Raw genomic sequence first — 72089 nt, 5'->3', positions numbered from 1 at the left:
ATTGGAAAGTCACGCGCTTGTTTGGTTAATTATAATTGTTTCCTCTGGTTTAATCTAACCAGTTTCAACAATTTTCCAAACGTCAATTGATTTTAAAAAAAAATGCATGCGGGCTTTCCAATAGCCATAGTTCGTCCCATCAAATGGCGGAACATAATTAAGATTTTGAGACATGATAAACAAAATGAAAGAATAGAAGTAGAAGTGAAGAGATCACACTTAAGAATTAATCTTAAACAAAGTGTACCAAGCTCTGATACCAATTGAAAATAAAATATGACTTCTAAACAACCAAGTGTGTGTTCATGTGCAACAAATATCTAAAGTGCGGAAAATAAAAGAGACAAGATATTTGTTGACGAAGTGGAAACTTTGTGAAGAGAAAAACCACTTCGGGACAGCCAAACCCAAGAAATTCACTATCCAAAGACAAAGCACTCGTATTCACAAAACCTATTGCAGTAGTCATACCTTTAACAATAACATGAAGCCCATCATGTTCGCTTCCCAACCAAGTCTCCTAGTTGAAGGGGTATTTGATGAATTCCTTTACCTTAGAGCCGACCCCTAAGATAGACTTCATACGAACAAATGTACACACACCGAAAACGGCTAGAGAGCTAGCGGATCTTCAATTCTCCCTAAATACCCTCTCTAAGCACTATGAAATTCTATACTGAATTCTTACAAATAACAAGCCTAGGGCCCTCTTTATATAGGCTTCAGGAAACCTAATTCTAGACAAATTCAGACTCTAGCTGTGGAGCGTCCGGACGAAAGATAGCCTCGCCCGTACGGTCTTCTACAACCGTCTTTCTAGAAAGCGCAATTCTCCCCAAAACATGACCACGTCAGGACGGCTTGGCCGAGCGTCAGGACGATCTTCACTGTAACTCCTTTTCGCTCTCGTAAAGGAAACCTAGAATATTCTGGAATGTTGGATATCGTCCGGATGTCTTGCAGAAACTTCCCAAATAAGTCTCGACTGAAATCCAACTCCGAGTAGAAATTGGAGAAGCTTGACCTAGCGTCCAGACGGTGTTTCCCTAACGTCCGGACATCTTCAACGCTGAAGCTTCTAGACACTGTGGGGCGTCCGGACGCCTTCAAAGGCCTGTTCGGATGGTTGCATAGGAACCGACTAGCTGACTTGGAATTTGCATAGAATCTTCATGAATATCTTCTAGAAACTTGTGACAAGGCACATGGCTTGAAATAAACACTGTCCTTAAAACTTGAAGATTCTGAATAAGACCGATAATCCTATTTAAATAGCAACCATTACATAAAGTATTTTTGTCATCCAGAATATAGCTAATATAAAATACTAACAACACACCATGATCAGTTTTAAGATGATTCCCTTCCTATAGAAACTCAAGTATTGCAAATTACTAGATTCAAAGAGATCATTTGTTGACCAAAAAAAAAAAAAAAACTTTGAAATAAAATACAGTTATTTTTCTGTGTCTAAGTGAGTATCCAAATTGAAGATAGGTTTTCATATCATTTTCAAAAAAAAAATAAAAAATTGAAAATTAAGATTACTTCTAATTTAAACAAGTGCATGCAACAAAATATCATAATGCGAAAATTAAATAGACAGATATTTTGTTGACGAAGTTGAAACCCAGTTAAGAGAAAAACCACTCCGAGGCAGCCAAACTCAGGATATCCACTATTCAGAAGACAAGACTAGTTACAAAGTAGTAGCACTCACATACCCTCATGCAGTGGTCGTACCTTGAATTCTGACGTGTAACCCAACACGAACGCCTCCCAACCAAGTCACCTACTTGAAAGGGTCTTCAATGGAATCATTTACCTTATAGCCGACCCTTAAGATAGACTTCAATTCAGCTCAGCAACATCACACAATAGCAACGGCTTGAGAGAGACTAACTCAGCACAATAACTCTAAAATATAACTCTCTAAGCACTAAGGAATTCAATACCGAATTCTTACAATTCTCAAGCCTAGGAACCTCTATTTATAGGCAATAGGTTCAAATGACTGTCTGGCTTGAAATACCTAGGTGTCGTCCGGACGGTAGACATGGAGCATCCGGACGGCCAACTGTGCGATCGGCTTTCCAAGAATCGCAGAAATTCTTTCCTGATTTAAGCCTCATCCGGACAGTGTTGCCCTGTCGTCCGGACGGTCGCACTTTAGCTGCTCGTAATTTCCATATCAAGGCTTGCCGCGTCTAGACCATAGGATGTGCCATCCGGAAGTTTGATCTGATGCACACAATTTCCATATGAAGGCTTGGCGCTTTCAGACCATAGGATGTGTCGTCCGGACAACTTGATTTTTAGTGCAACACTTACCTTATGGGTGAGCGCGTCTGAACGGGAATCCACATCGTCCGGACGGTTGCAGCGATCTTCCCATATCTGTGTTTTGGAAAGAATTCCAAAGCTGGTCGAACACTGAGAGGCATCCAGACGTGTTGCTATAACGTCCGAACGGATGAAAATTGGGACAGTTCGAAGCTTCTCAACACAGAGGAAGATCCGGACGGAAAGTTCTCGTCGTTTGGAAGAATGATGCTTGGATAGTCGATCGTCCAGACGGTATAACACGTCGTACTGAAGAATGATGCTTTGACAGTTAAGCATCCAGACGGTATATCACGTCGTCTGGACGGTTGCAAGGGAACCAAATTTTAACTACCTTGAAATCCTCACAGATTCTTCTTGAAGATCATAACAGAAGTGTAGACTCTGGATTAAACAGCTTCCCTATATAATAAGCATCATTACATAGAAGTAATTTTCTCCAACAGAATGCAGCCAATCACAAACTAACAAAATTGAAAAAAGAATAGTTAGTATTTTATTTTTGGTGCATGCATGGAATCAATGAAATGCCAAGGTTTTCATTCTTCTTAATTTCTTATTAACTAACATATTAAATGAAGTTGGTTCGTTAGTAATTAACTTTATTCTTTTAATTTCACAATTAATTAAATAAATGTCCCACTTAAATAACTACATATTCAGCATACTTTGTTACCTAATTTGATGCCATATTCTAGATAACAGAATCAGTGGCACATTAATCTAACAAGCAAATACTTATGGTTCTCATAGTAGTTATCAGCTGAATTTGAATTATTTACGGTTCTAAGTTACATCTCAATTAGAAACCCACTATGTACTAGAAGTGTTAAAGTTCATGGTTACTAAATACCTAGTTGATGCAGACAAAACAAATTTTAGTCGTTTTTCTTTTCTTTTCTTTTGGTTGTCTTCTTCAATTTATGCATGAAACAATTAATTAAATAGTGGTCCCACTTAAATAACTACATATTTAATCATGTTCTTTGACGAAGAGTTGTTAATAAAATATACAAAAATAGTTGCAAACAATAATGCAAACTTGTTGAATTACATCTACGTTAGGTCAGAGTGTATACAATAACTTGCCACATCCATGTACATTCAGGACCACTTAAGAGAAAAAAATAATCACAAACAAACAAATGGGTTCCACTGACAAATAATTACAAACAACCGTGCGGGACTACTAGAGGAAAAAACAATAAAAAAAAAAAAAAAAAAAAAACCAAAAGCAATAAACAATCAACAAACCCATTGACTTTATCGTACAAAACAATAACAACCACACAGAATGTCGGAGTGAAATTTTTCACTCACTCCGACAAGAAAAAATACCTTTTTAAATTTAATAAAAAAGTGAAAGTTGGACAATACCTGAAACAAGTGCGACCTTTTAGTGTGAATCTTGGTTTGTTCCGACTTTTCAGTGTGAATATTTGGTTCTAGAAGATTTCTAGGGTTTTTGAGAGTGTAGAAGATGGGGTTTTTTTTTTTTTTTTTTTTTAATTTCTAAGCATGTAGAAGACGAGTTGTGCGGCGTAATGAGTGATTAGGGTTATTTTAGCATATTTCTCTTAGGTCTTCACAGGGCATTCCAAACATTTTGGATGATAAAGTAAGGGCATATGCGTAATTCAACAAGGGATGTATTTCAAATTTGAACATTTTTTTACTGAGGGTATTTTCATCTTTTCAAAACCACAGTTGAGAGCAAAAGGGAGACAAAATTGGCTTAGACAGCACATGACCCGTACATGACCAATTGATAGTCTATTTTAACCATTCTAACTGATGGAATGGGGCAAAGTATGTAACTGTTGTAGTTAAATGTTCTATTTTGGTCAAGTTGGTAGTTCATGGGGGGAAAAGACAATTAACCCATAAATTTTTGATCTTAAGAACGCTCTTAACAGATTTTAGTCTCGAATATAATCTGAACATAGCATAGCCAGAAACTCCATCCTTCCACCCATCACCAACCCAATCCAGGAAATGAGGATGTTCAGCCCAAAAGTTAAAAAATTTAAAGGGTTTTGGCCCATAGCTAATATACCTTGCCACAGAAACAAAAGAGGGAGAATGGTCAGATAAACCCCTTTTCCAAAAACTCCACAGAGGAATTCCCAAACTGTTGCAACCATTGAATATTAGCCATAACCCTATTCAGCTTTCTAAAGACAAAATTTGATCCTGATTGCTTATTAGTCCAAGTATGAAAAGGACCAGAATAAGTTAAATCATCCACTTCCAAACTAATAGCACAACCCCCAAACTCCTTTTCATAACAATTTAACCCAGTTGAACCCCATTTTTCTTAAGAAGTCCGAACTACATTAAAGTCCCCTGCTATAAGCCAAGGGAAACATCCAACAGACATTTTAAGAGAAAGCAATCTCTGCAACAATCCTCTCTTATCCAGCCCTGATTAGCACCATAAACCACTAAGAAAACCCAAAGAAATCCAGTAGCATCAAAATCCACTTGGCAAATTATAACTTGCTCATGGATATCCATAATCTTAAGGGAGTATATACCCGGATCCCAGCAAACCCAAATCCTCCCTAAGATGTGAATAGAATAGTTGTTAATAACTTCCCACCCTGGTAACATGGAAGATATAATCCTCAAGAAATTTTCCTGTCTCACCCGAGTTTTCACAAGACAAAGAATGGAAATTCTAAGTCTTTTCACCATCTTCCTAACCTCATTTTGTTTTAGGGGCATATTCAATCCCCTAACATTCCAAAAAAGGAGATTCATAGCAACTCATGAGTAGGGGAGAATCCCCGCACAACCATACTACCCTCACCCACCTTCATTATCCCTTTACCCTTAAAAGAAAGGGCCTTTTCAAACACAACCATGAAAGTGATAGGTGTCCTGCTCTGAACTTCCTCAACTACCTTGTCCTCGTTGGCTAACTGCTCAAAGGAATTAGACAATCGGATACCCCCCGATTGCACTTTGGAAGTTGAAGCCCCCACTGGCTTTCTAATTGTCCTATCAAAAGACAATTTTTGCTTTGTCTGGGGACTAGTATTCCTCACTGGTGTTTTCTTCTGTATCTTAGGAATCCACACCTTTTTTTCCTTCTTGTCCTTCTTGGCACATGCATATGCAGCATGTCCAAATCCTCCACAAGTAGAACACTTCGGAGGCAACCATGGGTATTCAACAACTATCTCCTTAGGGCATTCCAAAGTAACATCAATTTCAATCAAAACCCCAAAAAAAACCTAAGCGTTTATGTTCCTCAGTTACCTTATCAACATATATACAGAGGTTTACCTATCCCACTGGCCACAAAACTAAGGCCAGTAGGAGTCCAAAACTCCATAGATAAATGAAGAAATTTAACCCAAACTGGAACCAAAGTAAGAGATAGTTTGAGAACCTACATACCTGGTTGCCATTTACGCAGAATCAATGGCTTGATTGCAATATGCCATATCGTGTTCTCCAGAATTTCTTCACAGGTAGCCTCATCCTGAAATCGGAAAATGAACATGCCATTATCAAGAGAAAATACTTCAACCGTGCCATACTGGTTCCACATTGATTCCACAAATTTCTTCACAAGAAAATACGGCAATTGTTTATCCATAAATTGCCCTACTAAACTGGACCTCCATTTCGCAATACCTTCTTCAACAACAACATCAGGCAGGAAAACACAAGCTTTCCCTCCATTCTTCTTAGGTTTAAAATATTGAAGAGAACCCATAGTTCAATCAAACTTGAACAAGTTCGCCCAATCCCCCACCTTAGGGGCAACATCTGGGCCATCAAGAATAGGTTCTTCCTCTTCAACACTATGATAATCCATCTCCTCAGCCACAAAATCCTCATTCTTTTGAATTCCTTGTTCAGTAAAGGAATCCTCACACAAATCCTTATTCGAAGCAATTCCTTGTTCAGCAAAGGAATCCTCATCAAAATCCTCCATCCGATCAGTCTCCACATCCAATTCCTCAGGATCAATCGCATCATCAAAAACCTCAGCCTCCAATAATCCCTCAGCTAGACTTTGAGATTGATCACTTTCCACAATCGGCATTTCAACCTTCCCGATTGTTTCAAATCCATTACCCATACCTTGACCTCGCCCTCGACCCTTTCCAACTATTCTTTTCACCACCCGAATTACACAAAATCCATCTAGCATTCAAATCGAAAAAACACAATCAGAACGATCAATAGACCCTGTCAAATCATCATCCCCGACCTCCGGCAACCTACTCCGACTCAGGCTCGCCCTCACGTGCCGATCTTGAGTCACTGGACTTGTTCCCGCGTGTTTCCCTTCAAAGGAAGTGATGACGTGGTGAGAGACTCCTCATTCTTAAATTGTTTCATTTATGATGTAAATATAATTGATTTAATATTATAATGGTAGATTTAGTCAAATTTCATGTTGTTTAATATCAAATTAAAGTGTCTCATTGTAATAAGGGGTTTGCTTTTACCATATGTTTATTAACGTTGATATTCAATAATAAGCCATGTGTTTGTTAACGTTCAGAGTGGTTATACCATTTCCCCTGTTTTTGTGTGATGTATCCCATTTACAAAACTTGCTCATATCAAATAACATCTTGTCCCAAGGACTCCTAGAATCATGTTCTTCAGTCTTGACATATATGGTTGTATTAAAAAAAATCATGTGAACCATTTTCCTTGTTTTACTTATACCCCATCTTGTAGTGCTGCATCACTAGACAGTCCAAACCGAAACTTGAATTGTATGATTTTTGAGAAGAGGATGATCAAAAGCTAGCTGGTGTTTGATATGGACACAATTGTGACCATCTAGGCTCTGTTTTAGGCATTTATGTCCAACACGTAGTATCGATCCCAAATCTCTGTTTTTTGGCATACATTTACACCGCTATTGGGCACCCTGACTCCCTGAGATTGAATACATCCAGCCAAGGAGGAACCACGGCCCATAAAAACATGATTTTATGGTTAAATACCTTATTGGTACATGAATTTTCAGCTTTTTTAAATTTAGTACCTAAGTTTTCATTTGTTTCATAGGTAGTATCTGGGTTTAGGGGTAAAAACTACTTTGGTACTTCTGTTACATTTTCTGTCTGAATATTAATGGTTTGCCACGTGTCAACTGCTGAAGTTGACACGTTGCACTAAATAAAAATTGTTTGGTGGGTTTTGGCCCTTGGGGGTGGCCGAACCACCCCCAAGGGCCTCGGGGTGGTTCGGCCAATTTTATTTTTTTAAATTAGATTATTTTATTATTTTTATACAATTTTTTAATTTTTTTATAATATATATATATATATATATATATATATATATATATATATATATATATATATATATATATATATATATATATATATATATATATATATATATATATATATATATATATATATATATATATATATATATATATGGCCACATGTCAACCTCAGCGATTGACACGTGGCAGACCGTTAATATTTGAACGGAAAATGAAATAGAAGTACCAAAGTAGTTTTTAACTATACACTCAGGTACCACCCATAAAACAAATGAAAACTCAGGTACTAAATTTAAAAAAGCTTAAAACTCCGGTACCAATAAAGTATTTAACCCTTGATTTTAAGATCAAAACTGAAAATCCAACTACCCAATGATATCTTTCAATCAACAATAGAAGCTTACTTACGTCTAAGAACAAAGACTGGCTGAGCAAATATAATGAGAAACAATTTCCTTTTATTTGTTTAATGGTTATGAATTGAAAAGAAGGCAAAAAATAGACTTGCAAGGAGACATTAATAGACTCACCGGACCACCAATGGGTCACCATTAACATTAATAAAAACATCAATTTTTATTAATATTTTTATGTTGTGAATAAAAATTAATTTTTATAGGTTAATACTAGTTGGACTCTTTTCTTTCCTTGGCAACTTGGCAGAGCTTGAATCCTTTTTCTTTTTTAATACTTATATTTGGATATCTGCATTTGTAGCTCTTTGAAGCTTATGCCTTATTTGATTTGCAGAATGAGTATTCCATTGGAAAAGTAAATAGTTATTACTGTGAATGAAAGATAGTGAAATGAAATAGTTATTCATACTATTTAGTTTGGTAACAACACATATACTTTAAGTGGAATCGAATCAAAGTTATAAAAAAAAAAAAAAAAAAAAAAAAAAAAAAAAAAAAAACCCCACATTATTTCTTTGTTTTTTTTTTTTTTTTTTAAAAAAATCAAATTAAAAAAAAAAAAAAAAGAAAGAAAGAAAGAAAGAAAGAAAACGCAAAGCTGGTGGGTGGCCGTAGACACCACTGAAGCCCATCGGTGGTGGCCAAGCCATCCCCAAATGCACCAAGGGTGCGGCGACCACCCCCAACTCCATCTGTGGCTTGCCGACCACCACGATGGGTGGTTGGCCAGCCACAACATTGACTACTTTTGTTCTTTAAAAAAAAAAAAAGACTATTCCTTTAGAAATAGCTATCCCTCTCATTTTTTAAAGAAATTAGTATTAATCTTCGTAAGGGAATAATTACTTCAATAGCCATCAGGGGGAGCCACCATTTGGGATTTTGGTAGCAAAATTGAAAATAATAATAATAATAATAATAATAGAAAAAAAAAACAAATTGAGGGGGCAAAACTAAAAAAAAAAAAAAAAAAAAAAAAAAAAAAAAAAAAAAAAAAAAAAAATTGGGAGTAAAATTTTAATTTTTTTTTGAGTTTTTATTTATTTATTATTTTTAGTATTTAGTATATTTTTTTAATTCATAAGGACATTTTTGTCTTATTCAAAAAATGTAGGGTCATTTCTATCTTTTTATTGGCCTTAGGGGGGACATTGACATTTTTTCGTAATTTTAGGGGAGACATTAACATAATTGATAGTTTGAGAGAGAGGTGAGGACATTGACAATTGAGTGATAGTTTGAGAGGGATATGTGTATTTTTCCCTATTACATAATTGAACGTCAATATTATTATCTTCAATATAATTTTTTGGAATAATTACCTTTTCCCCCTATCAACTACCAGCCATTGTCAACTTGTCTGGTTAGCCAATAGCATTAATTGTGTGTCTTTAATATATATATATATATATATATATATATATATATATAATAAATTAAATTTTTTTTTAGCTTAATAATATTATTTATTTTACAAATTTCCTTTCATTTTTCTGATAAGATTATTAATACTTTTAAACTGTATATGGAAAGACAAATTCGTTTTAAATAAACTCGGAAAATTTTAAATTTTTGTAATTTTAAAATGAATTTATAAATTTATGTGATATTAATCTTCTATAATAAAATGATCATTGGGTATAAAATTATAATCTTCTTAGCATTTAATTTTTTTCGCCATTTTGAATAACTTGTAAATTGTAAAGGAGAATAAAAAAAATTCATATTTCTTTGCATTGTTTCAAGAATGGAATATGATCCTAATCAATTTTTAATTCGTTTCATTACTTTGCCTTGTTTCAAGAATGGAACATTCATCTTTTTAGCATTTAATCTAATATTTAAGAATGAATTTAACATCGTTTGATTATTTTATTTAATGCTATCTATTTTTTTAAGCCTTGTTTCAAGAACAGAACTTTATCCCCCATTTTGAACGTGTAAAGGAGATGAATGGTTTTTTCTCATCTTCTTAGCATTTAATTCAAGGTTCAAGAATGACTCTAATGCTGTTTGATTACCGTATTTAATGCTATTAATTTTTTTAAAGCAAGTTAGAACTTGGAGAATCAATTGTTAATGCAATTGGGATGGAGCATTGGCTAAGGAGGATCATCAGATGGGCGTTGGCATTGTGCTTAGGGATAGTGAGGGAATGGCTGCCCGAGAAAATCTTAGGATGTTGACATGCTTTGTGCGGATGAAATTAATCCAATTTGGACGGTTCACAGAGGATGTCGACACTCCTTTGAGCGGCCAAAAATCGATCTTTGATGTCTCATTTGTAAATTAAATCTCTATATATATGAGATTAGAGTTTAGGGTTTAAATATGCATCTTTTGGGGTTTGTTTGGATTTTCTCAGGTGTATCAATTTAATGTCTCATGTTTTAGTTTACTTTGATGCACATTTTCTAGGCTTAATTCCATAGAGCAATTTCTTCTTCTTTTTCCTCTTTATTCTTCATGTTCTAGCTTAGGTTTTTCTCCCCTTTTGTAGTCCGAATTTCATAATTTTAATATAGTTGTTTTTTATTCATTTCTTTCTTGTTTCTTTACTGTTTTCCTTTAAATTCATGCTTAGATTAGATTCAATTCATGTCTAGCTAATTTAGTTCTTAGGGTTTGATCAAAATCCTATCCAAAACCATGTAGTGTTCTTGATGTTCTTAGGATTTTCTTGAGATGTTTGATGATTGTTAAGGGCTAGAGGATATCAAAACCCATGCTAAAAGGTTTTGTTATCAAGATTCCAATCTATTTATTCATGAAAAAAAAAGTTAAACTTGTCTATGAGTTTTCTTAGATTTCTTGAGTAAAACCAACATTCTTAGAAATAAGAATGATGTCTTTTGCAATGGTTCTATATGACTTGATGTATGATTACCTATTATAGTCACCTTATAGGGTATGCTAGGGAACACCGATCATTTCATACCTTTGGTAGTGTAGAATGTCTTTCTATTGTAGTTTAATCTTTACATGGAATAGACCGGTGTGAAACTAGATATCTTATCATTGTGGCCTAGTTAGAGTTTTTGTATATCTTGTATGCTTATTGGGATGTGTTTTAGAATAGTAAGCTAGGGAGCATTAATCACTCCACACCTTTCGTAGTGTAAATGTTTTTCAATTATAGAATAAACTTTACGTGGAGGAGATTGATATGAAACTAGGTGCTTTATAACTACGTCCTAACGAAAGTGTTTTCGTGTCGAGGTCGTCGTAATGGTTGACGCCCATTACGCGCTCATATCATGCATGTTAGGAAGATTCATGTAGACTTTAAGCATTTCATTGGTTGAGGATTGGATAAGATCAACAGCCTAAGTTTGTTTTAAGTTTGTTTTCAATTTCCGCTTTCATTTCTTCACCTTATTGTTGTAGCTTCAATTCTACAACCTTTGATTTTATTTTTACTCTTAAGTTGAGTTAGATACTTTCCTTTAAATATCCTATTACGCAAAACAACCAATAATCTATGTGGTTCGATCACCCTTACTATAGTACAATCGATACGTACTATTGCGAGTGGTAAAACTTATAAATTTAAAATCCACGTAGCGATCGGTTTGGCCGCTACCATACATAAACCTTATATGGTCATCAAAAAGAGAGAAAAATATCTCTAACCATTTAGACAATGAGTATGAAAAGGTCAACACCTTTCAATGTACATGATCTCAAGAATCTCAAAAGGCTCTCTTTGGCACTTTTAGTGGACTTGTTGGTATGTTTTCCCTTATGCAGTCCACACAAGTACCAAAGTTAGTAAATTACCGACTTTTATTTTCTGTATAGAGATATATTTCAATCTCCAAAGCCATAACAATAGCAATTTTTTAAAATTCTCAAAGACTCTACTTTCTGTCAACATCAGTATGCAGAAATAAACAAATAATTTTGTTTCAAAAGTTGGGACCTAGGTCAATTTTAAATAGACTTTAAATAAACCCCCAACCAATATTTTACCCAAAATAAGGAAAAATTTCAAGTTTAAAGTAAAATTGAAATTTTTAACAAACTAAACTAGAAATATAAATTTCTAAAAGATTATGGAATATAAAATATTTTGAGGCCAAAAATATAACTGAATTTTAAAATTAACCTATAGATCCCAACAACTTCCAATTATAAACACATGTTATTCATTTTAAGAAGACTTTGCATTTGTGTTGACAACGTGGATTGTTAAATCATAATCAATCCACAACATATTTGAATGAGTTACTAAAAGAGATTCACGACATACTAGATATATGAGATTATATTTATTTTAAGTCATTTCTCATACTTCATACAATGTTTCTTTATATGCCCTTAATTTTCCTTATTGCATGATAAATATGTATTTTGATTGTCATAATACTTTATTGCCACCTTATTGTCATGCATTAATTGATGGGTATGATTGCTTTTATCGGTCTTTCCCTTAACATGAGTAACCATGTAAACACTTTATGGATTCTCTCATATTCTTGAACACACATGGTTAGAAGTTCCTTTACTAACCATTTATCCTTATGTGTGTTACAAGATAAAATTCTACACTTAGAAGAGAGAATTCAAAAATGAAATAGACCAATAATGACTCAAAAAATCTCAATCTTTAGGGACTTAAGCTAGGCTATAATATCCTTCATTCCCATAATGGGATTAGAAACACTTTAGAAACTGTAAAAGGTTTGTCTTTAAAGCTTTTTCTATTAGGGTGCTGGCCAAGCTTTGTTTGAACTTACTAAATGTTCATAAACAACCTTTATAAAATCTTTGGCCCTAAACCATTCAGAAATAAATTCTCGATGCCTTTAGTGACATGAGAGTTCATGAACATCTAACTTAGGTGATTAGATCACTCCCACCGTTCATGCTTAATAATCTCATATGGCGTACTTAATTTTGTGGGAGTAGGTGGTTTGTCCACACGGAGCGCCAAGTTTCTAGCACCCCAAGTAAAAAAGCATATTAATCATTTTTCTGTCAGAAAAAATATTACTTTAAAGTATTGGAATATAAAACTACAAAAAGTAAAGTAATATGAATAGCAGCAATGACCAAGAAAATAAAATAAATACTTTAATGTTATGAAGTAACTTTATTTTAAATTAGCCAATGCCAATTTAAATAGTAAATTTCAACCTACTTGTGGGCAAATGTTGCATCACGCATGAAATTTACTCTTTATTAATAAGACTAATAAATTTAAATATTAATAAATAAAATTCTCCGTACCTTTGGGCAACCGAAAGAAATGTTACTTTTAATACTAAATTTGTTATATTATTCTAATTAAGTCATAAAAATAAAAACTTCTCTGTGAGGATAAGTAATTAAATTTATGAATTAATTACAAGATTATGTTAATTTTTCTATATGAAGTTCATGTGTATGATCTTTATGTAATTATTATAAAATCGAGATGTTGTGGCTCTCTCAAAATCATAATAATCACCTTGCAATTCATGAACATCTAATAAAATTCTTTATGAGGTTCATGCGTGTAATCCTGATGTAATTATCATTAAAATTTGGGATGTTGTGGCTCTCCCAAAAATTATTATGATAATTACGTGTGATGCAATTATCATTAAAAATTTGGATGTTGTGGCTCTCCCAAAATCATTATGATAATTGCGACTTCATTAACATCTAACAACTTTATAAATGGCCCATTAATAGCCTCATAAATATAACAAACAAATACCTAAATGGGGTAAACAGCATTTTTCAATGTGCAACCAGGTGAGTTCCCAGGAAAGTGAGGGGGGGTCACAAGGACACACTTAAATCCCAAGACTTTCCTAGCCAGAACTTTTCTAGACATTACATTCTTGGATATTACTGTAAACACGTCAGCATATATGGTATTGTTAATTATTCTTAGGTTTAGGCATCAAGCAATTTATATTTAAACAATATAAATTCAACAATTAAAATATATTCCTCAATTCATTTATTGAAGAAACGATAATTTTAATACAGATCAATGCAAATGATAAAAGAAATAAAATTGCAATATGAAGACATAACAAAATACATGGCCTAATGGTTTAGTAAGTAGCCTTAGGCCCTTTACACTTGGTCAACCCAAGTTCTAAACCCCATATAAGCCTACTATTTTTAATTCTTGATGGGCTACTGAAATTGGTTGTTGTATTGGGTTGGTCTAATTGGGTCAACCCACTTAATTGAGTCGGGTCCGAAAAGTAAAAACTGAATCGGGTTGGGCTTCTAGGTTTCTATATAGTGCTGGCCCAAATCGAGTCAGTCCAATTTTTTATTTTTATTTTAAAAATAAAAAAATCTGGATAGGGCCCTTTGGGTTTCTGGATTGGGTTGACCCGAATGAGTTGTTCCACTTAGCAACCCAACCCAACCTGCACTTTAAAATTAATATCTAACCCAAAAATATACCCAACCCAGAAACCTTAATGGGTCGAAACCCTACCCAGTCACCAAGCAACCCAACCCATAATGTTCCAGATAGGTTGAAAACCTTAAAAAAAAAAAAATGGAACCCTAACCGCCACCCTTTTATGAAAAATACTCATATCAAGATTACGACAATTCAAAAATAGGCAGTATATCACAATACACAAAATAGTAATAAAAAAAAAATAGCCATATCAAATTTATGGGTTTTTAAACGTATGTTAACAAGAAATTTAATTGTATTCACAAAACATCAACTGGATTGAACAAAAATATGTTTACAAAAATATGATTTAACAATCGAACATGAACAATAAAAAAGAGACTATGTTCACAGAAATTATGGATTCAACAAAAACTTATTGCTAAGTAAAATGACATAGAGGTTTGCTCTGATACCACATGTTAGAACATATAAACATATTATGCTCAAACTAACATGCGCAACGGAAAATAAAAGATAGGGATCTAGGCTTACCTCTAGCCATATTTGCTCAAGCGTTTCCACAATCCATTTGAAGAACAAGAAAAGTTATCTGAGGGATCTTCTAACCTATGTCTATTGCTTTATGGTTGTACTGATGGTGTACACAGGTACTCAATTTATAGGCTAGGTTAGGGACCCTCAAATTGCTATATACCATACTGTTCCTCCCATCAATGAAACAATTTTATTAATTGATTTTTTGAAATCAATTAAACGATTCTATTACGGTAATCTAAATTAATAGAAATTACCATAACCATAATACCATGTATTATATTTATTATATTAAAATATAATAAACACTGTAATATGTGATATAAAGGCCACATAAATGAATAATATCTTACATTTCGTTGATCAAAGATTACAGGCATAACGCTCTTACATCACAAAGCATAAAACTCTGCAAAATCATAGCCAGATGTTATGAGGTTACAAAGTCATAGATACAAACAAAATTCTTACAATAAAGTGTTATCTATGACTTTCATCTTCCACTAACTCATGTACAAAAATAGTTAAAGATCAGATCTACTCTGAGCAAACTAGATCTAAGCAGTGGCGGAGCCAGAATTTTTGTTTAGAGGGGTCAAGATTAAAAAATAAAGTTAAATAATAATTAACTAAAAATATTTCTAGCGTTAATTTATTCAGTAGTCCTCGATGAATCTTCATATTTTAAACCCGCTGTATGATTTTTTTCATTGCTGATAATCTTGAATATATCATTATCTATATACATAATCAAACAATCATTCATCCATTAATCTCCTATTAAAAAAAAAAAAAATTGTGAATTTTTTGCTATGTTCACTATACACCTCTCATGCTCTCAACAAAAATACCTAAACAATTTATCTAAATTGTTGAACAACTTGAAGAAGAAAATTTTGACTGACTGAAAAAGAATGACAATTTCATGGCCCTCATGGTATAAAAGTTGAATATGTTTTGGACTTTAAAAGAAGAGTAACGATAAAAGGAGTTTTCAACTTAATAGATCGGGTTGAAAAAAAAAAAAAAACACCTAGCCGCCGCTCTTCTCAAAACCTCTCTCTCTCCTAGTATCCTTCTTCTTCGTGCAGCCGGAGAGGGAGGAGGGAAGGGTCTCTTCTCTTCCCTCCTCCCCTCTCTCATTTCCTTTATACTTTTTCATGTTTTCTTTGCTTTGGTTTACCTCATATCCCTTCTAGGGAGTTTTGTTCATCCGAGCTAAATCCGGTGGTTGTTGATGTTCTAGATCCTGGTCCTTCTAGGGGTATGGAGGTTGTTTTTTAGTTTTTCCTCGTGTTTTTTTCCGTTGCTTTTCCTGGCAGAAGGCTACACGGGACGTCTGTGTTAGGGAGCAACTTTTCTAGTGTGTCTCCGGTGAGTTTTTCTGGCTGTGCTTTTTTGATATCTTCTTTAGAGCTAAATCTATGTTCTTCAATTCAGATATAAAGAAAGGGAGAAATGATACATACATTTTTTTTTTTGTATATATTTTTATTAAATTAAATTTTAAATTTATTATTGAATTTGTGAGATTTAATGTTGGTTTTATGAATTTGATGATAAATTTTAAAATAAGAAGTGTAAAATATATCTAACAGATATTTAAAAGGTTATTGGCATGGAGGAATCTGACCCATTTTCCATTTAGTGTTCTTTCAATTTAATTTATAAAATTACTGTATTGTTATTTAATATTAAAAAAATATGTACCTCTTAATAAAATTTTATTTTAAAAAATTTAATAGTATTAAAAAAATTATGTACCAATATAATATATATTATATGTTTAACGAAATTCCAAGAAAAATTCTGTCACCGCACAATTGGCCACATTCGGTTTTTTTTTTTATTTTTTTCTCCTCGTCCATCACTGCAGTAGTTGTGTCTACTTGGAAAAAACAAAAAAGAAAAAAAGGCATGCGCATGGGGAAAGAAGCCACTACGCCAGCAAGGCCCCACAAATAGCCCCATTTTCTTCAAAGAATCAGAGCGATTAGAAATTATTGCCGAAAGAAGACAAAAAAATAAAATAAAAACATGCAAATGGGAACGAAGCCAGTAAGGGCCCCACAACCACAAACAGCAAATGTTCATCAAAGCAATTAGAAATTATTGCAGTAAGAAATTTTGAGACTACTCTTAACCCTTGCATCCATTTTCCTGATTCATCACCAAAACAATGGCAGAGGCCCTCCTTTCTGCGTTCCTCGGAGTACTGTTTGACCGTCTGGCGTCTCCTGAGCTGCTCAACTTTGCTCGCCAAGAAGGACTTGAAAAGAAGCTGGAAAAGTGGAGCAAAATGCTGCCAAGAATTGAGGCAGTGCTTGATGATGCGGAGCAGAAACAAGAGAATGGCGTCGCAGTGAAAAGGTGGCTGGATGATGTCAGAGACTTGGCTTACGATGCAGATGACATACTCGATGAATTTGCCACGGAAGTTTTGCGACAGAAACTCACCGGAGGAAATCATGCCCGCACAAGTAAGGTACGGAAATTAATACATGGTTTCACTCCATGTGCTATTAAGATCAACAATAAGCTGGGGTCAGAGATGGAGGAAATCACTGCTCGATTCAACAAGATGGTGAAGCAAAAAGATGATCTGAAATTGAGTGAAAATGTTGATAGGAGAAGGTCATACAGAACAAGGGAGATACTGGCGCCAACTTCTGTAGTAACCGAAGCTCATGTTTATGGTAGGGAAAAAGATAAAGAGGCTCTACTTGAATTTGTGCTGGGTGAAAAAGGTGGAGATGTTCAACTCTCTGTGATTCCTATAATTGGTATGGGGGGTATAGGAAAGACAACTCTTGCCCAGCTTGTGTACAATGATGAAAAAGTTGAGAGCTTTTTTAATCTGAAGGCATGGGCTTGTGTTTCTGAAGATTTTGATGCTGTTAGGGTGACAAAAACAATTTTACAGTCTTTCACCTCCGAAAACTGTGAGGGTAAGGATCTAAATTGGCTGCAAAACAAACTAAAGGAGAAACTGAAAGGGAATAAGTTTTTTGTCGTTCTAGATGATCTTTGGAATGAGAACTACCATGATTGGAGTATCCTGCGTGCTCCTTTCGAAGCAGGGGCTCCGAGAAGTACAATTGTCATCACAACTCGCAATAAGGGAGTTTCATCAAAGACAGGTACCATTCCAGCTGCTTACTCTCTGAAAGAGTTGTCGAATGATGTTTGTTTGTCTATATTGGCACATCATGCATTGGGGACAAGGGACTTCAGTGCACATCTAAACCTCAAAGGTATTGGTGAGGAAATAGTTAAAAGGTGTAAAGGCTCCCCTTTGGCAGCAAAAGTACTCGGAGGCGTCTTGCGCAATAAAATGGACCATGATGAGTGGGAAGATGCATTGAAAAGCAAGATATGGGATTTACCAGAAGTGGAAAGTGAAATTGCCCCAGCTCTTATGTTGAGCTATCATCATCTCCCTTCACATTTAAAGAGGTGTTTTGCGTATTGTTCACTACTCCCCAAGGACTACTTATTTGAGGAGAAGCAGTTGGTTCTATTATGGATGGCAGAAGGTTTACTTCAACCACAAGAAGGGAAAAGGCGAATGGAAGATTTGGGTAGCGAGTATTTTCGCAATCTGTTGTCGAGGTCATTTTTCCAACAATCATTCAAGGATGAATCACAATATCTAATGCATGACCTCATCAACGATTTGGCTCAATGGGTTGCAGGAGATATATGCTTTAAAATGGAGGATAGAGTTTGGGATAATAATGGAAGGAAACCTTCTACAAAGGCTCGACATTCGTCTTACCTGGGTGGTCGACATGATGGCATTCCAAAGTTTGAGGTTTTTAATGATCTCACACGTTTGCGAACCTTTCTGCCACTTATGCTTCCAAATCCAGGTTGGTGTTACTTGACTAGAAATGTTCCTCTTAAATTGTTTCCAAAATTACGATGCTTAAGGATACTCTCGTTGAGTGGATACCGTATATATGAGTTACCAGAATCAATCGGTGATTTGAAGCATCTACGATTCCTCGACTTTTCTTACACTCAAATCAGAAGCTTACCTGATTCAATAGCCACTCTCTACAATTTACAGACATTGATATTGGAGCACTGTTATAATCTGAAGAAATTGCCTTCAACGTTTTGTAACCTAGTCAATCTTCGACATCTCAACATTCAAAGTGCATATGCATTGGAAGGAATGCCTCCACAAATGGGTAAATTAACTTGTCTCCAATCATTGTCTAATATGGTTGTGGGAAAAGGTAGTTGTTCCGAGATAATAAAGGAGTTAGGGCCTTTGTTGTATCTTCGAGAGACACTTTGCATTGCAGGATTGGAAAATGTGATTAATCGTGAGGATGCGAGGGACGCTAGGTTAATTGAAAAGCACGATCTCTATGGTTTGTCATTGGAATGGAGTGGCAACTTAGATGAAGCACAAGATAGAATAAGTGAATTTGACGTACTTAACATGCTTCAACCTCACAAGGGTTTGAAAGAGCTCACTATCAGACGCTATGGTTGTGCAGAATTTCCAACCTGGTTAAAAGTTCCCTCATTTTCTAATATGGTGCGCTTGGAGATTGAAAGTTGTGCAAAGTGCACATCATTGCCATCAGTGGGCCAATTACCGTCACTCAAACACCTTTTAATCAAAGGCGTGGTCTGTGTGAAAAATATTGGACTTGATTTTTATGGGGATGATTGCTCAGAACCTTTTAGATCCTTGGAGACTTTGCATTTTGAGAATATGCAGGAGTGGAAGAACTGGATTCCTTGTGGAGAAATCCCAAAACTGCGTAAGCTTTCTATTACAAGGTGTCCTAAGCTGTTTGGTATGTTACCAAATCATCTTCCTTTATTAGAAAATATTGCGATAAATGAATGCAGACAATTGGCAATTTCAATTTCCAGCTTTCCGGAGCATTGCAACCTAGAAATTGATGGATCGAAAGGGGTAGTGCATAATGGTAATGTTGAATTCAGCTCACTATGCTTCTCTTCTCTTTCAACAATTTCAGAATTCACGCATCAAATAGAAGGGTTAATTATGGAAGATTTGACAAACGTGAAAGATTTGATGATTAAAAGTTGCGAGGAGCTTATGCCTTTGTGGTCAAATGATGTGGGATTGCTACAACATCTCCCATGTCTTCGACTTCTGAAGATTTTTGATTGCTCCAAACTAGTTTCTTTGGTGGCAAAAGAAGTGGAGGAGCAGCTACAACTGGGTTTGCCATCTAAACTCAGAGAAATCGTGATAACAAATTGCGAGGTTCTGAAATCTTTACCCAAGCCAATGATGTTCAACAACATGTATGTTGAGTGTATTTATATTAGTGGTTGTACTTCACTGACGTACTTTGCAATAAGCCAACTACCTCAAACTTTAAAGCGACTAAATATTGAAAATTGTAATATGCTGAATTTGGTGGAGGGAGATGTTGTCAACAGTTGCAGTACCAACACATCTCTTCTTGAGTTTTTGTATATTACTGATTGTCCATCCCTCATATCCTTGACGTCAACCGGAGAATTACCTGCAACACTTACACAACTCCAAATCTTGTCTTGTAAGAAGTTGGAGTCGATAGCGAAGAGCTTCCATCACAACTCGTCTCTTGAATTCATTTGTATCCAAAGTTGTGAGAACCTTAAATCCTTACCGATGGGCATACAGAGCCTCAGCCATCTACGTAAGATTTGTATTCAAAATTGTCAAACTATTGTTTCGTTCCCTGACAAAGGGTTGCTCCCTGCCAACCTGAGATCGCTTAGGATTTTGGATTGTGAGAAAATGCAGGTCCTGCCCAACTGCATACTAAACCTCACCTCTCTTGAAGACTTGTGGATTAGAAAATGTCCAAGCATTAGTGTATCCTTTTCGGAAGTAGGTTTTCACACCAACCTAACATCACTTTCAATCGATTATGTGGTATCGTCTAATGAGGCCTTTTTTGAGTGGGGATTGTACAAGCTTACCTCTCTTAAAGAACTTCAAATTTGCGGTGGCTCTTCACATCTGGTGTCCTTCCCAGAGATGATGCTACCTGCCTCTCTAACCAGCCTCTCCATCGATGGCTTCCCGAATTTGAAATGCTTATCTTCCAAAGGCTTTCAAGACCTTGCCTCTCTTGAATATTTGTTTATCTATTATTGTGAAAAGCTCGCGTCCTTTCCAGAGGATGGCTTCTCTCCCTCACTCCTGAATCTTCATATCCAGAATTGTCCTCTGCTGACCGAACGTTGCAAGAAAGATCGAGGACCAGAGTGGTTCAAGATAGCCCACATCCCTTGCGTTTGGATTGATAATAGGCACATCAATGAACCAGAGGAGGAGAATCAGTGAATCCGAGTTTTTGTTTGATACAAGTCAAGTCTCAAGAAACAAATCCAAAGGTCAGTTTATTGTCACATCATTTCTTTTTGCATATTGATGGGAGGTTCATCTATCACCCCTTATGGGAGAATCACGTACTGCCTGGCTCTCTTCTTCTCAACAACGCTTGATTATATGTTTTTATTCTTATTTTGGAGTATAACTGTTGGCGTTGGGTTTGCTGAAGGTTGCTATTCTTGTTGTGTTTTCACGACAGGAGCATAGGTGTTTGTTAAAATGCCCAAGTGACCACGTCGAGAGAGGAGGCCTCCTCCAAAAATAGGTACGTAACTGGATTTTGATCCTTTGATAATGTAGGCATCCATGTTGTTTCCGCAACCATACTATAGACCATTTATCATATTCAATATTGGATTTTTAATGTTCATTCATTTAATTTTCTAGGAGTAGAAGTGGAAGGGATTATCCAATGCCGTATTCCAATGAAGAAACTGATCTGGATTATGAACATAACGACTAAAGAGGTATGTCTTACTGCCCATTCAATTTTTATAGTGTCTAAGAAAGTTTTGCATCCAAATAGATATAGAAATTATTCAATTCTATTTTAATTGATCGAGAAAAATAATTCTTCTTTATTGGTGATTCTAGTTAAGATAGTAGTCCGATTACTAAGTTTTGCCTTATAGGTACAACTCTAATGAATATTTCTCCATCTTTGATGCTTGCAGATGGCTCAAAAGGCTGCTAATGTGTTGTTTATTGTCTTTTCTAAAATGGACAATCTGTGTATGTAGTCCTGTATATTAGAGGTGTGCACCTTTATTTTGCAATATTGGTAGCCAATTTTATTTTATTTTATTTTATTTTTCTCTCCTCTTTTTATTATTTTCTCAGTAACCAAGGGATGCATTAATGGACTGTTTTTCGATGAAATAATTTTTGTGACTGGTTTTACGATGTTTCTCTGTATAAAACTACTGCACAATACAATAAACAAACGGCTTACTCATCTTAAAAAAGAAAAAAGAAAAAAGATAATCTGTTATGAGTTTTAATAGTGTTCAAAATATTTGATTATTATCCATGATAAAAAATTTATTATATTCCAGTAAGGCTCATGCTTTCAGATGTTCCTACACCTGTTTAATCTTATTTATATTTACTTATCAAAAAAAAAAAATTATTATAATCTGTTCTAGACATATTCAGATTGATGGGAGGTTCATATTATGACCCAGAAGAGGAGAACCATTGAATCTCAATTTTATGCAGATGCAAGACAAGTGTCAAGAAATATATTCAAATGTCAGTTTATTGCCATGTCACTTGTTTTTGCTTATTGATGGGAGGTTCATCTATGACCCATAATAGGAGAATCACGTACTACCTCTCCTTCCCAACAACATTTGATTATCTCACTCTTTTTTTCTTTTTCTTTTTGACAAAATGTTGGTGTCGGAGAGATCCCGTTGCTCCATTTTCTTGTTGCTATCTATTTTGTTTGTTGAAAGTTGCTATTCTTGTTGGCTTTGCATAACACAATCATAGGTGTTTGTTAAAATGCTCAAGTGATCATGTAGAGAAAGAATGTCAGGGGAGAATCGCCTAAGGAGTTCACAGTAATATACTTGTTTGTGCACCACTCCAACCCAATAGCTTTAGCTAATGGGTTTGAGTCCACTTATGTATACAGTATATTAACTACTCGCTTTGTTTATTTTTCCTCAAACGTCAGACTTAACACTCACATGTGCACTCACAATAAATAAAGGCTTTTGAATATTGAGTTTTTAATTACTAATTGACATATTGCATTTCATTACAGATTTGGCGAATCATTGGGACCCTTTGAGAAAAGTTACGTAACTGGATTTTGATCCTTTGACAATGTTAGTACACGTACATATTGTGACCGCAGCCATACTATGGACGATTTATCATATTTAGTTACTGGATTGATAATGTTCATTCATTTGCAGTGTCTAATTGTGAAGGAAGTGCGATTGCTGGCTTGATAAAAGAGAAGAAATCTATAAGTTCAACATTCCCAGCCCAAACACCAAACCCAGAGCATATGTTCATTTTGTGCAATAACTCAACATCACTCCTTGTAGGTCGAAGCTAAAGTTTTCAATGATTAACATGTTGTTCTTAGAGAGGGTATTGCCGGTAATGTTCCTCCTCCTTTATTTTCTGGTTTATTCACTGGTAAAAAATGGTAATTGATATTATTGCAACGAAACGACCATATTCATCTAGTCACATTTTTCGAACCAAATCAGCAAGGAGAAGTAGCAGAAGGGATTATCCTAATGCAGTATCCACATTGAAAAAACTGATTGGGATTATGAATATAAAGAGGTATGTCTTACTGCTCATTCAATTTTTTATAATTGCTAAGGAAGTTGTGGATCCAAACAGATAGAAATGATTAAATTCTTTTTTAACTGATCGATAAAATAATTATTCTTTATTGTTGATTCTGGTTAACACAGTAGCTCGAGACGAGGTCCTGCTCTGTAGGTGCATCTCTGATGAATATTTCTCCATCTTTGATGCTTGCAGATGGTTCAAAAGGCTGTTGCAAATTGTTACAATGTTCATCATACCCATGTGGAAGTGCTGCTTGTTTTTCTCATGCTAATGTTTTGTTTAATGTCTTTCTTAAAATGGACAAACTCTGTAGTCCTGTATATCAGAGATGTACAGCTTAATTTTGCAATATTAGTTGCCAATTTTGTTTTGTTTTTCTACTCCTTTATTTGTTTTTTCTTCTTTGTATTGTTTTCTGAGTAGCCAAACAAAAGATGCATTAATGGACAAAGGAATACTGTAAATATTTTATTGGTGAATTGTTTTATGTCAGTGGTTTTATAATGTTTCTGTGTAAAAGTTCTACACATCACAATAAACAAAGGCCCTGAACCTTTTGAAGTATATTGTTGAAATAAAAAGAACTGGCTTATCTGTCTGCAAATACTTTTGGAGATATTTAAATGGATAAGAGCAAATAGGTAAGGTATGGGTATGAAACTATTAGAAAATAATATGGATTCTGCTCCAAATTGAGCCTAACATGCTTTGAAGTGAACCAGGTGAAATTTGCACACAATCGAAAAAATCACATAAACAAATGATCTGTTAGCTTTCTCTGCAGATATTAGAATGCACCACAAATCCACCTTGCCTTCATAGTTTGCCCAATTTATACAACACCATTGAATGGTAACCATTTTCAATGCACCCTTTGAGTTCTTGTCACTGTTATGGGAAAGGAGAAAGAGAAAATTATACTTTCTTATAAGCTATTGTACATTATGTTGCTTGAGATGCTCTAAGTCAGGATTGAATAATATTAACCTGAACACTATCAAATTATCCTTGGGATTGAATCAAAAGTATAATCACATGCTGATGTCAACAATAGTCTTATTGGGAGATAGCAAAGAAACACAAACCCAGAGAGTCAACACAAAGCACTAGTTACCCAGAGAGAGAAACATTTTCAGATAAATCCAAAGAAAAAATAAAGAAAAAATAAGATTTATGGCAATTTTCCTCCCGTGATGCATTGAGAGGGAAAATAGTCATTTTAATTTAAGAATAAATGAAGAGAAGGAGAAATTGTGATGTAAACAGAGTAGAAGACGTGGTTGGGTCGGATGATAGATGAAGAGAATGAGTTTAATTAAGTTTGAGAGTTTGTTCACGATATGATATGATGAGTTAACTTAATCATAAAGGGAAGCAATTCTGATATAAACAAACTACAAGTTGTAAAAAAGCTCCTGATCAGTGGGTTGACCAACAAATTAATTATAAAACACTTGAAAATAAATTAATAGTAATTAATCAGTAAATAGTTAAAGAAGTTATAGTTCAAAACAGAGTAGAACTACGATTTCAAAACAGAGTATACTAATAGGTAATGATAAATCTCATATATAATAGATTATTTAGCTTTTTTAAAACCATAGATGATTTAGTTTTGAAATTTTATTAATATTAATGATTGTATCTTCTATATGTGATGTGAATATGCAAATTTTTGAGATTAACATTAATTGCAGATGTTCAACGTACATAATGGAGAAGAAAAAACAAAACTGTGCATCGCTTAATGACCAAAAAAACAAAGTCAAAAGATGCTACATTAATTTATAGTCCACATTTTATAAAGGCAAGTGGAATAATCTTCATTCCAAGGCACCGAAAAGTTTCAACGTCACTTGACTAAAACCCTTGTGTACATGCACATACGTGTGTATATATATATATATATATATATTAGGATTGTTTATAATTATTTGTTCAAATTTAAAAATATTCGGGCAAGTAATTATGAAAGACCACTTATAAGACCCACCTAACTTAAGAAGTGGTTAGACAACCCAATTTTTATTTGATTAGGTGGATCTCATAACTAGTCTTTCACAATTACCTCCTTAAATTTTTTTAAATTCGGACAAATAATTATAGGCGATCATAATCCCGCGTCTATTTAGCACCGTGGATCATGCAATATCATTGCTGTCTAACAATTCCATGTCTTATATACTTCATAATCTTTTCTATTATCTTGAGATGTCAATGACTTGGACTCATCTTTTCAGGCTGCAACAATAATATCTGAAAAGATGAGTCCAATCCGGACCACAACTGGACATCGCCAGACCACCATAATTGGGTCACCGTTGAGATTTATAAAAATATCAATTTTTTTTTATTGATAATTTGATGCTGTGAACAAATTAAAACTTAATTTTTATAGGTTAATTAATACTAGCTGGACTCTCACTAGTAAAATCATGGCAAAAGTGAACCGGAAGTAGAGGAGCGTGGCCATATATATATATAGGATAAAAAGGCTCTATCACCTTTCGTCGGAGCCGTTCTCGATCAGTATTCTTCAGGATGCCATTTCTTGTACTGCAAATTTGCTTGTGTGTTGTGTCAGTGGGTGTGTTGAGAAGGAAGCAATTGTAGTGATCTAAACAGACTACAAGTTGTAAAAGCCTCCTCAGTGGGTTGACCAACAAAAGAACGCTTGAAAATAAATTAATATTAATTATTTAGTAAATAGCTAAATTAGTTATAATTCAAAACAGAGTACAAGTACGAGTTGTAAACAGACTAGACTATGAGACCACTATAGACTAAAAGATAAGCATATATAATCTGAATACACAAAGAATTCGGACATGCGAATTGTAGTTAAATTCGGAGACGGGAATTCTACTTCCATTCGGACATATGCATGACTTACCATGCTTATAAAAGAACACCCCGGCTTATCAAACAATCACAACCAAAAACGTTCCTTTCTGATAATTAAACTTTTGCACATCGATCCTTGATCAGACGACACTTTGTTTTTATTCATCGATATGTCTCAGCTCGGCCATGTTCTCGCACTTTTCATCATCTTAGCGTCTTTCTCTTCCTCTTTCGGGAGTTACCAACATCAGGACCCGCTTTATCCTCCAGCTTCAAAACGCACCATTCACGACAGGCGCCTGGAGTTTGAGACCCAAAGTTTTGGCCTCACAACAAGGCCTATTCCATTTACTTCACCAAAGCTAGTTAATGTAGATGACTTTCGCGCTAAAGGTGATCATGGAGCAGATGATACAGAGGTACCTAACCCATTATTTTACTTTTTCTTTTTTATTTTTTTCTGCAGAATTTTGTTTTGAGTTTTTTTTTTTTTCCTCACTTTTCGTCTGCAGTCATTTAGCAAAGCTTGGAGGGAGGCTTGTGATTCTAAAGATAGTGTTCTTGTGGTACCTAGAAATATGACCTATCATCTTAAACCAATTGCATTCTCGGGCCCTTGCAAATCTAATTTCACATTGAAGGTTAGTACTTTACGTTCTATGCATGTATATATATATATATATAACAGTGAGTTAGGGACATGAATAGATATATATATATATATATATATATATATATATATATATATATATATATATATATATATATATATATATAGAAATGTTTTGAACAAGTTTTAGTGTTTCTTTGATACTAGGTCTATGGAACAATCCAAGCATCTCGTCGTAGATCAGATTATCCAAAACATACACAACATTGGCTTCTCTTCGAAAATATTCAAAATTTTACGGTTGAAGGTGGGGGAACTATCGATGGCAATGGAAGGAAATGGTGGAAGAACTCATGCAAAGTCAACAAAACACTTGTATGTAATTCGACTCAATTCTTTCATTTCATTTTCGTCGTCTTTCTTTCTCTTAATACAACCTCAACTAATCAATATTTTTATTATTTGTCTGTTTTGCAGCCTTGCACAAACGCACCAACTGTAAGCCATTCTTAACTATTTCTTAAATATACTAAATTCATCATTTTTTTTTTTTATCAAGCGATCATTTTCCACTTTTTTTTAATTGTTTATAGGCCGTGACTTTCCTCAACTGCAACAATTTGAGAGTGGCTAACCTGCGGATCAAAAACGCACAACAAATGCATCTCACGTTTCAAAAATGTGTAAACGTCAACGCTTCAAATCTCGTGATAACTGCACCATGGTATAGCCCCAACACTGATGGAATACATGTCACCGAAACACAAAACATTAAGATACAGAATAGTGTTATAAGGACAGGTATAAGACACAACGACTCTAAGGTTCAAATGCATGTTGCTTTTTAATATAAAACCGTCAATTTTCTTTAAAAAATTGCTAAATAAAATCTAGTTTGGCTTGCCTCAGTAAAAAAAATTATTGGAGATCTTCATGCAAAAAATAACAATTAATCAAGATTGAAAGATTATGAAAGTACAAATGAGATTTTATCTTTTATTTATTGAAGGTGATGACTGTATTGCAATCGTAGCTGGGTCAAAAAATGTTGAAGCCACAGATATTGCTTGTGGACCTGGCCATGGAATCAGGTTTGTAACTCACCTTTATTTGCCTCTAATTAATGTTTCAACTCATGCGATCCTACCAGCAAGATGCATGAATATTATGTTGCTGGTTTTTGTTTTGCAATTTAATTATTAATAATTTTTGCATAATTTTTTTTTTCAGCATTGGAAGCTTAGGTGCTGGCAATTCAACTGATTTTGTTTCAGATGTGATAGTAAATAGAGCGATACTTTCAAAAACCACGAATGGAGTGAGAATAAAAACTTGGCAAGTAAGAATTGGTTTTAAGATACGCATTTTTTAGCGCTCCATAACTCCTTGTATAGCAGCTCACACTTAACATTTATGTGTTATTCATGTACGTGTAGGGAGGCTCCGGACATGCAAAAAATATCACATTTCAAAATATTGAAATGCACAATGTCAAAAATCCTATAATCATAAATCAATACTACTGTGATCGAAAAGGATCGTGCTTGGATCAGGTAATACTCCAAATTTAATTATTTAATAGTTGAAATGAAAATTCACGTATAGGCCTATCACTTATGGAAATGTCACATCAATTTATAAGGGATTTGTAGTAAAAGCTAAAAACACTCTTAACAACACTTGTACGACCTCTAAACTCATCATATTAACTCACAATCACAAACTAACATGATGTTAATCTTCATTTTATTCTAATGACAGGCATCAGCTGTGAAGGTAAGCAATGTTGTTTACAAAAATATCACAGGCATCAGTGCATCAGAAGAAGCCATAAATTTCAAATGTAGTAAGAGTGTTCCTTGTCAAGGGATTTTATTGGAAGATGTTAATCTAGTCTACCAAGAAGATGCAAGTGTCAAAGCTTCTTGTGAGAGTGTTAGATTGACAAGCCAAGGGAAGGTCTCTCCACGGTGCTCAAATTAAAGTATCTCATTGTAATTGCTTTTACCATTTGTTTATTAATGTTCATATTCAATAATAAGAGTTTTTTTTTTTTTTTAACCATTTATTTATTAACGTTCAAAATGTGTAAACCATTTCTCCTATTTTTTATCAGCAAATAAAATACTGAAGGACAAGTTGATATCCTTTTCTTCAATTCCTAATTAAGAAGAATGATAGCTTCTGCTTGATGCTTGACAAGATCATAATTAAAACCCAACGGAAATACAACCCCCATACTTGGTATCAAATTGTTATTATTCTTATTAATTTTTTTTTTCTTTTCTTTTTTTCTTTTTTTATTTTTTTATGAATTAAAACCTTCATTGATCGGACACATCAATCTACAACTCTCTCCAGTGAAAATCTCGATGCAAAGGTCCCTTAAAAGGGAACAAAACACTCCCTGCCTGACGAAGCAGAAAATCACCATTTATGCCCGACACGTAGTTTCAGTCCATATTTGGCATACATTTTCACCAATATTTGGCATACATTAATTTACACCGCTATTGGGTACTATGATATTGAATATTAAATCACTATTTATCTATCAAAACTCAAGCTAATAGAAAGAGATAAATTTAATCATTTATATTCTAACATTGAATACATCTAGCCAAGGACGAACCGCAGCCCGTAAAGTGACTGATTCCAAGACCAAAACTGAAAATCCAAGTACCCAGTGATATCATTCATTCAACAATACAAGCTTACTTGCGCCAAAGAACAAAGACCGGGTTAACTAGCAAATATAATCATGAGAAGAACTTTTTAATAGTTTTGAATTGGAAAAGAAAGCAAAAAATAGTTCTGCAAGGAGACAACAAAGAAACACAACACGATACAAAACATATATGTTAAATTACCTCGTATTATATTCCAAAAGTTTAAATTGAAAGGAAGAGATAAATTTAATCATTTAATTAATATTTTAACACTCTCCCTCGCGTTAATAAGTGAGGCCCAACATGTAAAATATTTAATTAAAATGGAAGGTAAATAATGGAGAGTCAACACAAAGCACTAGTAACCAAGAAAAAAGAACAATTTCATATAAATCCTAAGACAAATAAAGTTCCTGTTGGCTGAAGAGGGGGGAAATCCATTTTATTTGCACATGAAAATGTATGCCATCAAATATCAGACCTGCTAAAGCCAACAAAAGGGCTTATAAGATTCATAGAGTAATGTAACTTAACACTCAAAAACAACATTATTGAAAAATAATTTAGATTCCTAAGTAACCTCAACCAAACAGTTAACCAAATATGTAAAGTAGTAAAAAGAATTAACACAAATATTTGGTTACAAAGTGGAAACTCTTTGCACCAAAGAGAAAAGCCAATCCAATGCAGCTAAACATAGAAAATCAATTATCAGGAGAAATAGCTAATTACAAGAAGTTCGTACTCATAACCATTTGCAGTAATCACTCTCTTGAACTCTAACAAACGTCTACTTGTCTACCTCTCTCCCAGACCCATCTGAAGAGTTCTTTTATTGATCCCTGAACTAGAGCTCCTCTCCAGTTAGACTTTAATGTTTGAACGGGTGAACAACAAATACATGAAACACTTTAAGGGAGATACATATAAACGTTTGTGCCTAATAATCATTCTCTTAGCACACTGGAATTCTCTACAAGAATTCTTAAAGAAACACTGCTTAGAAGCCCTTTTAAATAGGCCCAGGAAGAACGGATTTCTAAGCGGTGGTGTCTGGACACGTTAACACATGTTCGGACATGTAACAAAAAATAAACTTTCTGCGAAGTGTGTCCTGACATGTTGCCCTAATGTCCAGACATCTGCATGAAAAACTTTCTCTGCATGCAGTTTGTGTTTTACGAGTCCGGACATGATGCAGAACATGGCCTTTCTGGAACTTGCGTCCGCTGGGTGTCCGGACATGTGAGAGAACAAGACCTTACTGTGAATTGCGTCCGCTGGGTTGTCCAGACATGTGAGAGAACATGAACTTTCTGTCAATTGTGTTCGGATTTTCAGCAACAAGTTGTATTCATTTTAACATTTTGCATTCATTTTAGAATGAGAAAAAGCCAACAAGTTGTATGTCGTTGCTAATGTTGTCATCACAAATGTTCCGACGTTATTTCTCATCAACGTCAACTCTAATAATGACGTATCAATATTTGTCGCCGCTAAAAATGCATCACATGAGGAGACTTGTCATCACTGATATCAAGTTATCTACGACAACATGAAATCGTCACTGTTAACTTGATATTAGCAACGACTTTAGTGTCGTCACTAATAGCATTATATGTCACCCCCAAAAATGCATCATGTGAGGAGACTTATCATCACTGATATCAAGTTATCAACGATGACGATGACTGATAATGTGTTCTTCTTTTAAAAAATAGGGTTAAATACGTTTTTACCCTACGTACGTGGTTTAACTCTATTATTTTTTGCTCCCTTTGATTCGTTTCGTATCATAAATGGTACCTTGGTTTTGGTGAAAGACGAAGATGATACTTTCGTCCAAAAATTAACAGTAGTCCATGTCAATGCCATTAAACACCCTTTAAAAGTCGACATCTGTTCTAGATGCCACATCAGTGCCATATTATATTTTTAAAAAAAAAAAAAAAAAAAAAAAAAAAAAAAAAAAAAAGGTCCCCCTTGGCCAATCTGGAGGTGGCCGAACCATTCAGCCACCCCTCTTTTTGTTTTTTTTTTCAATGTTTTTTTAAAAAAATTTAAAGCTTTTAAAAAAAATTAAAAATAAAAATATGACATGGCACTGATGTGGCATGCAGGGGTGGAGCTGGGCCCCCCAAGTCAAAGGTTTTCCCAAAAAAAAAATATCTAAAAATAAAAAATAAAATAAAAATTTTAGCCCTAATTTTTTTGATTTTCTTAGTTTTGGCCCCCCAAAGTTTTTTTTTATTAATTTGGCCCCCACCAAAGTCTAAAACCTGGCTCTGCCCCTGGTGGCATGTACGTACACGTCATATCCACAGCTGAGAGGGCAGACTTATGTGGCATCTGGGACAGGTGTCAACTTTTAAAGGGTGTTTAGTAACACTGACGTGGACTACCATCAATTTTTGGACGGAAGTACCATCTCTGTCTTTCGCCAAAGTTAATGTACAATCTACAATACAAAATGACCCATAAGGGACAAAAAAATAAAGGAGTTAAACCACATATGGGTGTTCACTACTTAACCCTAAAAAATATTATCAATTACTTTTCTTTTTTCTTTTTTCTAAAATTATTGCTTTAATTTTTCATTTAATAAGAAACTAAAAAATGTCAAATACGGTCATTTTAGATCAAGCACAAAGCACAAAAAACATAGTAAAAGAGATCAATTGAACAAATTAAAAGCATTGAACGAAAACATATATCACACTATTAATTAACAATTGGCCTAGTTGAGAAATCATCTTAGCCTTACTTTAATTGATGGCTGGTCCTAATCTATTGAGATATATTATTGTCACAGATAGGCAATGATTATACTCCTAGCTAAAAAAAACAAGAAACAGTAAAATAGTATCAGGGCCACTTCTTCTACCCATTCCTTTCGTATTGCATATTTTTTTATAAGTGCTGATCTAAAAGCTAAAACGTGCAACATATTGCACATTGAAAATGCATAATCAATGATGAAATTGATGAACGAGGCATGTACGATTACTTTGCCACACATGCACTCGTTCCGGACAGAGTTGTGTCTCAAATACAAAAATACTGTGATTTCTCAACCAAAGCCAGCAATCAGTCAAGTGAGTGCAATGCAGCCACTGATGGAGTTGAACCAAATGATGAGGACATGCATTAATATCGACAACATCTTTGCTTCCCTCCGTTTTTCTACCAATGTCAAATCCCCACCCAAGAAAGCTTTTGTAAGTGGCAATTTTTCTCTTTTAATTTACAATCTCATTTTAGTAAATTTAATTAAATATATATAATATATATTGTATATAAAGGAAATGCGCCGCTAGCCACATATGCAGATGACGAATAACGAATAACAGATGCACACGGTTATTATCTGCCCTCATTTTTATTCCTAATATATATATATATATAATAAAAATGCTCAATGATCGTTATCAGTATTCTTGCTTTTGGTGTTTTGGTTGAACGAAAAGACGTGGCTGGGTCGGATGATCGATGAAGAGAAGGAGTTTAATTAAGTTTGAGTTTGTTTACGATATGATGAATTAACTTAATCATAAAGGGAAGCTCCATTTACAAGTTGTAATTGCTTGTGTTGGCGGGTGTGTTGAGTGCTATGGTGACGTACGTAATTGGTTTTGGTGTTTGGGTTGACCCAAGACGTGGTTAATTGGCTGGGAGGATGAAGAGAAGGAAATTATAATTTGGTTAAATGTATAATAAATCTTTGAGTTGGTGTGCGATTTGAAAATGTCCCTTCTCTTTTTAATTTTTAATATTGACTCTTTCACTTTTTTGTGATTTTGAATTGGGTTATTCCGTTACTTTTCCGTCCAATTTCGCAAATTCCGTTAGTAACACGTCAACCTTTTTTCCATGTCACCTTAAAATGAAAAGAAGTATAAAGTAAAAAAAAAAAAAAAAAAAAAAAAAAAGGCAAAAAGAAAACTTGTAGATTATGATTATCAAAGCATTAATAAAAAAAAAATAGCAGGAGTCTCTAATATTATTGGTGTGATACATATTACATTTCGATACAAATAAAACTCATACATAGCAAACTAAACAAAATGGCTGAAAATCGAGTAAATCGTACAAATAAAAACAAAAATATTCCATAAAACATTCAAATGAACTAAAAAAATAATACACTTAATTTTAATTTAATCCATAAAAATTAAAACATGTTTAAATCTTTGTGCCCATATGAATAGTTTATAACGAAAAAGAAGTATAAATAAAAAAAAAAAATAGCAAGAAGAAAACATGGTTTAATCTAATTATCAAAGCATTAATAAAAAAAAATTAGCAAGAATCTATGATATTGTTAGTGTGATACGTATTATATGTAAATACAAATAAAACCCAAGTAATTAATTAAACAAACTAAACAAAATATTTTTTTACGAATACAAAATAAAATAAAATCTTTCATTAAACATTTAATATAATCAAATAAATCATCACATCATGTTCAATGCTTAAGATCTCTTTGGTGTTTCAAAAGTATTTATATTTATTTTATGCACAACAACCAAATAAAGTTTTGCCATGTTTTGCTTTGACAAGCATAAAAACACTTTCAAAAAATAGTTAAAAATTGAGTAAATCACATAAACAAAAAAATAAAAATAAAAAATAAAATAAAAATCGGAAAACATAAGTCTTTGTCTTAGTTTAATCCACATATATTAAAGAGAAATGTTTCTTGCACAACTCTTACAAAAATTTTGCACAACTCTAACTATTTTTTTTTTTTTTTAATGATTAAACATTGAATTTATTTTTCTACATGTGGACCCTAAATATTCAATGGTTGATCTTAAAAAAAAGTTATTGGATTTGTATAAGAGTTGTACAAGAAACATTACTCTATATTAAAGCATGTTTAAATCTTTGTTTCCATAGGTATACATGGTTTAAAATGAAAAGTATAAAGAAAAAAAAAATATCAAAAAGAATACATAGTTTAATCTAAATATCAAAGAATTAATACAAAATTAGTAAGAATCTTTGTATGATACCTATTTTTTTCAATATACATAAAACAAAAATAATTTTGAACATTAGGGAAAAAAAAAATACAGAGAAAAATAAACAATTTTTATGAAAATTTATTCCCATAGGTAGACATGGTTGAAAATAGAAAGTATAAAGAAAAAAAATAGCAAGAAGCATATCTAGATTCTAATTATAAAAATGCATAAAAGACGAAGTCCTTCAACCTCCACAACCCCCCACCCCCCCCCCCCCCAAAAAAAAAAGGAAAAAGAGAGCAAAGTCCTTCCAAAAAAAAAAAAAATTATGTACTTAAACATTTTATTCTTCTCTTGAATGTCGTTGTTGGATGCTCTTCATTTCACAATTCAAGATGTTTCAAACCCTAAAGAGAAATATATAAATAATCAATCTAAGAGAGTAGTATAACTTTTTAGCTTACATGTACGGTTTCTTTAGTATTAATGCATGCAATACTTATATGGTTAATTATGGGTAGTTAATGTAGTACGTTTTTAGTTTTAAATTTTGTCTTTCTATAATTTTGGAGAATAGTAAATTCTGAAACCATAATATTGTACATTAAAATTCTGAATTTAATGAAATCCCATATAAGGAAAATTTTTGAAATAAGATTTTAAATAAAAATCTGACCACTTAGAATTAATGCATGTTTTTAATTTTATTTTTTAAAAAAAAAAATCTCACAACTTAATGCGGCTATAATGACACTTAATGATATAATGCAAAAAAGACCTTATTTTGGTCTCATGAAGATTAACACCCATGATCTTTTTCATTAAAGCACAATAAATTTATTAAAATTATAACAAAACCGGTTCAACCTTTAAAATTCACTACTCTTTTTTTTTTTTTACTTAAAAAATCGGTTCAGTATTTAATAATTATGGGTTCACACCAAGTATCATACCCCCTTCACAGTTCACAAACAGATGATGACTCATCTCGTTGGAAGAGCCAGCTTTTACAATTTACGCTCTTATCATGACAATATTCCTTATTTCAAGTACCAACTTCTTCTTTTCCCCAACCCTTCTCTCAGCCACTTCCTCCATTTCCCCCTTTTTGTTCTTTCTCAGACTTGCTGACCTTGAGCCTGTGCGTGTTGGGTGAGATTTTGCTGCCCAAGTAAATCTTCGAGGCAATTGAAGAAGCTTTGGATGCTTGCTAGAGAACAGATAGTCTTGGATTTAAAATTAGCACCTAAACCACGACCTTTTGGGTTTTTAAGACCTGCGATCTGTATTGAGATTCGTCGGCCCCACTTTTGTCCGAGTGTTGAACTAGCTGGTTGGTATGTAAGGCAACTATCTAAACTGAATGTTGATAAAGCGTTGGAACCAGTTACAACTTTTCAACTTGATAACCAGTCTTGTCACTTGTCAGACACAATTAATTTTTGCGGTTTGATAAGCTTCTCTGGCAAGATGACATCGTGAATAGAGCTTGAAGTGTGGAATTTTCTTCCACCAGTTTGCACCCATTAAATCCGGTTCAATCATCAACTCATCTTCTTCATCGTTCCTTCTGGAATGTGCATGAATAAAGGAATCGATTTGTAAGTTGCTGCTACTATGAAGTATGAACACTATCATTCTGTAACTTGCTGCTACTATCCCCGATCGACCACTTCTCTGAGCTCCTCTCGTCCACCTCCGACGAAGATTCCCCCAGGTGGTGTCCATGGACGGAAACCACGAGCAAGAGCTCGAGGACCTGGAGCTCCCCAAGAAGCATGTCGCCGACCGCTTTTCCGATCTCCTCGTCCACCTCCGACGACGATTCCCTCCTCTCCATCGCCTGGCTTCGCAAGCTCCTCGATATGTTTCTCTGCTGCGAGGCTGAGTTCAAGGCCGTTCTGCTAATCCTTCCCAGATTTCCAAGCCCCCACTGGACCGTCTCGTCCCTGAATTCCCCAATCGCATCGTGAAGGCGTTGGAAGTCTGCAATGCGGTCTCGCACAGGATCGCATTTGTTTTATTTTTTTCCAGTTTTGTTTACATAATTAAAACGACTGTGTTTTGAGAAACTAAATCTTGACCCTCAATTTTTCTACGATAGATGTGCTTTAGTTTAAAATTATAGCACTGAAGCCCGATCCCGATCCGTATTTTAAAATCATTTATATTCCTTTTGTGCACAATAATTAAATAAAATTTTGTCTTTTTTAGCTTTCAAAAGCAGAATAATACTTCTAAAAGATAAGTAAAAATCGTGTAAATCACATAAAAGAAAAACAAATATCCTCTAAAACATTCAAATGAATTAAAACATAAAACCGTTATTTTTAGTTTAATCCATATAAATTAAAACATGGTAAAATCTTTGTTCCCATAAGTATAGTTTAAAATGAAAATAAGTATGAAGAAGAAAAATAACAAGAAGAAAACTATAATTTTGATTATCAAAGTATAAAATAGAAAATTAGTAGGAATTTTTTATATTGTCGATGTCATACCTATTATATTTCAATCCTATATAATTTTGAACATTCGAAAAAAAAAAATTAAAAAAAAAAAAAAAAACATTCAAATGAAAAATTGCTCAACCAAAAATTTCACAAACAAAATGAAAACATATTTAGATTTCAACCAAAAATATAAAATACTAAAGAAACACATGTTTTTACAAAAGAGTTCTACTTGTATCATTAGTTGAGAGAGAAAGACTGCTTGTATCATTAATAGAGATATATATATTAAATAGATCGGTTCAATTTTATTTAAAAGACCAGTTCAATACTTAAAGAACCGGTTTAATCACTAAAAATTATAAATTCATGCCACATGTCAACATTCTATGCCATTCTAAAAAATAACTCAGCTTTTATATATATATATATATATATATATATATATATATATATATATATATATATATGTGATAACTATGTCACCTGTATTCTTTGTGCGTTGACTTGGTGGGAAAGCCGTTGGAATGTAACGGATATAACCAACAATACCGCCAAAAAAGAAAATGAAGCAATGATAGAGGCTAAGCAGCAATGCTTGTGGAGCTCTTCAGAGAGAAAATGCTTATACCTCCTCCAACAAAGAAGCACCTTAGCTTCTATCCTCCAGATCCATGCTTTTATGCTCCGCAACGCTCTTGAAGCCAACGTTAATCTCCTCACGAAGTTCATCGCAACCTGCGGTTCCCTTGCTCTCTTCGCCTCGGGAAACCCACTTGCTGGCATCCATCACGCTCGTCGGGTGTTCGATCATCGGCCCAACAGGGACGACGCGTTCCTCTGTAACTCCATGATCAAAGCCCATGTGAGTATGCGCCAGTTCGTTGAGTCTTTCACTCTTTATAGAGATCTTAGGAGGGACACGGATTTTGTTCCCGATTGTTACACCTTCACAATCTTGGCTAAGTCTTGTGGTTTAAATGTGGCCATTTGGGAAGGTCAAGAGGTTCATTGCAATGTTGTTAAAATTGGGTTTGGATTAAGTTTGCATGTATCAACGGCTCTGGTTGATATGTATGCGAAGAATGGGAAGATGGGCAGTGCAAGAACGTTGTTTGATGAAATGACGGAAAGAAGTGAAGTGTCGTGGACTGCTCTCATTTGTGGGTATGCGAGGTCTGGGGATATGAGTAATGCAAGGTTACTCTTTGATCGGATGCCTGTGAAAGACTCGGCAGTGTTTAATGCAATGATTGATGGTTATGTCAAATTGGGAGAGATGGGCTCAGCTCGGAATTTGTTTGACGAGATGCTGGATAGGAATGTAGTGTCCTGGACTAGTATGATTTTTGGGTATTGCCGTAATGGTGATGTTGACTCTGCTAGGTTGCTATTTGATGCCATGCCGGAGAAGAACTTATTTTCATGGAATGCAATGATTGGTGGATATTGCCAAAACAAACAACCTTATGAAGCATTGAGATTATTTCAGGAAATGCAGTCAACCACATCATTTGAACCAGATGAGGTGACTATCGTAAGCATTCTTCCGGCTATTGCTGATTTGGGTGCTCTGGATTTGGGCGGCTGGGCTCACCAGTTTATCCGGGAGAGGAAGCTTGATAGAGCAACAAAAGTCTGCACTGCGCTTGTCAATATGTATGCAAAATGCGGTGAAATTACAAAAGCCAAAAGACTTTTCGACGATATGCCTAAAAAAGAAATAGCTTCATGGAATGCTTTGATATATGGGCTTGCAGTCAATGGCTGTGCCAAGGAAGCAATGGAGATATTCTCGGAGATGCTGCGTGAAGGATATAAACCAAATGAAATAACCATGCTTGGTGTTTTGTCTGCTTGTAACCATAGTGGTCTAGTGGAGGAAGGGAAGAAGTGGTTTAAAACAATGGAGGAATTTAGGCTTACCCCAAAGATTGAGCACTATGGTTGTATGGTAGATCTTCTAGGGAGGGCTGGGTGCTTGGAGGAGGCAGAGAAGTTAATTGAGAACATGCCTTACAAGGTTAATGGGATAATCTTGAGTTCTTTTCTTTTTGCTTGTGGATGCTCCAAGGATATTATGAGGGCTGAGAGAGTACTAAACAAGGCAGCCAAAATGGAGCCATGGAATGACGGAAACTATGTGTTGTTGAGAAATTTGTATGCCACAGAGGAAAGGTGGAGAGATGTAGAGGAAATTAAGGGGTTGATGAGGAAGAATGGAGCAAATAAAGAGGTAGGCTGTAGCGTTATTGAAGTTGATGGTAGAGTCTGGGAATTTGTGGCGGGGAAAAGAGTGTATCCGCAGCTGGAGGCTATGCATATGACATTGGAGCACTTGGGGAAGCACATGAAGGGACAGATTAATTTAAACTAGAGAGCGGCGAGCGTTGAATTTCTTCCATAAAAAATGGGAGAAGCGCCTGTAAATATGAGCAAAAAACAACAGGATATGGTAACAAGTATGAGGTTGCCGTGCCTATGTTTTTATGTATGGGCCAAATGCAAAGTTTTGCCACCGAGTGGGACTTCGGATTCGTTTGGGTTTGTAAATTCAAAACGTCTGATTTAAAAATAACGATTTTAAAAATGTTTGATTTGAAAACACAATTTTTAAAACCGCAATTAAGCGTATGGTAAAATCGCAATTTAGTCTTTAAAATCGTGAATTTTTAAAAATGCACCCCTTGCATACTATTCGAAAATACAGATTTTTCTACATTTTCAAATTGCAATTTTTTAAAAAACACACTTCAAAACAATACATTTTCTACAATTGGGTTTACAATCACATTTTTTATCTACGAAATTGCAATGTCAAACCTACTATTTCTCTATTTTCATTTGTCTTTTGTCCCCCCACCCCCAGAAAATTTCTTATTGTAACATTACTACTACAAGCCAGTAGGCTTTGAGAAGTTTGAATTAGAAACTAGGAAAAGGCCTATATATGGAATCCTTTTTAAGAAATTAGGAAGATTGAATCATCTATTTTTTATTTTATTTTTTTTGGTTTAATTAGGTCTAAAAGCGACATCGACATGTAGCAAATATACGACATGAGGCCACGATAAGTGTAGTTTATGGATACGGCATGCAGTTTATAAAAGAATAACCATTATGTCTAAAGAAATCTTTGGTTTTGCTTTTGACAAAGTTTTCTTTCTAAACATTAAATTAATTTGTGTTTTTAGAGCACATAATTCTCAAAATGTATTTTAAAAAATACATGTGAGAATCACGTGCTCTAAGAATAGATGATAGTTTATATTAAAAATGCACTTGAAAATTACATGACAAACTATCTTTTATCTTTTATTTTACATCATTTTGCCTTCACTATCGGTTTGATTTTATTTTATTTTTTCTATATAACCTAAATGGCTAAATCCATCAAGTCCTTTTCTTTTTCTTTTTTTTCTTTCTTTTCAGGAATCAATAAAATGGGAGATTTTCACTTCATATGAAGATGTCTTATTGAATTTTATTTTTGCTGAATATGTAGAAATCACTTCTTGTGGATGTTGTATAAGCTTGCATTTAAGTGATGACATGTGACAAAAAATCATTTTGCAATGAGAGATTCATAGAAGTATATACTTGATGCATATAATGTTAAATCATTAGTTATTTCAAAACCTTCAACTTATAAAAAATGATAAATTTAAATATTTGAATTAATATTTTAACACTCTTTACGTGTCTCACATGAAATATTAAATTAAAATGAGAGATTAATTATAAAAACAATTCGAATTCAGAAGCTATGTTCCAATACCACATGAAGTCATGATCGTTTGTCCCAAAACCTTCGGTTTATCATAAATGCTAATTTAAATTATTTAAATTAAGATTTTCACATATAAACAACTATGTACTGTAGAAATTCTTGTGCAATACAAATGACAAGGTTGCCTCTTAGGGTCAGCCCTTCAGTCGAAGCTCGCGACTCAACTGATCCATGCTGAGAGGAGTGCGAGACATAGGTTTCAGATTTACCTGATAAGAATGAGTACATGAAGTAGTCCTAACTTAAAGTGGTTTCCGATCATTTAAAAAAAAAAAAAAAAAAAACCAATCCCACGTTATTGCTCCTCCTTCATGAATCAGGCTAGTTCCAAGGCAAGAATTTTATAAGGACAAAAAGAATATACCTTGCTTAGACTGATCAAGCAGGCTATACATGAAGTCATTCCCTCTCTCTGCCTCTCTTAATATACACACGTTATTGTTGCACCTGAATACAGGATTATCCTTCATGAGCAAAGTGCGTGGGTTTGAATATGAGTTTCATGGGAAAAGGTTGGTCATTTCTTTTATCTTTTTTCATGGAGTTTTTTTGAATTAATTGAATCATTTCTTTTTACTACTGTTCCATATTTTAATATATATATATATATATATATATATATAGATAATTCTTATTTAATGTCTTTCATCATATTTCTTTTTTTTCTGCATATTATCATTTAATTTCTTTGTCTATGGATATTATAAAGCTGAGAATAAGCTCAGTCATAGTCATATCTAGTTCATTAATTAGATAGCTTTCAATAGCTAAATTATACATGCCTGCTTAATTGATATCATTAATTGTTATTCGTTATTTCTTTTTCTATCATCATTATATACCCATAACATATTTGTGCTAGCATTCATAACTTGTGTTACCTTTATTTGTTTTGGGGTAAATACCGAAGAAAATCATAATGAAATTGAGAGAGGGAAGAAAAAAGAAAAAGAAAAAGAAACACACATGAATTATGGGGTTTGGTTTATGACCTATATTCACAAGTTGAAGCTTTAGAGGACTACAATTTTTACTTTTATTCTTGATAATCTTTACATTAATACCAACGTTTTGAAGCCATTATTCGATATTTTTAAAAAAAAAAAAATCAAAATATAGTAATCTTTATTGAATAAACTTCAACCACCTAGGGAAAAAGCTCCCTATATATTATTCGACAACTATAGATATAATTTGGAATTTCTTAAACACAAACTCTATCTATGACACACAAAATAACCTCTTTAACTATTGTATGAGTGACTATGTTCGCATTCCTCTTAACATGTTCAATTCTCTAATATCGCAGACTCGCAACTAACTCAACTCCAGTTTAATGCCATCCACAATATAACTACCGCTCCAATTTTTACCTATTGCTTTAATCGTACTGACAATCTGTACAACATCTCCCTCTAAAATTATATCATGAAAGCTCATCTCTTTACATATTTCCACAGCATGGAGAACTGTCAGTGCTTCAGCGACCTTAAGTGTAACTAAAAAATTCTTGGTAGTGCTCATACAACCAAAACAACCCCTTCAAAATCCCTGATAATAAGGCCATTGCCAATCCGCCCATTCTTCTTATTCACAGTTACATCATAATTAACCTTGAACAACCTTGTGGGGGGGGGGGGGGGGGGGGGGGGGTGTTGCCATAAAATATGGGGGGCTATATAGCCAGAACTATGTACTATCACCTATGTCCCAGCAACTCTTCTAAAGTCTTCAATGGTGGTTCGTGCTTCCCTGAGTACTTGTTGAGGATGAATAAATCCCCCCTATGCACCAATCCATTCCTGCAGAACCAAATTTTCCTTGCAGAATAGCTACCAGCTCTAGGTCTAGAACATCACAGTGACCCATAAGTTCCTCAAAAATATGAAAAAAGAGTAGAAACCCCTTCCGCACCTTTCTGGAGTTTTTTGGGACCGCATCCCCATACGTCTTGAGCGAACGGGCAACCTCAGAGAATATGCTTTATAGTTTCGTCTTCTCGCAAGCAAATCGGGCATAATGAATCAGTGACTACCCCTCGTCTAAGAAGATTCATCTTAGTTGGGAGAAGATCATTACACGCTTTCCACATGAACATTTTAACTACATTAATATTTTAAGGTTCCATATCATCTTCCAAACATGCAGCTTCCCTAGGACCCCAGCACCTTGTCTAAAGCTCCCACCACGCTAAATAGCTTATAATTCCTTTTCCATGTGATACGTGCTTCTCACTAAGAATTCCCCATGTGATGTACCTCTCCAAATTAGGGAATTATTTGCTTGCATAAAACTCAAAGGGATTTGACATAGTGCGGCCTTCATCTTCGCAAAAAGTATCATGTATCAGCTTGGAATTCCACCACTTGGTATCTGGGTCGATGGGCTCCATCACCCTTGCCTCCGCATCAAAACCTCACCATGGAGATTGAATAGAAAAAGAGATTGGAATCAATTTGTCATCCCAAATCTGAATGTCTCGACCATCCCCACCCCACCCACCATATTAGCCCATTTTTAAGCACATCACATGCAGATAGTAAACCTCTACAAGCAAAAGATGGTCTTTTACCCATAATAGCCTCTAACACTGTCGAGTTTGGATAATATTTTGCCCCAATTATTTGAGCTGCCAAAGAAGTGGGGTTCTTTAGAAGTCTCCAACCCTGTTTTGCTAAAAAAGCTTTATCAAAGTACACCTAATCTCTGAATCCCAGCCCTCCTTGTGTTTTCGAGACCCAGTCCCCATCGTTCTTAGCTCATTGAATGTATCTTGGCCTAATTTTTTTTTTATGCCCCCACCAGAACTTTTGCATCAACCCATTTATTTCTTTGCAAAGGCCAATGACAAGCTGAAAAATGCTCATACGGTATGTGAGAATAACTTGAATCACAGCTTTTAAGAAGATCTCCTTCCCTACTTGTGAAAGGAATTTAACATTCCAATTATGTAGCTTATTTCACACTTTTGCCATATATTTTGAAGCTGCTAAATCAAAGAGACTATATATATATTGCAAACCAGAACAGCTAACCATAAGTGCAAAAATTTTATTAATCTTGGGGCATAGCATTGCCAAAATAACTAAAGGAATAAACTGCAATATTGAATATGTGTGTTAAGCTATCATTATCTTCAACCCGACCTTCAAATATCTTCTATTTAATGTCAGATATAATCATTTAAAAATGGTGCATCTTATGATCCATATTAAATTTCACAGACCCAATTGTATATATATGTTGCCATATATAATATGTCCATATGTTTCCACATTATTTAAAAATAGATACAACAAAATAAAATCTTAACAATAAAATAGAACTAATTCTATTCCTACCGTTCGTCATCGTCATCATATCGTTATCGTCATCGTCATCGTCATTACTAGTTGTCATTAATGGAAGACTGGAGAATCTGGAGAAAGTTAATAAATTTATTTAACTCTATAGATTTTTATATATATATATATATATATATATATATATATATATATATATATATAAAAAAAAAAAAAAAAAAAAAAAAAAAAACTCTATAGATTATAATAATGTTTCTGAGCTGTACAATTTGCATTGTAGGATCACCATCAACGCAGATGTCGAGTATTAATGTTGTGGAGACGCTCTACAAGCGGTTCATTGGGGATTATATCATCGACTTTCGTGACTTCCATATTGCTATTCTTGATATCTTCACGTATGATATATATATAGATATATATATATATATATATATATATATATATATATATATATATATATATATATATATATATATATATATATATATATATATATATATATATATAGACTTATATAGAAAAATTAAAAATTAAAATAAATAAATATATAAAAGAAAATGAATACTTTAATTAATTTATTCGAAGTTCCATAACTTTTGCAATCTCCTCTCAAAATTTAAAATTCTCAATTTAATGTATTGAATTTTCAACTTTTTACAATCGTGCCCCTCCTGTTAGGGTTTAGAGTTAAATGATCAGATAGTCAAATGACCATTATACCTCTGGTAAAATTTATAAAATTACAAAATTACATTAAATTACAATTAAATATTTATTTTAAAATAAGGGTATTTTAAAATTTTCTATAACCTCCATTAGATTTTAACAAAAAATCGTAATGTATATGTGAGATTGAAATTTTATTTAAAGTTCAATACACTAAATTGAAAAGTTTTTTAACTTTAAGGAACACATTGCATAAGTGATTAACATTTAGATGGATTACGTACAATTTTCCCTTTTAAAAATTAAAAAGAAAAACTAAGTGGCCGTGAGGACACCTCTCCTCCAATTTAGGTGGTCACCTGCCAATCTGCCATTATAATTCTTTTTTTCTTTTTTTCTTTTTAATTTTTTTGTGAACAATAAGTTAGCTTATATAAGCTAACTACTCTCAATAATTGTCCCCTAAAATAAATCTTATGCAGCACTATCAACTCAGCATTTGCCTGGTAAACACTATGATGTACCATCGCGCGAGGAAATAAAGGTCATTCTAGATTGCTTGCACATTTATACTATATATATATTATTATTCTCTCATTTAATTTCCTCATAACCCAAATATTACAATACGCAGAAATGTTTTAGGATCTGGGAAGAAACAAAAGATAAAGAAGAAAAGAAGAGTGTGTTCATCAATTTTATGAAAGAGACAGTCAATCTTAGCAAAGTAGATGACTCCATGCTGATAGCTGGAATAGTAACACCTCCTGCAGCCATGGTGGCTAAGAGAGCTGGAGAAACGATTCTCCGGCTGAAAGTGTTGAAGGCCATTCCCGACGTCCTCTTCGTTCCCTCGGCGACGTTGGTGGCTCTAATCTCTGTTAAGTTCTTCAGAAGGTTTTTCTTGAAAAAAATAGCAACCTGAATGTGCCTAATGTGGCCTCTTCCTTTATCTTTTATATGACATACCAAAAAGTAGTTATCTATTAGTGCTATCGCAGTTGTAATAACTAAAGGCAAACATCCTGAATATTAATTATCACCAACAATTTCTTTCAAATGTAGATTGTAAAAATATTACGTTTAAATTCAGACAGTTTCTTGCATCGAACGGCTTGAAAAATTCTACCTATTAAAAATGAGGCATGTTATCAATGAAAATTGAGTATATTTTCAATCATATTCTTACACTATATGTTGTAGAAAAACTTTGAGCCAACAGCTATATTTTGGTTTTCGAAAGAAGAAATGTCAATTCAACTTGAAGAAGGAGCCTTTTGTAAGGAAAAATAAATAAAAAATTTGCCGCCTCGATAACATACCACCTCTTTTTAATAGGTAGCATTTTTCAAACCGTTCGAAACAATGAGCTGCATGAATTCGCATGATTTTAGAATTAATTACAATTTTAAAGAAATTGTAAGGGTCCTGATTCAAAAGTAGATGGAAACTCCAAAAGCCCCAACTTTGCATTATAGTGAGAAATTCACTGGTCCTTTTCCAATGTAACTGCACTTTTTTGGGTAAGTGCATTTGTTTTTAAAAACATACAATCTTAAAGGCTGAACGGCACTCTTTAATATTAATTACGTTTTGAAATCGTTATTTTTTCAACACAATTACCACCACTGAATAATAAATTACTCTGCAGTATCTGAGTCAAGCCTTGAGCAACACTAGAATTTTGACAGGAAGCGAGATAAAACAAATAAATAATTTTAAAAAAAAAAATTTTAAAAAAAAAAAAAAAAAAAAAAGAGATGGTTGTTACTTAAAAAAACATGGAATTTAGCCGGGCCCACGTCAGATCAGTTTCAGATGCCCAATTCCATTTCAAGGCCAAGATCAAAACCTCAGATCCAAGAACTGGGTGTTTGAATATATTCAGTTGATGCTCACAACCCATCAAAGACATGGTTTTGTCATAAATCATTAAGGCCAGATAGAAATCTCGATCTTTAGCTCAAGGCCTGAAGCTGAAGACATCAAAACAAACAAGCTTAGGCAGGATATAAAGAAATGGGTAGGATACAAGAAAACCTCCATTTCACATGCGTTTTAGCTTGCATTTTCAAGTTCCTTGAACATTTGTGGTAAATAAAGCTCTTGATATTGATGTTTTAACGACTCAGAGAAAAAAGTTAACCACATATACATTATCACTCCAAAAATGACTGTCAATTTGGAGTTTCTCTAAAATCTATTATAAAGCTCAGTTTCATCTAGTAACTAGGTAATATGAGACTTAGCACTCATGACTATCTTTTTTCGACAATCTCAAGAAGACTAAATTTATCAGCTGCACAATCCATGACCATGATAGGAATAATTAAGGTTAACTAGTAGTTGAGTTGGAATTCTATGGGTACCTAAGGCTCGGTTGTGACGGAATTGCCTTTCAAATAGGAGAGACCACAATAGCTCTTTTAGAGAAGGAGAAACACAAAAGTTCACTCAAATAGGGAGAATACGGTAGATTTCACAAATAACTTCTCTAATTCTCATTAATCACAAACCGATCTTTAAAGACATTAAATAAGGTGACACCTATTTTGGGAATTAAGAAACAACAAAGAGAGAGAGAGAGAGAGAGAGAGAGAGAAGCAAGGAAAAAAGGAGAGGTTGTTGTTGCCGAGGGAGGGAGGCTCCCCCCGGCTCTTGTCTTGGCCCTTAGTCCTCTTGGACTAAGGTGTTTTGTCTCCTCTCTAAGCTTTTCTCAGTGAAGGCTAGATTTATCCCAGTCATTAGGGCTATGGAGCTTTTGTTCCCTTAGCCTTATTAGGCTATAGAGGTTTGTATTTTGTGTTTTTTTCTTTCTCTTTCTTTTGTTTATGGCAAGAAGGCTCAAATTTAGGCGATCCAGCGTGGGGGTGTGGCGGTGATCGTGTCTTTAACGGTGGTTGTTTGGCCAGGGTTTTCAAATTTTCATCTTCACCTTTGAAGCCAGATCTACACAACTCCTTTGCTTTTTCCAAGACACGCGCCCCTCAGCCGCATTCCCCGTCATCGTCCGATCCAACCGCCGAAAGCTCAGGCCACGTCGGTCATTGGTGTCCGGCGCATGGTTTACACGCGCTAGAGAGCCTTTTGCTCTTTGGCGCGCGTGACGGCCACGCTCCGCTTTTTCTGGCCATGCACGGTGTTGGATGGGGTCTACAGTGGTTGATCTACGACTGGGTAGTACAAGTGACGGCGCGTGTCCGCCACGCGTCGCTGTCTTCAACGGAATCCGCTGCTGTCTCTACTGCCGACAGCTTTTTTTTGGTTTTTTCCTGCTTTGTGTTGTGTATTCCTCTTGTTTCCTCTGATACAAGCTGTCTGTGTATTGCTCAAATTTTATTGGAATTTCTGTTGGCTAGATGCTAGATTGTCCCTCTTTTATTAGAGAGTTAGCATTAAGGTAAGAGATGCTCAAATGTAATTCTGGTAAGATTTGGTGTTTCTGCTCCGGCAACTGTTTTTTAAGTCAGATCCTTCTGGCTTAGAGTGTAGGGGTATTGTACATCTTTCTCAAGATGTAAGCCTTCGGGCCTTTTAAGTAATATATAGTAGCACATGCTACATGTTCTACAAAAAAATAAAAAATAAAAATAAGGTGACACCTAAATGAATAGAAACTCTTAATTAATCATAATCCTAATTTAAAATAATATAATCATAATTTAAAATGATCTAACCCTAAATCTATTACTATCATTACTAGCTACTAACCCTAATCTTATTCCTATGACCCCATGTGGTTAGGTAAACACTAGGGCATAACTGCATAAGTTCATTTCCTGCAATGGAAATCATCATGTCTTATTGGGTCCACGAATGTCTTGATGGAGCAGGTCAGGTTACAGCTCAACCAGGCTTGAGGGAGTGCTTGTGGCTTCTACCATGTAGGCCCCTCCTGTCATTGGTTGCTAACGAACAGGTGTTACTATAATCATGCCCAAGTAGAATAACCACTCTAGACACCCCCTCGGGCCTACTTTTTTATATGTGGAGGGGCATGGAAGAATTCTAACTATAGATAATCTGATCATGAATAGGGACGGATTATAATAGACAACAATAGAAGATTCCTTCAAGCAATTAACATGCTAGTTCCAAGCCAAGAATCTGATTTCGTTAGGAAAACAGAATATCAAAGCCTGGAAAAGGATACCTTGCTTAGACTCATCAAACATACTATATATGAAGTCATTCCCTCTCTCTGCCTCTCTTAATATATAGACGTTATTGTTGGACCTGAATATAGGATTATCCTTCCCCAAAATGGGTTTGATTATGAGTTTCATGCCTAAAGGTTGGTTCTTTTACTTCTATTCAATTTTTGTTATTTTTTTTAAATGTATGATTCTTACTTATTGTCTTTCGATCATCATATTTCTTTTGTTTCTGCATATTATCATTTAATTTCTTTTTCTATGGATATTGTCCAGCTGAGAGTAAGCTCAGTCATAATCATATTGTTCATTAATTAATTAGATAGCTTTCAATAGCTAAATTATACATGCCTGATGCGATTATCAATAATGTTATCATTTTTATTGTTTATTTCTTTTCCTACCAATTTTACCCATAACATATTTGTGCTAGCATTCATAACTTGTCTTACTTCTATTTGTTTTTTTGGGGGTAAATACGAACCTCCTCCCTTACTAATCATAGAAAATGTCTTGTTTAAAAGGATGAAAAAATTCATGTTCTCACGTAGCAGGTAAGGAGTGCGTTTTTAAAAACACTAAAGGCAGTTTAAGGTACCATGTTTTCAAACAACATATTTTATCAAACGCATAATCAAAATCATTACTTTTTCAATCCATACATTTAGAATCTGTTAAACTAAACCGGCAATATTAAATTTCACCCTAGATTTAAGATTAATAAATATAATAAAAAAGATATGGGGTAATTACTTTTTTTCCCGATAAACTACATGTCATTGTCAATATGCCACGACAAACTGACACTCTCACCAAAATAAAGCATTGAACTACCATTTACATACCAAAACCCCCATTCGGTCAGTCAAATTTGAGAAAAGACTCAAATACCATAACTTAAAATCAAAATTTACATATAATACCCTCAAAATTAAACAAATAAATAAAATAAAAAAAAATAAAAAATAAAAAAAGCAAAAGAAAAAGAAAGGAGGCGGCTGCTGGTGGAGGGATATTCTATTTTTTAATATATATATTAGGTTTAATATTTTTTTTTATTAAATTACTGTTTGAGGGCATTTCTATCTTTAAACAAAATTTAACGTCTAAAAATAGAATGTTCATTTCGATTTAACGAGATTCCCTTCTGGAATGGGAGTTTTGGTATGTAAATGATAGTTCAATGCTCTCTTTTGGTGATGGTGTTAATTCGTTGTGGCATATTAACAATGGCCGATAATTCATGAAAAAAAAAAATGTAGAGCTTGTTCGGTAACTCATCCACAAAATTTTTATTTTCATTTTACTTCTTCCAAAAATATCAAATCAAAAACATTCTTACTTTTTTACACTTTTTACATCACATCAATATATTTTTATTATTATTCAACCAAAAAAAGCCACTACAAAACAAAACTTTTTCACTTTTCTATAAAACATTCTCAAATTTTATATCACATCAATCATTTCTTACTATTATTCAAATAAATATTCCAATTCACAATCACTTACCAAACAAGCTCGTAATTACCCCAAAAGATAATGCAAACCAGGTCTTATGGATGTTGCCAAGTTTGCTGAAATTATAAAGCCAATAAAAGAAAAAATAAAATAAAATAGAAATCCTTCAAGTTTTGGTTTCAAAGAGGGTGGTTGGAAGTATTTGAGCTTCGTAGCTCGTCTTTTAATTTTCCATAGCAGAACGGCTAACCAAAAGTATAAAATTTATATTAATCTTGGAACAGAAAATAACCAGAAATGAAATAGTAAAGTTGTTTAGTAGACTGTTATACAACTTGATGACGTGGCAATAAATATTAGTCTTTGGATCAACAATTATTGAAAAAAAAAAAAAAAAAAAAAAAAGGGAGTGGGGGGCTAATTTCGAATGTCACGTCATTCCAATTGTATGATAGCTAATAGCAATCTTACTAAATAACATTACTCAAAATGAAATTGATAAACTACAATATTGGAAATGTGGATTAATCTATCATTATCTTCGACCTGATCCCCAAATATCTTCTATTTAATATCAACCATGGTCATTTAAAAACTATGTATTTCATGGTTCGGATTAGATTTTATAGATGTAATTGTATATATGTTATGTTGCTACGTTATTTAAAAATTGATGAAACAAATCATGATCTTGACCCTTATGGAGTTGGTAGAAATTCCTAGTAGCAATTCATGAGGAGAAAGTTAGTAAATTTATTTAACACTAAAATATTTCTGACCTGTACAATTTGCATCATAGGTTTGCCATTAACACAGATGTTGCATCTTGATGTGAACACGCTCTACAACCAGTTCATTGGGGATAAGATCATCGACCGGCTCATTGGGGATAATATCACCGAGTTTAATGACTTCCATCTTGCTGCTCTTGATATCTTCAAGTATGTACAATCATTCTAATCTTAGATATCATTTATTTTTATTTTTTTATTTTAAAAAAAAAAAAAAAGAAAGAAAAAAAAGAAAAAGAAAATATCGGAGTGGCTGCGGAGGCACCGTCCTCGACTTAGGGTGGCTACACTGCTGGACAGCCTAAGAGGTTTGTGAGGCCATCCTACAGCTTCCTCTCTTAGGTTGCTAGAATTTCTAAATTATTCGAGCAGCCTAAAAACCGTTCTTTATTGAAGCTAATTGCTCTCAATAATTGTCCCCAAAAATAAATCTTATGCAGCTCTATCAACTCAGCATTGCCTGGTAAACACTATGATGTACCATCGCGCGAGGAAGTAAAGGTCAGTCGAGATTGCTTGCACATTTATAATATATATATATATATATATATATATATATATATATATATATATATATATATATATTATTATTATTATTATTCTCTCATTTAATTTCCTCCTAACCCAAATATTACAATACGCAGAAATGTTTTGATAGCTGGAAAGGACAAGAAAATAAAGAAGAAAAGAAGAAAGTATTCATCCATTTTATGAAAGAGAGAGTCAATCTTAGCAAAGTAGATGACTTCGTGCTGATCGCTGGAATAGTAACACCTCCTGTAGCCATGGTGGCTAAGAGAGCCGGAGAAAAGGTTCCCCAGCTGAAAGCGATCAAGGCCATTCCCGACGTCCTCTTTGTTCCCACGGCAACGGTGCTGGCTCTCGTCTCCGTTAAGTTCTCCAGAAGGCTTTTCAAGAGAAATGGAGCATCCTGAATGTGCCTAACATGGCCTCTTCCTTTATCTTTTATATGACATTCCAAAAGTACCAATCTATTAGAGGTATCGTCTCCTCCATAATGTTGTCTTGCAATTGTAATAACAAAGAGACAACTTCGCCTTAAAATAAGATATACACCGGTCCTTTTCACTTTCGAAATGTACAGCAGCTAAGAACGTAAGAGATTACCCCTGATTTCGCAAGCTAAATGCTCGTTGTAAAACAAAATTGCATAAAATGTTGACTTGGAGTGCGTTTGAAAAAAAAAATGGTGATTTGAAGAAGAAAAAAAAAAAAAAAAAAAGATTGACTACAACATAAGTAGTGTAGTTTTTTGAATGGTAAAGATCTAGTTTTAGGTTTCTTATAAAAAAAGAAAAAATAAAAATAAAAAAATAAAAAAATAAAATAAAAAAAATAAGTTAGATCTTGACCATTGAAAAAATTACAGCACCTATGCTATAGTTTTTTTAAGCACCTAAGCCAAATTCAAAAAAAAAAAAACAAACAAACAAAAAATCAAGTTTCCAAGTGCTTTTGTTTTAAAAAGTGCACGATTTTAAATAAAAAATCGCATTTTCATTTAATTAAGTTTTGAAATCAAAAGCCTACTAGCAAAGGGAATGTGGAAGCATCAAATTTTAGCAAAACAGAATAGCCCTTACCGATATCACAAACTGCCCTCGATATGAACAAAAGGAACCATCAAAATTCTAAAAAAAACAGGTAAAGGTGATTCAATTACTCATTTACTAGGGGATATCTAACAGAAATCTCATGCTTCCATTATAAAGCGTGTTTAGCAGGCATGTACATTTGAAATCATTGCTACCAAAGAGAGGATACACAACATAGTAAAGCAGCATATAGCCATGTACAAATTCTAAAAGCAACAAAAGTTTTTGACATCCTATCTTGAATATTTTGATTTTCCATCCTTCCAAAAAGAAAAAATCTATTCTAACTTTCACAAATCCAGCTAACCTGAAACTCTCCTGCTCCACCTCTTTGAGCCGGCTCTTCGCCTCCCCCGTCTTCTTGTGTTCCTTGGGAGATTCGACTTGGAAGCGGAACGTGACTTCACATTAGATTGTACATTAGGCACAGCAGTTTCTGAGGGCAAGTCACCGGTTCCTAAAACCTGAACTAAAGGAATAGTTTTCTTGTCATCCATTGGTACCTGAGGCTTCTCTATGAGTTGACTTCTAATTTTTTCAAGAGCATCCAACTCTTCCTTGGCTGCCTCATTATGTATCAGAATTCCATCCTCAGTCTGCAGGCATGAAGAATATATTAGTTGCAATATATAATAATATGTGCAAGCGAATATGTTGTTCATAATTCCAAATAACAGGGCTCATTTAAGAAAGTCCGTATCTACCAAATGAACAGTGCATTAATATAAGACAACACGTCCACGTGTCTGCATGGATGAGAAACTTCACAGACAAAGCTACTAACTCTAGGAGCCAAATCACAGAAAATGGGACACCTTGAATAGATCCTTTCATGTCACATTGATCATGACAAGAACAAAACTTGTTCCATTTCACCAAGTACACGAGGTCATTGACTAGAAATAGAGATATAACATCCCAATCATGTCAACAATTTTCTCTCAAAAATTAGTTGGACTCACATAAAACCAATACCAGAAGGTACCAAACCAACAGGAAATTAAAAATAACCAAACCCTCTAGCATTGTCCATTAATATCTATGGTAGGCTACCAATGTCAAGTAGAAAAGAAGGCTTACATGGTCATGGTTACTACCTAATATCACATCATGACGCAAAAGAAATACTTACATTTTCACATAAATCTGCAACCTGAGGCTGAGCCATGCTTTCAATTATACTAGAAAGAGGGTTCACGACTCCGTGACTCAAAGCTGTGCCTTCAGGCATAGGTAAATCTCCCATGTTACACTCAGGTAAATGCCGAGAAGAAGTAAATAGAGATCTAGCTGTCAATCTATGTCCACTACCAGGAGGAGATGCAGGATCTTGATCAGAACTGGTCAATGCATCAGATGGTGCAAGCAAAGTCAGCTTATTTACGGAAGAGTACTTCCAAGGATTTTCACTAATCACCTTGTCAATTCGGGTCTTCAGCTTGTGAGCTTGTGAATGTGCCACTTCAATCCTCTGGAGGATCTGTTCCATGAAATTATCATCATTTCCAAATTCAAGAGATGACCACTCATCGTTTATTCCAAACTCATCATTGCCATTAGTAATCTTATCTGCAGAAATCACAAAAGAAAATTTGGGCCAATAAGTATTGCTGGTGGAAAAAAGACTAAAATATATATTTCCTACAAAACTAGAAGAAAATCAATATGTTACTTCAAAATCTAAGATCCTGCTCAAAGAGATCACGATACATTGAAGCTCTAGACAAATCACCATCTTCAATATACACAAATTTCTTCCAGTATCTAGAAACTTAAAAATACAAGGTGATTTAGTTGTGATTTGATTTTACTTAATCAAAGATACATACATTAACATATAATTCTATAATTGTGAAATACCCTGTAAAAGTCACATTTTCTTCTTACATTGATTCGTTAATCATTAAATGGTTTCAGATAATAGTTTAACCCTGCTAAACTTCTAAGAATATATATTAAACACAAGAAAATGCTCATTGATATGACATTTTTTTTTCTTATTTCACAGTTAACTAATATGCTTTAAAATCATCAATATTGGTATTCAAATCAACTCTAGTACTTCTTACATAGATTACCACAATCATCTTCCATAGGAGCACCATCAGCAGCAGACCTCTTCTTTCCTGGAAAACAGAGAAAAAAGGAAAAAGGAAAACCATGTATTATACTTATACTAGGCCAAAAAAAAAAAGGCACTGCACAAATCAGAATTTGTAACTTCATACCATAGTAAGAGAACAGGTTATGTTGTGACATATAAGTTGTTATATCAATTGTCTCTTCAACTCTCTTTCTTTTCTTCCTCTTCATGACTTTCTTTCTAAGAATTTGACTGGAAAATGGTAGAGACTTTGCATCAATATCATCTAATGTAAAGTTCTGAAATTCTAACTGCTTCCTTTGGTCATATACTGCAAGTTCGCTATCGTACTTTAGTGCCTGAGACTGAAGTTCCTTAATTTGAAGCTCTATCCATTTACAGCGCCACATAAGAGGACGTATAAACTTCCTCCAATGAACTGTCAACTTTTTCCTCCTGGGTGATTAGAAGCAGACATAAACAATGTGAACATGACATAATTATTCACAATCAAAAGAAGCCACAATATGCACTCATACAAGGTATGATCAATATTGATAAGACAGAGCAGGTAACTCATTTATTCCCAAGTGTTTTATGTAAGCAGATAAGGAGAAAGTACATTGTATCAGACTGATTTGGCTGAGAAGGTTTTTGTGTTAGTGTGGTATGTAAACACTATTCTGATTTACAATAGATGTGCTGTTTGAGGACTTGCTTTACTGCAGTGGATGACGCTGACCAAGACCAAGAAAAATGAAATGAGAAGCATCAAAAAGAAAAGATTTCATTTTACAGGATTTCAGGACAAGATTTGATTACTCCTGAGATTGAACCATATTGACAGTTTAAATAACAGCAAAAATTGAAGGAGAATTTGAACATTAAGAATACTTGAATGAACATTAAATCTCATTTAAAAAGTTTTTGAACAAAAGAAATTCAAAACCCAATCCATATAATAATAGTTAACTTGGAGGAATAGTGAAAACTTTATCAAGTGGACTTGCCAACCCACTTTAAGTATTAAATAAGGGTCTGGTTTTTCCTAAGTAGATTAGTTTACAATGACCCAATCCAACCAAATTGTAGATGTGGTGGGACCAAGATATCTCTCAAACCTATCATAAAGAGGGATCAAGGTTTCTATCAAATGTCCACCCACTTAAAATATTTGTGCTTCAATAGACAATTTTATTAAGAAGATTAATTTTACAAACCTGAAACTAGACATATATCCATTTTGCTGGGAACAGGATAGGCTCTCAAACCAACGACCCAAATTTCAACCTAACAACTTGGGAATATAATCTACAGATTTGTAAAATCAACATTATGAAAGGGGAAAAAAGAATTCGCATGCGCGCACGAGAGAGAGAGAGAGTCAAAATTTTACAAAAACATAACTTCTAGTAGAGGCACCTAATCTGACCAAAACGTTTGGCTGCACCAAGAAATGAGAATTTAATCTGTCAAACAAAGGACAAAAACGCTTGCTAAGCATCGTTTGGAAATGCAATTGCTTGATCTGAGAGATCTTAAGGTTACATGCTTCATTGGGATTGGAAAATAGCAAATATCTAGAAAAAGGAGGAAAAATAACTAATATTTAAGATGTCCCTTTTCAGTATTACTTGTCTCCCCCTGACCATAAACTCTGCCTCTGCCATTGATTACAATAGGTGGAAATTAACATTCTGACAAATTGTATTTCTTGAGTTTATGCTGGGATATACTTTTATCTTAGCTTCCCTTGTGCTTTTTTTTTCTCTTTGTTCACTGTGCCCTGTTTCTTTCTCTCTTTGAGATGAACAACTTCTGATTCGTCCTTCCACATGATTCTCCATTTTCTATTGAAGGTAAAACCTTCAGTGCCTGCTATGGGAGATTCTTTTTCTTTTCTTGCTTTATTTACTATCAAATGTTCAAGGAACTTGAAAATGCAAGCTAAAACGCATGTGAAATGGAGGTTTTCTTGTGTTCTACCCATATCTTTATATCTCCTAGTCTGATCAGTGGTGATAGTTGAGTGGCCTCAAGGAAATCTCCAAGCGGTTGGGCACATACTAGGATGAGAGTTCGATTCCAGAAATGGGAATCCTCAATCCTATTAGTATTAGCCACCTATAGTCCCACTAATGCCCTGATAGGGCTGTATTAGGCTATGGCTTAGTCAGACTTGAGGGAGCACCTGCGGTTCCCACCATCCAGGCCCCTCATGTGTGGCTCCCAACGAGCAGGTGTTACTAAAGTCACACTTAGGTAGAATAGCTATAGTTAGTCTACCCTGCATGCCTTTTAGCTTAAGAAAAATAATAATAACAATAAAGCAAGAAAAGGAACAGGCATCTTTCCTAATGGTTATGTGGATGGGTATGATGATCTCATGTCCGCAACTCTTCCACTGCCACTTCATAGACAAGAAATAAATAATGCATACAATAACTAATTCAAACTAAAAAGTACCTTAATGGTAATGTGTCAAAAAATCCATCAAATAATCGTGACTCGACTTCTTCATCAGCCTGCATCAAGCCATTCTCTGTCTCAGATTCTGTATTGTCAAAAGAACTTGAATGCTCAGTCACATCCTGACATTCACCTTCAACCAGTACAGCATCAGTTGCAGTTGTAAAGTCAATTATATTAAGCTCCATATTCTCACTTCCATCCTGTTCAGTAGTTCGCTCAACCAATAATGCTTCCATGCCAAAGGTGTTATCCTCACAATTACTAGCACACTGCAGAATCATATCTTCAGGGCCTTGAGGGACAACTGTATTCTTACCGACTGAAACTCCCATAGCAGCTTTGGAGTTCCCTTTGAGCTCTAAATCAGGCCCCATACTGCAATATCAAGAAACCCTACCTCATTATTTTTCAGCAATCTCAAGAAGACTGAACAATTTATCAGCTGCACAATCCATGACCATTGAATCAATGCTGCAATCATATAAATTCCAAATGAACTCCAAAAAGACCTATAACAAGTCTGAAAAAGAGAATTTATCCATAATTCTGAAAATAACCTTCATTGCAATTGCAGAAAACAAAAAATTGACTAAAAAATGAAGATAAAATTCTCAATTTATTTTTAAGCACCCACTAGGCTTAATCATGAGGGGCTCTTATCATTTCAGAATCGTGATTCATTTACCTCAAAGTAAAAAATTTATGAAAACAATTAGGTGAATCCCTCATATTTGGCGGCAAATTCCTACTGAAATCAAAGAAACAGATAGAGAAATACTTTTCAGCTACAGGACCTTAATTTGCCCTAGAACTTTCTTAGAACAATAAGCATGAAGAAACAAAAGTGAGTTCTACCAGATTAGTTTGACACACTAGAAAAATAGCTTTTCCTCATTTATTCATAATACCTGAAGACAAAGATGCTTCCATGCATTCTTGTTTGCGGAAGGTGGAGGATGGCAGGGGCTGTTCTTGGAATCTCAGATTTTTTCTTGCTTTCCAAGATGGGTCTATCCTAATATGCTAGTGAGAGATAGGGTTGATAGATTAAAATGGAAGCTTTAGCAGGGAGGTTGATTTCATGCGCGTTCTATCTATCTGGAGCGCCTGGTATTATTTGTAAATTGGATTTGGAGAAGGCCAATGACCATGTAAATTGGGAGTGTTTGCTTTATTTGTTGGAAAGATGTGGTTTTGGGGAGAGATGGCGAGGTTTGATTGCTCGTTGTATCTCAATTGTTCGTTTCTCTATCATCATCAATGGGTCGCCTTCGGGAATTTTTCGTAGTACACGAGGTCTATGGCAAGGAGATCCTTTGTCTCCTTTACTGCTTGTGTTGGTGATAGAGGCTTTAAGTCAGACGTTGTCTACAACGATGGAAAGCAGGCAACTCTTTGGGTTCTCCGTGGGCTCGAGATATCAAGAGGCTATGATTGTGTCCCATTTGTTACAATTCCGAGATTTGAGATGCTTGCTGCAATGTTTTGAAGCGGTTTTGGGGCTGAAAATCAACTCGTCTATGTTCGAGACTGTTCCTATAGGTGTTGTAGGGGATGTGGAGGATTTGGCTAGCATTCTTGGGTGCAGTGTGGCTTCGCTTCCTATAAAGTATTTAGGTCTTCCTTTGGGTGCTAAGTATAAGGATTCTAAAATTTGGACTAGCATTATTGAGAAGATGGAAACTAGATTGGCGGGGTGGAAGAGGTTGTATTTATCAAAAGGTGGGAGGTTAAAATTGATTAATAGTACTCTTTCAAATTTGCCAACCTATTTTTTGTCCCTCTTCCCTATTCCAATGGGAGTGACTAATCGTTTGAAAAAACTTCAGAGATATTTTCTTTGGGGAGGTATTGGAGATGAGTTTAAATTGCATCTGGTGAATTGGTCTAAGATTTGTTCACCAAAGGTCTTAGAGGGGTTAGGGGTGAGAAACATGATTCAGTTTAATAAGGCTTTGCTGGGTAAGTGGCTATAGCAGTTTGCTATGGAAATGGATGCTTTTTGGAAAAAGGTGGTGGAGATTAAATATGGTAGTATGAGGGGTGGTTGGTGTTCCAAGGAGGTTGGGGGACCTTTTGGAGTGGGAGTATGGAAATGTATTAGGAGGGGTTGGGATGCTTTTGCACATCATGTGAAATATGAGGTAGGAGATGGTTCTAAAGTCTTGTATTGACATGATGTGTGGTGTGGGGATTTTCCTTTGAAGACTCTTTTTCCAGAGTTGTATACTATTGCATGTGGTAAGGATGCATTGGTGGAGGAGAATATGCAAATACAAAATAGTACCATTCTATGGAATATTTTGTTTACTCGACCTGTACATGATTGGGAGGTGTAAGTGGTCTCTAGATTTTTTGAGTTGTTGTACTCTTTTAAAGTAAGGTATGAAGGAGAGGATAAAATTTGTTGGATTCCTTCAAGAAGAAAATCATTTGAAGTGAAGTCTTACTATAAGGTTTTATCTATTCCTATACATTCTTGTTTTTCTTGGAAGAGTATTTGGAAAGTTAAGGTTCCTCCGAGAGTGGCTTTCTTTGTGTGGACGGCTACTTTAGGGAAAATTTGAACTATGGATAATTTACGCAAGAGCAATATTATTGTGTTGGAGTGGTGTTATATGTGTAAGAGTTGTGGAGAGTCCATCGATCATTTGTTCCAACACTGTATCATTGCTACAGAGTTGTGGAGCGTGTTATTGCAACTATTTGGTGTTGCATAGGTTATGCCTCAATCGGTGATTGAGATGTTGGGGAGTTGGAGGGGACAAAGGGGCAACCGGCTGTTGGTGCTGATTTGGAGAGTGGCTCATTTGTGTTTAATGTGGCGTCTATGGAAGGAACAGAATGCACGCAGTTTTGAAGATTGTGAGACTGATTCGCTTAATTTGAATAAGTTGGTGCTACCAACCTTGTTTACGTGGAGAGTGACGCTACATTCTATGTTTGATTGTTCTTTTTCTGATTTTTTAGATTTGTGTTCTTCTATCTTTGGATTAGAGGTATCCTGTATACATCCTGTATATTTTGAGATGCGCCCCTCTGTGCTTTTTTGAAAATACATTACTTATCAAAAAAAAAAAAAGAGTTTAAAACGTTCAGGGTGCAGTTCCCTTGGAAAATTATTAGCCCTTTTTTTGTTTGTAGGGTGGCCTTGGAAGGAGGATTCTAACTATGGATAATTGATCAAAAGGAGAAGTTGATTGGTATTGCATGTGTAACTGCGAGGCTAGGCATTGATCACTTGTTACTCCACTGCTAGGTTGCTAGAGAATTGTGGTCTTTCATTTTTGGAATTCTCAGAGTTTCATGGATAATGCCTTAAAAAGTGGATGAGTTTTACTTTTTTTTGTTGAAAAGGATTGTTTGGAAGGCATAGAAACAGTTTCATTTGGAATGCAGTCCCTCATTGCCTCATGTGGACGATTTGGAAAGAAAAAATCTCACTTTTAATGGGTTGGAATTGCTATTCTTGAGCTTAAATCAGCATTCTATGTTCCTTGTTTGAGTGGCCTATGGCTTTTGGCAATGTTTATACTAATTTTTTTGTAGCCTTCACTGATTATTTAGATCTCAGATTGTAATTCTTCAAGGAAACCCTCTGTATAGCCCTATATACTAGGAACTTCTATTTTTCAATAAAATATTCATATTACTTTCGAAAAAAAAAAATTTCCCAGAAAATTTCATCAAAAACATATCTTTGAGCAATAAAATATTTCTTCCATAATAAGTTCCCTAATAGCCAAAAGCATATATGAATCATAGTTGAAAAAAATAAATAAATAAATAAATCCCACGCAAATACCCAGAATAATAAAAATATAAAATCCAATAATGACATTACTTCGAGTAATAAATCCAAAGGAAAAAAAAAAATCCAATAAAAACTAATCAAAGTTACAATCTTTTTTTCTATGATAACCGCCAAACAAATCGATCGCCCATCAAAAAGAAAATCAGTAACCAAGCATACTATAGCTGAAAGAAACAAAGTAAACCCAAAAACAAATACCCACAAATATATTGAATTTCCAGGTTCTAAGACCCTAAAACAATTCAGTGACAGCTCATAAAACCCTAAACCCTATATATATATATATATATATATAGAGAGAGAGAGAGAGAGAGAGAGAGAGGGCACCTGGGTTTGTGACTTTGTGTATGGGTCCGGTGAAGATCACCGTAGGCGTAAGTTAGCGCCGTGCGGGTGACAGACGAGCTGGTCTTGACTGGAATTTGGGATTTGTGTTTGGTCCCGAAGGGAAAGACAAAAAAATATATGTTTGTACGGACAGTAGAATTGATTGACAGTTCCACACGTGGAGTCCAGTGGAGCCACGTGCTCAGTTCGGAGTTGGGCCTGTTTGGGCTACAAGATTGGCGTTACCCCCACGGTGGGATAAGGATACGCCTAAGCAGGAAGAGTGGTGCATTGGTGTTTAGGTTTAGGCATTCAATGTGAGACACTCAACAATTAAGAAAAAGAAATCAGGAAGAGTGGTGTACTTTCACAAAGCCTTTTTATGACTTTTTCAACCAAATATTTTTTTGTTTTAAAGAACATGAAACATGTGTTACCATATATATTGTTGAAAAGCTCAAAGGCATACATCATGAGAAAAAATATACAAGACCTTTTGGTAAGTTAAAAAAATCTGATTTAAAAAACAATTGCCTAAACAAAATACAAACCAAATATTTTTATTTGTTGTTTCGATCTATGTGGTATTCATGATTGTCAAATTTATGAGGGGATTATATAAAGAGAATACCTTTTATAAAGATGGACCGTAAACCCATCGTTTTACAGTAACTAATTATAAGTAGACAAGTCATCAAAAACCAAGAAATACAAAAATCTTTTGAAACAAATTAAGCCAAGGAAATTGGATGCCCTGCCCTATCCACCCTCTCAGTTGCTCCCACAGTTGTTAGCAGTCAAGTTTATTCAATTAATTCCTCTCAGGCCACCGTAAAATCCTCCACCCAGAAGTTATGACCCCAATGCTCGTTGTGAGTTTCATATGGGTGGAATAGGACACTGGACCAACCGATGTTTCAATCTAAGGCATAGAATCCAGGATCTAATTGATGCAGGCCTACTCAAGCTCGAGAAGGACGAAAGCAAGGTTAATTAGAATGCATCTCCAGTGAAGGGAAATGTTGAAGGAAGCCCGCTGATCGATGTGGCCACTAAAGGGAGAGAAGGGTTGGACTCGTCACTGTTAACATCCTCTCTTGTAGCAAGCGATCCATTCCCAAAAGCTGGTTTCACCCAAGGGTATGTCAACAATAGAGCGGAACCGTCTGTGGTTGGCGACTGAATTTCGGATAAAAGGGGAAAGGCTTGGATTGATACAAGCTGTGTTTGCATAGTTAGAACATGAAAGATTAGACACACTTACTGCGCTTTCGCTGAAGCAAGAGACCACCATGTCTCTCATTGTAAAGAAATGTGTGAAAAAGACAGATACAGATCTGGAGGTTTGGAGAAATGGTTCCGGTGTTTTCATATTTAACGTTTATTGTGCGTTTAAATGATGTGACAATATTTTATTGGAGGCTGCAAAAGTAGAGTTTTACAGCCCATCCTTATTAGATGGGCTCTCTAATATAAAATGTACTAAAGGGTATATGACTATAAGATTTTTTTTTTTTTTTTTTTTTTTTTTTTTGTAGGACAAAGGACCAATTCTTGTATCCCGACTGACACTCGAGTGGCCGAGTAGATAGGGCTTTAAATGAACTGAGTTTGTTTATAAATCATTTGATCTCAACTCACATAAACTCGATTGAGTTCGGTTTTTAATTAATGCTCTATTTGTTTCAGCGTAAAATACTTTTTGAAAAATATTTTCTGCATTTTTCGGTGTTTAGTGCAACCGAAAATAATAGTCAAACCAAAAATATTTTCTGTTTGACTAAGAAAACTTATTTAGTTTCAGAAAATGATTTACATTTTTAAATTATGTAAATCATTTTTCGAGACAAACCCGGGCCACCACCAAACCACCATGGACCATCACTGAGACACTCTCAAGCTACCGTTGGACCAGCGCCAGACCACCACCAAGTCACCCCTGAACCACCATCAAGTCACTCCCGAACCATCACCAAGCCACCCCCAAACCATCACCGAGCCACCTCGGAGCGCCACCAAGACAACCTCGGAGCCACCATGGACCATCACCGAGCTACTCCTAGACCACCATCTTGCCACTCCTGAACCATCACCGAGCCACCTCGGACTACTACCAAGCCACCCTAAACCATCACCGAGCCACCTCCAGACCACCACTGAGCTACCCTCAGTCCATCATTGTACCATCCACGAACCACAATCGAACTACCACCGAGTCACCTCCGAACCACACTCAAACCATCCCTGGACCACCACCAAACAATTATTTTATATTAATATTTTTATGTTATGAATAAAATGGGGTAATTACATTTTCCCCCCATGAACTACCAAGAAATGCGCAATGCCCCCATGAACTACCAACTCGACCAAAATAGAGCATTCAACTACCAAAGACAACAATTTTTCCCCCTTCCGTCAGTTAGATGGGTTAGAAGAAACAGCCAACGGGTCATGTGCCGTTTTACATAGGGGCATGTTGGAAGATTGTGGTAGTTCATGGGGGGAAAAGAGGAAGATGGTGGTAGTTCATGGGGGGAAAAGAGGAAGAAAATGAGGGTAAAACGGTGTGTGACGGTCACGTGACCCGTTGACTGTTTGTTTTAACCTCTTTGACTGACGGAAGAGGGAAAAAGGGTTGTCTTTGATAGTTGAATGCTCTATTTTGGTCGAGTTGGTAGTTCATGGGGGTATCGCGCATTTTTTGGTAGTTCATGGGGGGAAAATATAATTACCCCGAATAAAAATTAACTTTTATAGGTTAATATAATTGCATGAAAATATAAAAAAATATTTGTGATTTTACATACACGCCTACTTGAAAAATGATTTTCTTAAAAATATGTTACAATGAAAAACATTTTATGCCGAAACAAATAGAGCATAAATTAATCAAATTTGAATAGAAATTTAAGCTTGTTTATTACATGAGTTGAACTCGAATAATATCATTTTTATTGTTTTTTAAAATACTGTTTTTAACTTTGTAATAAGAATATCTTAAGTATTTACAAAGATAGTAGATAATTCACTTCATAATATAATAAATATAGCTTAAATCCTTGTGATTGAGAGTCTTGATGTAGATACTAGTGCAGATGTGTGCATGTGTGGGTATGTGACACACATATATGTATTGTGAAATATACATATAGACTCAAAATTTAATTATTTAAGATTCTAGATAAGGTTATAATATATATCATAAGTAGTCTGTTTCATGATAAAAATTTATTACATATATAAAGATGGCGATGTTAATTTTTATAGGTTTATTAAAAAAGAAAAAGAAAAAAGTAATTCATCTTACTAACTCGAATGATAAAATCTTAATAATAATTAAATAACTAATAATTATGATGAATTTATGAAAAATATAACTAATAATAATATGTACTTTATATAATAAATGGTAAAATTAATTAAGTAGCTCATGAACATGCTTGAGCTCATTCAAAATAAAAAATAAATAAATTAAAAAAAAAATTGTATTGTATTTGAACATATTATCTAATTTGGTAATAAGCTCAAGCTTTACTTATGGTTGAAACAAAATTAAATAAATCAAACTTCAACGTTCATTATTCGACCCGACTCGATTACAACCCTACAAGTAAGTATACTCTCATATTATTGGTATAGTTTAAAATCTTCAAACTCACCTAAAGAGTTTACCTGCATTTCTATATACAATATTTATCGACTAGAAAAACAAAAATGTAACTACACTTAGCCTCTTGAAATTATATTCTAAGGAAAAATTACATTTTAACTCCCCAAATTGCCACATATTTTGTAACTAGCCCCACAAACTATCAACACTCCGACTCTGACACCCTAAACTACCAACGACTCTGAACATGGCCACTCCGTTAGCTCTTCCCGTCAAATTGGATGGAAAACCCACCACGTGCCATGCATATGATATTTTAGGACACAAACCACCGAAAATGCCCCTGTCTTTGAACTTGAAATTACGAAATTGCCCTTTTAAACAAAACAAGCATACCGAGTAGTATTTTAACCTAAAACGTGGAGGACATATATTTACGAAAATGTCATTCGGGTAAATAGATGGCCATTTCGCATTTTAACCTAAAATCGTAGACCATTTCACATCTAGAAGCTTCCTTGAAGTCGTTTAAGTGTGGGTGCTATTTCTTTAGTCGAAAATCATCACCGGAGTGTGGGTGTGGTTGCTCTAGCCGAAAATCGTCTCTGGTAAAAATCAAAAATCGTGTGCGTGTTGTGGTGTGATTTTAGCCCTGTTCGTGAAAAACCCAATCTCGTGTGGGTTGCATCACCTTACCAAAGTTGAATCGCCTTGCCGGAGTTTCCTTGCGTCGCCTTGCTAGAGTTGTATCGATGCTTTGCTGGATTTCTATTGCACTACTTGGTAGGAGTTGCGTTTTTCGGCCACCAAAGATAAGAATGATCGATTCCTTATATAATGTCCAACAGATTTGGTGGCTTTTTTATTATTATTATTATTTATATGATTTGTAGCGACATGTTGTCCCACCCGACAACTCCTTTTAGGGGTAGGGTCAGATTCTTTTTGTAAACTGCTACTGGGTGTTGGGACATTGTTTACAATCTTATTTCAGGGTAGGGCCATTTGTCAACTGCTTTGTTTGATTTGTGGTAGGCATAATGAGTAAAATGAGTAAAATAATGTTGAGAAGAATCTTATACTAAATCTGTGTTGGCCAGTCCCCTAACTGAGTATGCATGCATTTCATGCGGTCCAATTAATACTAAAATAATGCAGTAATGTATCATGTAATAATTGTATTAAATTGTGTGAACTAGAATATGTCTTTGTTAAGCTGGTCCACTAATATTTGAATATCTGTTGAATTGTGTGCAGTTCAGCTGTGTCAATACACTTTTAGAATTACCTATGTAAATATCAGGGCCATGGTGGGTCATTCTGCATATTAATAATGCACACCATGCATGCAGTCGTTCGATATGTAAATACCAGTGCCTAAATATCAATCCTTTAATTTGCCTAATGATAAAGTTAAGAATAGATTAATAGACCACTATCACATTACTTATTTATTTATCATGTTTTGTTGTGAATATGGTTGTACGAAAATTTGTTTTCAAGGTGCATTTCGGAGGCCATGTAGATAGGCGGCTTATGAATTCATGTGGGAGGGGGATGTTGATGTCTACAAGGAGGTCGTTGTAGAGGATAAGATGTCATTTTTAGTGGTTGAAAATATTGTTAAAACTTATGGATATAAATCAAGGGACTTAATGTACTACTTACTGCCGGGTAGTACTATTCGAAACGGTTTGACATTAATTGCATCAAACCATAATGTAATTGAAATGGTTAAACTCCATAAAGGTATGTCAATTGTAGAGTTGTACATTGTTTCATTTGATGAGCCTGTACTTGATAGGGAGTATGAATACGATGATGATGGTAATAATAGGGGGTATTATAGGATTGAGCGACATGATTCGTATTGGGATGAGGTACATGAACCGGATTTGTTTGTTGAAAATAATGATATTCTTGGGACTTCCATGGGGGTGGCATGGAAGAGGGTGAACATGTCAGTTGGGGGGCATGAAAGAGTGTCATGCCCCCGTTTTGGAATATAAGGGGAACGCGAACTTGAGCTATAAAACATCCCTATAATTTAAAGCATACACACATTTTTCCAAGAATAGCACATGGCTATATTTCATTATATGAATATATATATATATATATAGTAGTTCTTTAGTTATTACATAATATTTCCAAGATTTTCAAAAAAAATATGCACAATACAAAAGTTAGGCCGGTCTTTATCGATCTATTGCTCTTTAGGGGTGGGGTCTATGCCATCCATAAAGAAAAGACTCTGGTCTACAGTGTCATCTGAAAAGATTGGGGGGAAAATGGGGTGAGTTTGACAACTTAGTAAGGAAAACACAACAATAAAAGTGTAATTTTCTTTTCAGGAATTCTAAATAGAGTTCAAATACTTATACAAATAAAGAAACAGTTAAATAAAATATAATTAGATCAAATGCATGTATCATTTATATAGCATGTAAGTTTTAACCTCCCTTGGCCCAATTCCGCTTTTAACCATAAGCAGCACACGTTTGATTCATTCCAAAGGACAACTATGGGCTCATCCTGTCGTCACAGGGGAGAGCCGTGCCGGGTTGGAAACTTCCCTAGGTGAAGGCCACCCGGCCAATAGCCCACACTTTCGTCCTTCCGTGTGGTTGTCATACTACCCACATAACACATAACACATATATGATCTGAATCGTCTATGACATGGTACCGCGAGGATAAAACTGTGTGCACATGTAACATATACTATGATATCATTAACCTTTGCTCATATGATGCACATGTAACATATATTATGATATCATCAACTTTATTCATATGGTGCACATATTTTAGAAACTATGATTTTTTACCAACTTTATTCATATGGTGCACATGTATCAAATATAAACCAAGTATGATCACATGAGATTTCAATCACATCATATGACAAGAACATTATTATAATGGTAATATAAAAAAGAAAAGTAATATTAAAATAGTTGAAAGAGTTTAGAAAATTCCTGACTTTTTCTTTTGAAAAACTTTGCCGGGGTTTTAAGAGAGTGTTTTCTTCTGAGCAGTATTTTAGCTACCTTCTACCTAAATAAATTGCAAGAAGAAGTTTAGAGAAATATTCTGAGATTTGAAGCCTAAAACTTAAACTAAGGTATCCTATAACATGCAACCATAGATCTCCAAATTACATTACCTATAACATTACTACTTAGTAGACTAAATCGTCAACATTCTAGGAATTTCAATAAGAACTCACCACATAAAATCCCTCCCCAAAAACAGTAACTCCCTTGAATCACCTAATCATTAGTCCAACACTTCATACCCCAAACAAACCAATTTTAGTTAAAAATGATATTATAAAAGTTTTAACATTAAAAAGCTTATATATATATATATATATATATATATATATATATATATATATATATATATTATTTTTTATATCAGATAAGCATAATAGCTTACCAAATATAAATAATGAGTTTTATGTTTCAAAACAAATTAATAGAATAATAATAATCTTATTTTATTCTTATAAAATCCAGGCAGAATAACGACATTAGTATCAATAACGCCTAAAATACTTTAAAATATTAGGGTGGCGCAATAGCGCTTTTGTAAAATAGTAGCTTTTTACTTAGGCATTATAATGACGCTTTTATAAAAATATTTATTTTTACTCGGGCATCATAGCGATGTGATTTATTACTTAAATATGCCACTTGAAATACTCTGTTTAAAAACAACATAAAACACAAAAACATTAGAATACTTTTAAACTCATAAAATCATAAACATTTAAAATACTAATAACTTTAAAATCATGAAGTAAATAATCGAAGCTAAATAAAGTTAAAGTGATATATTTTGTAAAGGTACAAAAGGTTTTTTTTTTATTATTTTATTTTTCATGTTCATTGAATGTTGAGAGAAGAGCTTGTTCTTGTATTTAGAGGAAGTGAGTAATATAAAACAAAAAAATGAATGACTTACGAGAGAGAGAGAGAGAGAGAAGTGGGTCCTTTCCTTGTCTTTCTTTTCTTTGATTTTGTTTATTGCTTCCTTTTTCCCTTAGATGACCAAGACTTTCTCCTTTGCTTTTCTTTCTTAACTTTTTGTTCTTTCTTTTGTACAATACACACACACAAGAAGATTGAGGGAGAGATACTTGATGTTTCTTCTACTTTTCTTTTTAACCCACCGAACACACACACGCCCACATATCCTAGAACTTCCTCTCTTGTTCTTTCTTTTTCCCTTTTCTGTTACTCAACACACACGATAGAGACAAGAGAGAGAGAGATCATTCTCATTTCTCTGATGCAACTGACAAGAGAGGCACAAAACAGAAAAGAAGGGAGAGAGAGGCTTACCGAAAAGGGAGAGAAAGAGCTCTTGGAAACAGGGGACAACCAAGAGAGCTTGAGAGAATTGAAGAAGAGAGGTGTGAGATTTGTGAAGGGGATGGGTTCCTTTTATACTGAGTTGGATGGCCAAGATCAACTCCTTTTGATCTCATCTAATGGCTGGAATTCAGCTTGAGTAGCAAGAATGATCAAAGGCTAGGATGCAACTCCTTGGACAGCAAGTTGAGATGGAGATATTTTGTTTGGGGGAGCTGCACTTGGCCTTGGTTCAACGTGTTCTCTTTTTTTCTATTCTTTTTTTTTTCTTTTTTCTTTTTTAACTTGGGCTGCACATGTAAGCTGGGCTGGGTTCACGGGCTGGGCTGAGTCTCACATGGGTTGGGCTGGGTTTTTAAGAAATAGAAATGGGCCCACAAATGGTATATATCAATTTTCGTCCAAAAACAGAGGTAGTATTTTTTACGGGTGTTTTCGTACTCTTAACAAAGTCCAAAAATTATGAAATTTAAAAGGGTAACTAGAGAACTTTGAGACGAGCGTTCTGGCTTTTGAATCGACCAAAACGGAGTTCGTTTGACCCTATTTTCGTTATTCTAAAATTTAAGGTCCGTTTGAACTTTTATTAAACTAAAACTATAAAGGTTCCTTAATAAATGAATATTTATTTTCATAAATATTCATATTTATTCTTTTACCTTATTATTAGGTCTTAAATCATATTTTAAGATATTTTATTCAATATCTTAAAATACGGGGTGTTAAAGAGAGGGTGAAGATGCTCATAGGGAGAGTAATGTAGACAGCAAGGATGGTGAGAAGGGTGAAGAGAGTGAAGAGGGTGATGAGTAGTTGCTGAAGATGGTGTTGAGAGTGATGATGACGATGATGACACCAACTCAAACATGGCACGCAGTGACATTCTTATATCTCCTCCGAACACTGATAAGGAGGAAGAGGTAGCATCTCAGAGCAAAAATGTTACAAAGTCATCTGAGTTCCAGATGGCTGACATGGGAAACCCAGAGTTCGTGGTGGGTCAGAAATTCCCATCAATTCATATTTTTAGAAAGTTGTTAGAGATTGTAATGTAAATATGGGAAAGGAGATTAAGTTCAAGAAGAATTACCTTGTGAAGTGTATAGTTGTATGCAGGGATCCAAAATGTAAGTATAGGTTGTATGGCCGCAAGTGCAAGGATGAAGAATCGTTTGAAATACGATCACTCTAGCCCAAACATAGTTGCCGGAGGAAGCATAAGAATTCGATTGTGAAATCAACATGGATTGCAGATAAGTTGATTGACAAGTTCAGAGCACAACCCAACATGCCTGTAAAGGCAATCTTAGGGGAGGTGAATGATAGGTGAGGTGTGGATGTAAAAAAAAAAAAAAGGTTGTATAGAGCTAGAGTACTTGCGAAAGAGAAGATTCGTGGGAAAGTGAATCTTCAATACTAGAAGCTTTGGGATTATTGTGAAACAATAAGAAGAACGAACATTGGTAGTTGTGTAATGATGAAGTTGGAGAGACCTATACCTGATCTACCTGCAAAATTCCAGAGATTATTATCGAACCTTGGCAATGGTCCTGCAAAAGGATGGACATTCATTTTTTTATCGTCAGAAGGTAACACTTCAATGCCTTTTTCATTCATTTAATTATAGTTTGTTATGATACAAATTATATTTTCATTCATTTAATCATAGTTTGTGAATGTTTGACATTTTAATTTTTATAATTTCATTGTGTACAGGGTTTAGTACCGAGTTTGGATTTGGTTGCTCCTGGTGTTGAGCATCGGATTTGCATAAGACATTTGTATGCAAACTATAGAGATGAAGGTCATCGTGGTTTGGCATTGAAGGATAAGTTATGGAGCGTGGCTACAGCCTACAATGAGGCCGATTGTCTGAGGGAAATGGATGAACTAAAGGGGATAAGCCCGGATGCATACGAATACTTGTCGAAGATAAACCCAAGTAAATGGTCGAGAGCTTGGTTTAGTACATTCTCGAAATATGATTTGATTGTGAACAATCTATCAGAGTGTTTCAATGCCTGGATTTTGAAGTCGCATGATTTGCCTATCATATCGATGATGGAGATGTTGAGGAAGAAATTGATGAAAAGATACCAAAAGAAGAGAGAAGGCATCAGAACCATGGACTGTAGCATTTATCCTAAAATATTGGCGAGGTTAGATGAAAGCACACATGATGCTGGTCATTGCTATAGCACATACGCTGAGGATGGATTGTATGACGTCACACACAAGAAGAAACAATATGTGGTGAACCTAGTGAGGAGAACATGTGGCTGCAGACAGTGGGACATGACAGGTATCCGATGTGCACATGCAATCTGTGCAATAGTGAGTGATCATGCTAACCCTTTTGATTATGTTGACGATTGGTATATTGTGGACATGCTTAAGCGTGCATATAAATGCGATTGTGTATCCCATGCC

At 34.7% G+C, this 72089-nt stretch overlaps 6 protein-coding genes across 6 annotated transcripts; 5 read left to right on the top strand and 1 right to left on the bottom strand.

The window, feature by feature from the left end:
* The first annotated feature begins 17043 nt into the window (after positions 1-17043).
* Positions 17044-21568, top strand: LOC133879788 (putative disease resistance RPP13-like protein 1). The gene is made up of 2 exons (XM_062318560.1): positions 17044-21322; positions 21520-21568. Exon 1 carries the CDS (start codon positions 17121-17123, stop codon positions 21270-21272), a length of 4152 nt encoding a protein of 1383 aa, XP_062174544.1. The 5' UTR covers positions 17044-17120; the 3' UTR covers positions 21273-21322; positions 21520-21568.
* A 5085-nt stretch (positions 21569-26653) lies between these two features.
* LOC133879187 (polygalacturonase-like) lies at positions 26654-29076 on the top strand. The gene is made up of 9 exons (XM_062317724.1): positions 26654-26902; positions 26996-27124; positions 27301-27468; positions 27571-27591; positions 27687-27894; positions 28103-28184; positions 28324-28432; positions 28530-28646; positions 28855-29076. The coding sequence occupies exons 1-9, from the start codon at positions 26654-26656 to the stop codon at positions 29074-29076; spliced, it is 1305 nt and encodes a 434-aa protein (XP_062173708.1).
* An 8683-nt stretch (positions 29077-37759) lies between these two features.
* Positions 37760-39707, top strand: LOC133880278 (pentatricopeptide repeat-containing protein At2g44880). Its single transcript, XM_062319198.1, has one exon. It carries the CDS (start codon positions 37760-37762, stop codon positions 39560-39562), a length of 1803 nt encoding a protein of 600 aa, XP_062175182.1. The 3' UTR covers positions 39563-39707.
* Positions 39708-41457: 1750 nt separating this feature from the next.
* Positions 41458-45969, top strand: LOC133879460 (uncharacterized). Its single transcript, XM_062318029.1, has 3 exons — positions 41458-41487; positions 45429-45490; positions 45581-45969. The coding sequence occupies exons 1-3, from the start codon at positions 41469-41471 to the stop codon at positions 45869-45871; spliced, it is 372 nt and encodes a 123-aa protein (XP_062174013.1). The 5' UTR covers positions 41458-41468; the 3' UTR covers positions 45872-45969.
* A 3146-nt stretch (positions 45970-49115) lies between these two features.
* LOC133880420 (uncharacterized) lies at positions 49116-52441 on the top strand. Its single transcript, XM_062319370.1, has 4 exons — positions 49116-49240; positions 51361-51502; positions 51793-51853; positions 51997-52441. The coding sequence occupies exons 1-4, from the start codon at positions 49210-49212 to the stop codon at positions 52285-52287; spliced, it is 525 nt and encodes a 174-aa protein (XP_062175354.1). The 5' UTR covers positions 49116-49209; the 3' UTR covers positions 52288-52441.
* Positions 52442-53055: 614 nt separating this feature from the next.
* Positions 53056-61802, bottom strand: LOC133880179 (uncharacterized). The gene is made up of 6 exons (XM_062319076.1): positions 61665-61802; positions 57518-57898; positions 55197-55507; positions 55047-55094; positions 54101-54537; positions 53056-53564 (listed from the first exon to the last, which is right to left on the bottom strand). Exons 2-6 carry the CDS (start codon positions 57895-57897, stop codon positions 53271-53273), a joined length of 1470 nt encoding a protein of 489 aa, XP_062175060.1. The 5' UTR covers position 57898; positions 61665-61802; the 3' UTR covers positions 53056-53270.
* Positions 61803-72089: the final 10287 nt, after the last annotated feature.

The sequence above is a fragment of the Alnus glutinosa genome, chromosome 10 (assembly GCF_958979055.1).
Source record: "Alnus glutinosa chromosome 10, dhAlnGlut1.1, whole genome shotgun sequence".
Lineage (NCBI taxonomy): Eukaryota > Viridiplantae > Streptophyta > Magnoliopsida > Fagales > Betulaceae > Alnus > Alnus glutinosa.
The sequence above is the reverse complement of the archived record's forward strand: the minus strand, read 5'-3'. Positions and strand labels throughout refer to the sequence as shown.

What these genes read in the sequence shown, in the direction of transcription:
- LOC133880278 (XM_062319198.1), top strand. Translation starts at nt 37,760, where the DNA reads ATGATAGAGGCTAAGCAGCAATGCTTGTGGAGCTCTTCAGAGAGAAAA.
- LOC133879460 (XM_062318029.1), top strand. An exon ending in CATCGCGCGAGGAAATAAAG is followed by an intron (nt 45,491 to 45,580) that starts GTCATTCTAGAT and finishes TACAATACGCAG; the next exon opens with AAATGTTTTAGGATCTGGGA.
- LOC133880420 (XM_062319370.1), top strand. Translation starts at nt 49,210, where the DNA reads ATGGGTTTGATTATGAGTTTCATGCCTAAAG. An exon ending in TATGAGTTTCATGCCTAAAG is followed by an intron (nt 49,241 to 51,360) that starts GTTGGTTCTTTT and finishes TTTGCATCATAG; the next exon opens with GTTTGCCATTAACACAGATG. An exon ending in GCTGCTCTTGATATCTTCAA is followed by an intron (nt 51,503 to 51,792) that starts GTATGTACAATC and finishes AATCTTATGCAG; the next exon opens with CTCTATCAACTCAGCATTGC.
- LOC133879187 (XM_062317724.1), top strand. Translation starts at nt 26,654, where the DNA reads ATGTCTCAGCTCGGCCATGTTCTCGCACTTTTCATCATCTTAGCGTCT. An exon ending in ATGGAGCAGATGATACAGAG is followed by an intron (nt 26,903 to 26,995) that starts GTACCTAACCCA and finishes TTTCGTCTGCAG; the next exon opens with TCATTTAGCAAAGCTTGGAG. An exon ending in CTTGCACAAACGCACCAACT is followed by an intron (nt 27,592 to 27,686) that starts GTAAGCCATTCT and finishes AATTGTTTATAG; the next exon opens with GCCGTGACTTTCCTCAACTG.
- LOC133880179 (XM_062319076.1), bottom strand. Translation starts at nt 57,897, where the DNA reads ATGGGGCCTGATTTAGAGCTCAAAGGGAACTCCAAAGCTGCTATGGGA. An exon ending in TTTGACACATTACCATTAAG is followed by an intron (nt 55,508 to 57,517) that starts GTACTTTTTAGT and finishes CTAATCACCCAG; the next exon opens with GAGGAAAAAGTTGACAGTTC. An exon ending in TAACCTGTTCTCTTACTATG is followed by an intron (nt 55,095 to 55,196) that starts GTATGAAGTTAC and finishes TCTGTTTTCCAG; the next exon opens with GAAAGAAGAGGTCTGCTGCT.
- LOC133879788 (XM_062318560.1), top strand. Translation starts at nt 17,121, where the DNA reads ATGGCAGAGGCCCTCCTTTCTGCGTTCCTCGGAGTACTGTTTGACCGT.